This window comes from Opisthocomus hoazin, chromosome Z (genome assembly GCF_030867145.1).
Source record: "Opisthocomus hoazin isolate bOpiHoa1 chromosome Z, bOpiHoa1.hap1, whole genome shotgun sequence".
NCBI classification, from domain to species: domain Eukaryota; kingdom Metazoa; phylum Chordata; class Aves; order Opisthocomiformes; family Opisthocomidae; genus Opisthocomus; species Opisthocomus hoazin.
Genome location: NC_134454.1, coordinates 42,392,106 through 42,464,194, shown reverse-complemented (window position 1 = coordinate 42,464,194; position 72,089 = coordinate 42,392,106). Strand labels below are relative to the sequence as shown.

Sequence of the window (72,089 nt, the reverse complement as noted above, 5' to 3'; positions counted from 1 at the left end):
ATAATTTAGAGAGGGAAAAATAAGGCAGTAATCCTTCTCCATCCTGGAAGCTATTCTGAGAATCAGAGCATTCACCTCTTCTCAAGTCTACATTTATCCACTGCTTAGTGGCCTTAGAAATTCCCTGTTAGCTTACAACACACTCGGAAATTAACATACAGACCCAAGATGGAGAAAGCCTTGACTAAGAAACTTGCCTCAAGAGCAAACATTCTGTCCATCATACTTCTTGATGAGGTGGCATCAGCTACGATATGAACTTCAAGACCTCTGCCAATTAATTCCAATGCTGTTTGCTGGATGCAGACATGAGTCTACAGTGGAGAAATCAAAGGCAAAAAACCCACCAACAAACCATTATTATAAAATATGAGTAGCACAAAGCCAAATTAGAGTACATAATTAATTAGGGTTCATACATGTATTCTTCTACTTCTGACATGACTAGGGAACCCGGTGTCGGTTTTAAATGCCAACCAAGCTTGAGACAAGAGCCTGCCTTATTTCAAATTTTATTATGAGATAACATCAAAGACAAAGAACACAAGAATAAATTAATCTGCAGAATGTATCTGAGCTCTAAGCAACATAAATTGACTTTTTTTTCTTTAATTACAGAAAACAATGCTTAATACTATTGTGGGCCAACAGATATTACCATAAAACAGCACAAGAATGGTACAGTACATACTTCCACTCCAAACAGGACAACGCTGCGGACTCCAGGGATCTCTGCTAGTGCTGCTTCGACTTCTGGCAACACCATCGAAAATTTCGTTTTAGGAAGCACAAGTTTAGCTCCTGTTAAATCAATTTCTTGCACAGTGCTGCCAAGACCTTTGGGATACTGTTCAGTTACAATAACTGGAATTCCTAAGAGCCGTGCACCTTGGAGCTGCAAGGGGGAAGGCAGGAAAGCATACAAGAAAAGCAATTACTAAAGAATGATAATAGCAAAGAAATTGTTATTACCTGAAACTGAATAACCAGTAAACTGGCTGTGTATAAAGTAATAATTTACATGTGTGATGAAAACTCATTACAAGGAAAAAAAAAAAAAATCAAAAACCATACCAGTCGTTGGCCCACACTGATGATATCACCAAAGTACTTAATGGCAGGGCGGAATCGCTCTTGCATATCACAACAGAAAAACACAGTGCTTGAGGGTGTCAGGTTGCCCAAAGTAGTCATCTGAAAAACAAAATAAAGGTTATGTTTCCTGTGGCAGTGAAGACCTTTCAGAAAAGCAGCAGAATGAGAAAGAGTCTGCAATGCCTCTGCCAGGTAACAGATTTATGTTACTTTAAGTCAAAATAGGATAAAGGTTTTTCAAGCCTGATTTTGGTATGTTTCTAAATTCATATGAACGGCTGATACTGAGCACGACAGTAGACACATCAGTAGGTAACCAAGATTTTATCGGGTGGGAGACACAAGTCGATGTAAATGTATATGGAAACTTCTAAATCCTGAAGCAGGGGCAGAGGAGCAGACCATCTAAAGTACTGTAAAAAAAGTACCAACAGCAAAATTACATTCCTCTAATTCATTTTTAAATCCACAACTCAGACATAAACTGACATAAAATCAGGATAAATTAAAGCTAAAAAAAGGCAGACTTCCACTTGCTTTCAATATGGTACATATATACATTTTCAATAGGTTCATTGTGTAGGCAGTTTGTTTTGCCTATGACATCTTTTAGCACAAGTCTGATCAAAGTCCAAAGGCTAGAATGAAAGCAGAGAAGCTTGTCAGTATTATGACCAGAAACTGAACCGAATACATTTTAATGATAAAAATAATCTCCCAGAGCTTCCCTCGTACAGGCTACCGAGTGGGGTGTGGGGGGGACGGGGGTCAGGTCAGAAAAAAGAAATCAAAGATTGCATTTTCTCATGCTTTGAAAGACTGCTTTGTATTTGTATGAAATTACTGCACTACCTGCAGAAGTAAAGGATAAGGCTTCAACTGGAGGCTACAAGAAAAGGAAGCAGCTACATACTATCATTTAATTGTAAGGCAACTCAACAGAAACTACATCCATTCAGGAGCTTTTCAGCAGACTGATAAATCAAATTGAATAAACTGCTTCTGGGAAGTAGCCATTAATTGTATACACTTCGTTTTCAGCAAACTGAGGTGGTGATGTTTTAAACTAAAACAAAATTACAAAATCTGTAAAATAGCATATTTCAGAAGAACAGAGTTTACATGGCAAGGTTTTGGTAGCAGGAGGAGGCTGCAGGGGTGTCTTCTGTTGACAAGATGCCAGAAGATGCCTCATGTTGGATAGAGCCAGTGCCAGCCGGCTCCAAGGTGGATCTGCTGCTGACCAAAACTGAGTCCATCAGCAATTCTGGTGATAACATATTTAAGTGGGGGTAAAAAACCCACTGTGCAACAGCAGCTGGGAGAAAGGAGTGAGGATATGTGAAGCAACTCTGCAGACACCAAGGTCAGTGAAGATGGAGGGCGAGGTCGTGCTCCAGGTGCTAAAGCAGAGGTTCTCCTGCAGCCTGTGGAGAAAACCATGGTGAGGCAGGCTGTCCCCTTGCAGCCCACGGAGGACTCCACACCAGAGCAGGTGGATGCCTGAAGGAGGCTGTGACCACGTGGAGAGCCCGCACTGGAGCAGGCTTCTGGCAGGACCTGTGGCCCCATGCAGAGAGAGGACCCCACACCAGAGCAGGTGGAATGTGCCCAAAGGGGGCTGTGATCGTGTAGAGAGCCCGTGCTGGAGCAGGGTCCTGGCAGGAGCTCTGGCCCCATGCAGAGAGAGGAGCCCACACTGGAGCAGGTTTGCTGGCAGGGCCTGTGACCTCATGGGGGACCCACGCTGGAGCAGTCTGTTTTCTGAAGGACGGCACCCCCTGCAAAGGACCGCACCCCCTGCAAAGGACCCACGCTGTGGCAGTTTGGGAAGAACTGTCTCCTGTGAGAGGGAGCTCGCGCTGGAGCAGGGGAAGAATGTGAGTAGGAAGGAGTGGCAAAAGAGTCTAAGCGTGATGAACTGATTGCAATCCTCATTCCCCATCCACCTGTGCCACTTTGCGGAGAGGAGGTAGTCAGGAGTGAAGCTGAGCCTGGGAAGAAGAGAGAGGTGGGGGGAAAGTGTTTTTACATTTGTCCTTATTTATCATTATTCTACTCTACTATTGATTGGCAATAAATTAAACTAATTTCCCAAGTTGAGTCTGTTTTGCCTGTGACAACTATTGGTGAGTGATCTCCCTGTCCTTATCTTGACACGAGCTTTGTCGTATTTTCTCCCTCTGTCCAGTTGAGTGATGGAGCTGCTTGGTGGGCACCTGGCAGCCAGTCAAGTTGACTCGCCACAAGGTAATCAGGAATCCTTAAATATTAGTCCCAGATCTTTCACTGATTCACCACATGTCTCCTGAGTAAAACACTTTGGATCTCAATTTCAAAGGCTAAAAACTTTCAGTGGTGGCCACGCCTAACCATACAGAATTGCCTGCTCAAACTGTTGTGAGAATTATTTATGTGTTATAATTGTAAATGCCAAATTCCCACACCTCTTGGATTCAGCATACCATTACTGTCAAAACAGTAAACATTCATAACCGTAGTTCTTTAATTCCTCGTGGGTGAAATGGCAATACTATTAATACAAGCAGTTACAAAGGCAAATGCAGTAACGACTATAAAGCGGATGCTCTAACACTGGACCCACTGATGCCACAGGAAGACAGAAGAGCATCATAACTGGCACCAGTGAAATCTCCACTAGCAAGGTACAGCTGCACTGAAGCAGGTTACCACAGTTGATGGGATCTCCATCCTTGGAGGTTTTCAGCATTCAGCAAAGGGAAGATTTGATCAAGAATTGGCTTTGCACAGGAGTTAGGGAAGGCAGCCCCTAGATCTCTTTCCCAAATGACAGTTCTGCAATACTACAACATGTAATAAATGATGCCTGGGACCAGGAATGCTTGAATATAAAATTAAATATTGAATAACATGACTTGTTCTTGAACACCATTCATCTATGTGCTTGTACAATGCAGAAGCCAGTTGGGATGAAGTACTAGCATACAATTCAACACCACGGTGAGCACCTACCGTGACCCATTCTAACTCTAGCACTTACTACCATCCGAGCAGTCAATTGTGACATTCAACTTTCCTACCACTCAGCGGCAAAAATACAGTAATTGGAATAGACAGTCTTCCTAAGTCTGCTTCCTACTTGGAAAACATGTCATTTTGTCTTGGCATTTATACAACAAGCAAAGACCATTATATTCCTCAATAAATCACTCCACCACTTTAATTTTTTAAGATCATTTTGAACTACTTCAAACGACCAGGGACTGTAGATTGATCTACATGGTGTGAGTCTACTGCCTTAGTACCCAGCTTCCTGTGCCAAAGCAGTGGCATCTTTATGCCACTTAGATGCACTACCATCCTTAGGCAGAGGAACAAGTATGAACAGACTAGGAAGGCCTTCAAGATGCTGCACAGCCTGCCTCCATAGAAGCACCAACCACACACAAATATTCTTCACAGACACCCGCCTGGGCCGACCAATCCACAATACACAATTTACAGAGCTCCTATACAATCCATCCCACAGCTCTGTTATCTTTTCTTTGCAGTGTTTTCTCACCCACAACTCCTTTGTTGCCACTTACGAGCATTATTTCCAGTTCTCTCCATGGTGGATTTGAAACATAAGAGCATTACTATCCTTCACGTGCGTAACCATGCACAAACACCTATTACCATACCTCAATACCCAGATCTGGGCTCCCTTTAGTCTTTCACCTCCTCTCCCTTATTCTAAAAGGCAACTAATATTTTCAGTCTTTCCTCCTACAACTCAAATAATTTTCACTGCCCTCCCTGGGGTGCTTTTCAAATTGCAGTCTACAATAAGGCACTCAATACTACTGTAACAGTAGTATTTCTCTGCCCCTAATACTTCTCAGCACTATTAAAGCCTCAGAGAAGATCGGTCAATTCACAGCCCATGCATACCCTTTTCAATTTGTACTTGCCAGTATGCTATCTACTCTTTTCATGATTGATGATATTTAGAATCCTGAGGTGCCTTTTAACCTCAAAATCATCCATTGAACTCTCCCTCATCCTTTATTTGCGTTGCTGGTTATTTTACCTTAGCATACGAATTATTTCTACCTTTGTTGCTTTGTTTCCCCAGCTTGTCATGAAAAGCCTGAATTCTGCTCTCTCAGAGGCTTGCAGCTCCTCCCGCTCCTGCAAAAACAGTCTTTGCCCTAAATTTTAGCAATGACATGAATGTCGTAATATTTACAAAAAATGGATTCGGAACAGATCTTCTAGACCCCATTACAATATTATTCTGATGTGACGCTGAAGCATGGAAATAAATTGACAGCCTTTACAGCCAGGGAGCATCCCTGTTACAGATTTCCACTGAATCCATAATCCCATGTGCTTATGACAAACATCACAGGGAGCTCAGCCTTATATCTGCTCTTCTCTATTGTCAAGTTGGTTTAATATGATTTAATTTATGCCTTCAGTTTAATACCAGCAGCACTCTAAAATAAAGCTGGGTCAACTATGTGTTTGCTAAATACAAGCTTTTACAAAATCTAACATAAATAATTCCTATATTGATTTTCATATTTATTTCTGATTAACTTGCAGTCTGAATCGAAACATGCAACTTGTGGCAGAACAAGAAGAAACCAGAAGAAATAGACAGCAAGATCAAAAAAAATTTAACACTTGCTGGTGTTACTTGTAACAGCACATGTGAGAAGGACAGAGTGCAGCAGAAAGCTGCGTAAAATTAAGTTTCATGAACAGTAGCTAATGCAGTGCATAAATAAGTAGCATCCAAAGTACTGAAGGTACCACAGAAGTATCTGCTACGTATAAAGGAAAGTTTCCATTTACTGGTTCTTCATCGTACCACATAAATCCTAGCACCCGCTCTCAAAGCCATCCTCCCTTTCCACGGCCACATCGCATCAGGGAGATGGAACACCTCCACCTCATGCATTCCCGGCAGTGAAAGCCACAACCACCTGCACCCCAATGACGAGCTGGCGTGGGGGGAAACCCGCACCCAAACACTAGGCCCAGGGATATCATTAAACAGCCTAAATTTAAAAGCAGAAAAACCCAATCCCAAATCACCTGAGGCTCCCCCACATAGTATATAAGCTCTTCCACTTGTTTTGTTTCAGCCCTCTCTGTTAGTCACCAGGACTTTCTTCCCTCTAGCTGGAAGTCCTCCACAGAACAACCAGAACAGGTATGTCAGAGGGACACGTAATCTGATGCAGGTGTTTTACCCAGCTACAGAAGTAATCTCTAGGACCTTGCCCAGACTAGGATTTAAAGGTATGCTGTCACAAGTTACATACAGCTTTAAATCCTACTCTAGAAAAGGCCTAGGTGGGAAAGGACAGGAGCTTTTTCACATCTATTTCAGCTCTGCTGATTATTATTAAGCATACAAAATGTGACTGTGACGAAGAACTGTAACTACGAATCAGCTTTACAAAAATATTCACATATACTGGTCTTTTTAACCGTGCTTTCCCTGTTCAGACTTCAAGGAACCATTACACATACAAAATGCAATTTTCCCCCAATATTTGTAACGAACAAGAAAGTGGCAGCAGGGAAATAATCCCATGTGACATCACTAGTCACCTCCTCAATCTCTTGCCAAGGTAACCCACTAAAAGGGCAGAGCAGACGACCTCAACAGCCTTGGTGTTTCAAAGATGGCATAACAAGAGAACAACAAAAAGAAGCTGACCGTCATATTTTCGTCTCCTTTATTTCTAAACATAAATCTCTTCGCTCCTTATCTTTCAAAGAAAAAAAAAAGGAGGAAGTTCAGTTTAATGTATTTCAAGGGAAAAATAGATTACAAGTGTTTCAACTTCAGAATATAAATATTTATCTTATGCTAAGCCAAAATGCAGCCTTTTATATGCAATTCAGCATGTGAAAAGGACAAATTTAGTCAGATAAGCACATGATGTTCATACACTTAAGACAGTACAAAATTCGCCACCAAAATCTAAAATGAGCAAAATGCTTGCTGTAGAGATACACAAACAAGGAGTCTAGATTTGAAGACACCTCTCTTTCAGTATTTTAAATCCTTTTTTTCCCCTTTGTGAAGGTTCCAAGTGCAGCTTTTTTTAAAAAAAATATTTATTTAGAAACATTGTATTCAATTGTAGCACGAATGTATCAGAATTTATAATTGGATTTGTACGGGGGGGGGGGGGGGGGGGGGCGGGGAGGGAAGCCAACAACTCCACTCACCTGACTCATCTCCTGCAGTTTATGATTTGACTTTTCCTGGTCTTCAGAAAACGGACTTAGGCTCCTAAATTAATGTTACTTCTATTTCCGAAGCATTTGAATGTAGCAATAGCAGATATGTGTAGAAAGAGTGAAAATCTACGTATAAATAGTTCTATTTTATCTACCTTATCTTTCAGCAACAATTCAGTATCACTCCACAAGCAGCTTTCTGCAAGAAAGATACACCTGAGATGTCAACATGTCTCTTTAAAAAACAACCCTGAACTAGAGGTGCTTTATGCAATGATTTCAATCATAATTTTACCGTTTTAGCTGTAGCATCTTAAGGTCACAAGTTGGTAAATGCAGAGCTGCTGAAGAGAAGTCACCTTGGAGTTATGACAGCGGCTGTGAAACAGCCTTTCTCGGGCATATATTCAAATACCGCCTGATCTCCTCTATCATACGGCTGTAATGAGCATAGCTGGCTTGTCTTCTGACATCTCAAAAGTGTTTTTCCTTACTGCTTCTCTGCTCCAAAGGCAGCTACAACAGTTACAGCAAAACACAATAGTTTTAGTAGCACTATTTAACTGCATTTGGAGTCAGAAGAGGTTAAAGTGGTCCTGCATTCCCCTACCTCGACTATAAATATTTTTCTGTTCAAACTTCTAAAACACATAAAATCCACGAAAAGCAGACAGTGCCTTACTGCAAGTACTCAGTCCCTGAGGCTGCAAGCAAATGCCCTCCTCATCAGCCAGGTGAGGCCAAAGGGAAAGTCCCTCCTCACCGCAAGCCAGTGGTTGAGGACTTTCAAGTGCGGCAGCCAGACTGAACACCAGGGTTTGCCGCATCCCACCAGCCTGCCTCACACTCTGTGGTCATTAGAAGTCCAAGCGGCTGTTCTGCGCCAGGACAGCTAAACCAAACAAATGCACATATATGAGCACAGCACAAAAGGCACAAATACAACTGGAGAGCAAACGTCCCCGTACAGACAGAGCCTTGAATTGAGCTGCGTGCAGCGGCTTTCTGAGGGCAGCATATGGTGATTTCTGTGCAAGATTACTGCCCCCCTCAACTGCAGGGACAGGAAATTGAAACAGCCCAGTCAAAACCCATTTGGTGCTGACATTTCTTGAGCTACCGCAACAAATGGCATCCTTCCATGACGGGTCTGCACAGGAATCAAAACGGAAGGATATTGTTCCAGAGCTCACGGGCTCTAACCCCACCCCCTAGGGGTTAAAATGCCATCCCTAACTAAATGCATACATATATTTTATAAAGCATGCACATAAAAACACTGAAATTACTGTCTAGGGATACAGATGCTAGTATCTGTGAATTTCTATTCTAAACCAAATACATCTTTCCAAATATGCAAGTCTAATCACATCAGTGAGCAAAGGTTGCCACTCTTTAAAGACACGTTCAAAATGGTATTTCAACTCACTATGCCACATGCAGAGTTGACAAATCTATGTCACGTAACTGCAGATAAAACATTGAGGGGGGAGGAAAAAGGGCACACAATAGTGGCAGTGCATGAATCAACATACATAAAGTATAATCTTCCCATCAGTAAATTACAAAGGCCTTAAAAAGCACAGCTGTGACTCTATTAGACCAAATGTTCCCCAAACCAGTGATGTCTGAGCTCCTGCCAGTGGCTTAAGGCGAGCTGACTGACATAATTGTGATGTCTCCAGCTCATTCTCAGCTGCTGAAGCACATCAAGAAGGCCACTAAAATAATACACAAGTACCATCCTTTTAATGTCAACAGTTGCTCTTGTCACAGAATTGCAACAGTATCAGTGAAAGACACTGATCACTTAGGCAGTTTAATGCATTAAATACTGGTTCATCCTGAATCCCTGCAGTCACTTCAAGCTGCGTAGTGCATCTGCACCCTTGGAATGACGTATCCTTCCATGTCTCAGTACTGACCTTTTACACTGAGGTGTACGTCCTGCTAGGAATGCTTGGGCTGCATTTCCAGCTTCAGTGCAGAAGCCATCTGCAAGAGAGTCTTTGCAGAGCAGTGATCTGCACACACAGACAAGAAACAGAATTCTGACCTGCACCACTGATACACGCCCAGATTACACAAATTTTCTTTTTAAAAATCCTTGCTTGAATTAACACCCATACCACTTCTTATTGCAAGTCGGAGAGACTGTCCTTTCCAGTTTCTTAGGCTGGGGCCCCATCCATTCTGTTTCCAACACACAAAGGAGAAAGTTTTTAAACTTAATGAGTGATGAATGACAAAACAAATAATAAATGGAAAAATAAGTTATTAAATCAGTTTGGTCTTCTTAACCACTCTTTCCATACACAGGGTTAAGAAAAGGACAAAAGACTCCAAAGGCATCCTTGATGTACAGTGAGAGTTTATGGGTTCAAGACTCTACAATTAAGCAGGGTTTACAAACAGAGTGAATTAGACTGCTTCTATAAACATGAAGAGAAGGCAAGCAATGTTTCAGCTTTTACAATATCACTTTTTCAACTTCTTAGTAATGTTGGCTTGACAAACTAGTAGTTCTTAATGACAAATTAAGAAAAATGTTTTGAATTAAAAGAGGAACTATGTGTTTTGTTTTATTAAAAAAAAAAAAGTTTACTTCTTCGGTGCTGGAGCAAGGAAAAAGCGACTTTGCTTCAAGTGCGACCATTACAGCATGACTGGCACGGATCTCCAGTGTGCATAAAGATATCTTAGTATGAAACACACGTACTGTATCTGTCTGGCAGTCTGGTTTCCTGGTTTATGCCACAAAACCAGTGAGTTACGAACCTGTAAATCGGAAAGAGCTTTTCTGGGGCCAGAAGGTATACAGACATCCCAGCGACCTACGAGCCAGCAGACCGAGCTCCGACAGAGCCCTCTTTAAGGGCACGCTTCGAGTTTCCACCCAGCAGCACAACCTCCGGCTAAGCCCGGGTAGCACCAGCCGCCCGTTTCAAAGGAGAAGCACCGACTACTTCAACCACCAGGCTACCGTCCCGTTCACGGGGGCCGAGCTAAGCTGTCGCCCGCTCCCCACACGCACCTGCCCCGCCGCCCCAGCAGAACAAAAGTTTCCGCGGAGAAGTCACTGGAGGCGGGCTTGCGGGGCTCTGCCCACGGCGGCCCCTCCCCCCCCAGCCCGCCGCCGCTTCCCCCCGTGAGGCTCCGGGCACGGAACACCGGGCGACCGCAGCCGTCGGCGGGACGCGGCCGTCCGCCCAAGCACACACCTGTGGCGGCCGCCGGGCCTCACCTGTATCTGCAGCGGCACCAGGCGCACCTTGCAGCGCTCGCTGACCAGGAAGCCCTTGGGCAGGTCTATGTACTGGCTCCACTCCTCGGCGAAGAGCTGCACCACGAACTTGCGGTGCATGTCTATCTGGTCCCCGTAGAGGCTGAGGAACTTCTGGATCAGCAGCTCGTAGCCGGCCCCGTGGGGCACGCTGGAGGGCCGCGCGAAGACGGAGAAGCAGAAGAGGACGGGCACCGAGCCGCCGCCCGCCGCCGAGCAGCCCCCGCCGCCCGGAGCAGCGGCCGCCTCCGCCGCCGCCATCTTCAGGGGCAACCGCGCCGAGCCCAGGCAGCTCGCTGCGGCCCGCGCCGCCGCCGCTCCTCCTCCCGCCGCCTCCTCCCCCCGGCCGGGCGGGCGGGCGGCGCCGGCGGCCCCCAATCCCGGCTGCGGCTGCTCCCGCTCCTCCTCCTCGCCGTGGGGCCCGGCCCTGCTCCGAGAGCCGTCGGGGGCGGCCGCGCCGCCGGGGCGCGTCCGCCGAGCGGGCACCGGCCGTCGCGCCGCCGCCCCGCCTCCGGGGGGCGCGTGCCTCCCCCTCAGGCGGGCGGCGGGAGGAGCGGCCCCGCACCCGAACGGGCGCCTGTACTCGTCCGTGCCGGCGGGGAAAGCCCGCGGAGAGGGGCAGGCGGCGGGAGGCGAGGGCACCTCCCGTCGTGGCCTCGGCGTCCGGGTCGGCGGCGGGGGCGGGCGCGGCCCGCGGGCGCTGTGGAGGAACCTGTTGGCAGAGCCCGAACGGTGCCAGGTTTCCTTCAGGCGTGATCCAGCCCGAGCTTCGCTCCGGATGGGGAGCGGCTCTTGGCTCTCCCGGTGCGGAAACCGGTTGCTGGGTTTCGCGCGAGGCTCTCCCCAGAAAGGTGAATTTCTGAGCAGCCGGAGGTGCCTGAGGGGCTGCACCCACCGGTGAGGAGAGCTGGGCAGGGTGCAACGCATCGCCACGCTGGGGCCTTCCCAGACTCGTCTTCTCAACAATTTCCAGATTCATTAACCCTCTTCCCCCCCCCCCCCCCCTTTTTTTTTTCACCGGGAGTGAGTGGCAGCTGGAAATGTTGCTCATATTTTTGCTGTGATTACCGGGTTATTTTCTGTTGCACTTCGCTGTGCCTGGGGGAAGGGATCCGAGTGGTGCGTGAACGCTGGCGGAAAGGAAACGCTTTCCGTTAAAACCCAGCGGATGTTTCCGCGCGCTGTCCAGTGCAGTGGCACCACCATCAAGGGTAACGCTCGCCTGCCTGGCTAAATATCAGCCAACTGGAGCTCAAAGTTGTTCTCGTCCTTAGTGATGTTGGAAATCTGGAGCTGTCATGTTAAAAGACGATATTTTCACCGCAGTTGTTCTGTTTGGTTTTTTTTTTTCCAGAACATACCTTGCTTGTGTGAACGGATTTAGAAATTGCAAGCATAAGGAGCCTTTCACAATTATGTTTTTACACACTCATATACTCGCTAGGCACGGAGGCAGCTTGAAGTGAGTATTTTGTACGCTGCCTGAGAAGCAAATGTGCAATGTCTTCTGCACGTTACAGGAAACATGAAAATTTTACTGTGTCTAAGCAGAAATTACACAAAGTAAGATTTTTAAAGGATTCGGTTGCAAGTCTAAAATATACATTGATTCTGCCTGCTTTTACTGCTTGTGAATTCAGTGGCTTCGTACAGAGTTTGCACCTTCTTTCTGAAGGAAGTAGTGTCAATCTAATTGCATTCAGTCTAACTGAACCCATCCCTGTGATTAAAAAATATTTTTTAAAGAGTGAAAACAGAAGATATCCTGTCCGTCTGGGTTCTGTTCAAACATTTCATCCCGTCCCATGTGTTATAATATGTAGCTGGGGAAAAAAAGCAATTTTCACCTTTAGAAATACATGTATAAAAGCGTTCTTTTAAGTATATACAAGTCTTCCACCTGCCAGCTGTAAAAATATCCAGCAACCAGGATTCAGGACTTCTTTTAATTATCCATGCTTACTGTTCTGCTGATTTAATTTATGAATACAGCCAGTCGTTAATGCTGTTACAGTAGAGGCATACGGGGTGAATAATTTTATGGCCCAGTCATTAGCTGACTTGAATCAGTTCCAGTTCTACAAAAGAAAAGGTGACAAATTGAATACTCTCTGAATTCTATTTCTTTTCTGTGACTTTAAATGGTTTCCAGTTCTTAATTTGTACTTTGTTTTAATTAAGTGGAGTTCTAAAATTCAATATATTTTGAAAACATAGCGTGGGTAGTGGTTTTGTTGATTAATGGTGTGTTAAATGGGCTTTCTTTTTCCATTACAGCAAGATAGGGCTATCTGTATTAAGGAAACACACCATAGCAAGTTCTTACTTTTCTGCAATTGCTGTCTATGATGAATACATTTGAATACAAATTACTCAGTTATTATGCAGAGTTCTTAACTGAGATTTTGGTGAGTTGGCCAGATTCAAGCGTATCTGAATAACAGAAGAATTTTTGCTAGCATGGTTAGATTTATGCAATGGCAAGGAGGCCGTGCTTGGACTCATCCAAAAGCCAGAGGAGGAGGGGCTCCTCTACTGCAGCTAGGCGTTGCCCACTCTGTCTTGGGTCAAGGAACAAGCGGGGAGAAGGACCTACAGATGCAGAGCAGGGACCGTTCCTCCCTCCCTCCCTCCCTCTTTCTCTGTCCCAGGTGTCGCAGGCCGAGGATCACAACCGCCAGATGCCCGCACATGTAGGAAGGCAAAGGCTGAAAGCTGCTTTCTTTACCACGCAACCCCTCTATCCTTACCAAATGACACCTAACCTTGGCCTTTGTCCGCACCTTAACTCCACTTGTATCATACTATACCACCTTGGATCTTTTTGCATTTCAAATTCTCTCTCTTCACCCAGCAACTACACAGTCAGTCTTTTTGCATGTGGTTTAATTTTTCTTCTGAAAGCACAAAAATCTTTTTGAGCAGCTGCCTGTTCTTGGGTGGTACTGTCCTGTAGAGGAAGACACGTCTGATGGAAGCAGATCTCACACTATGAGTTTTTCCTCCCCTGACTCTGGTCATCTATAATTTTAAAAGTATTGCCTTTTGACAGAAGCTCAGAGAGGGACACTTTCCAAGCATCACCAGCTGGATGTAAGTTAAATTCACTGACCTTTCATTTTTCTTTTAGTCCTACAGCTCCTGTGGCAGCAGCAGATCAGGCTGCTGTTAATTAAGTTGCAGACGTACGGCACCATCACAAATATGAGGCTCTCATCCACCTGGAGAATCCAGCATAGCTTTTTTTGCTTCACAGAAAGAAGAGAGTATGATGTGCTACACAGGGAAAATGTCCAATGTTCCACAGTACATTTTCCTAAAACAAAAATGTACTTTATACCCAGTTTGAACACAAGCGTGTAAGAGCATTTGTAACACATCTCTTTGGCACTTCACATTGCACGTAATGTGTGATCAGGCCTCGTACACAATAAAGAAAAATATAACTTCTACTATAAAGTCAGTGTTACTGATCTCCAACCACGTTTTTTTAAGATGCTGCCAATCTCACACTTACAAGCTCAGCATATGCTGAAGTCATAAAAAAGGGGATATAATCACAGCAAATAAGTCTTTTGGGTGGTGGATACAACAACACGCTATAAAGAAATTTATTGAAAACTACTGAAGTATCAAAGATTTTAAGTGAAGGATAACTTTCCTTAGCCCAATTCTGAGATATTTCTGTCTATATTGAGTCTTGCTCTAATAAGTCCATTGGCATTGTGCTCAGACAAAAGGCTCTGCCTGCTGCATGGGACCTTCCTTTCCTGCAGGGGAACTGAACAAGCTCATCTGGTCTGTAGACCCTGGAAAGCGATTGATTCTGTGTTTGTTTTCAGCAATTAAGGAGCACTTCCATCAAGACCTAGGATGGATAAGGTGAGAGAGATGGAAGCTCATGCTATATGTCCACTTTAAAAACAGAGGCATGTGTTATGTTTCAGATAGAAGGTCGGAATTCAAGGCATTAAAATGTAAACTTAGCATGTAGAGAGAAAATAATTTACATTTTTGCAAGACAAAACCAGTTCAGTATTCTAGCTTTTGGATGATGGTTTATCAGCTTCTCAATTCAAAGTTTCAGAAGTGCATTTTCTGCCTGATTCATTTTACTACTTTATTTCAGTCAGCCTTAAAGCCTGTTATATGGTCATCTTCTGTAGAGCGAAACACAATGTCAAACCGAATCTACTAAAATTATACACTCCTCAAAGTATTCCACTGAAAATTACAGGAAAATCATGTGTAGCATAAGCCCTAGAGAAAAATCTTTACTGCTCTGATGATTCCCTCTCTATCACTGAGAAAAATGTGCATGGTGAGGCATGTCCTGCAGTTAACAGTTTTGTGCTATGAAAGTCCAAAGTGAGCAGGTAGCTTTAAAATCGGAGAGAGCTAACCGATTTCTTACAGTTCAAAATCCTCTTTGGCATAGCAACTGCCTGAAATTTACACAGCATCTGTAATAGGAAGTAAGTCAGGGAAAAAGGAACAGCTATACTACTGTACTTCATAAACTGGCATGCATAAATGCACTGCCTTTCTGTGCAGTTTCATTGATTTTCTATTATTTCAGTGTTACTCATTTCCCCTGTGAGATTTCAGAATTGTTTTCATCTCACATCCAGATAACTGCTTCTGGTCCTTACGAGGGCATGTCACAGATCACATCGTTCAAGCAAAAGTGTTGCTGCAAAAACCTTTCTTGTATCTCGCATCTTGTCCTGCAAACCTGTGTTATGCTACCTTGTTGTAGCAATGTAACCACGTTGTCACGCAGCTCAGCCCAGACAGCTTGGTTTTGCAGTCCTGGCTTTGCAGTCCCAGCTGAACTCTCTGTTGACTTTAATATATCTGGCTAGATCTGCACCGCATGTTAAAACTACCCTTGACACCGGGCTTACTGCCAGATTTACTTGCTACCTATCTGACGTACCTGAGGTAGCGTCCCTTGCGCTGGCTCTGTAGTAATTCTGCTGATACTGCTGGGGGGACGACTTTGCAGGTGCGTACTTTGCACTTCGGAGTTGTGCCAACTGCAGCGTGGACTTGCCTCAGCACCCTGTACTTGGCACAGCCACTTCCATTTATCTCGTCTGCAGGAACATTGTATTAATGTCGCACAAAATCCGTTTTCAGAGACGTCTGTGTTTCTGCTGCAGTTACCTATAATGGTAATCCGTGTATGGAGCGGAGGAGTCCTTGGGCGCTCTGGATGTCAAGCTGACCCTGAGATCAGACAACACAAGTGTTGCCCCTGTGTGAGCTAATCAGCTTGCCACTGTGTTGATGCTTGTATGTTCGAATGACTGACAGGTTTGTGCAGCACTACGGGCGGAAATGGGTGTGACTGGCAGAGAGCTCCTGGAGTTTCCTGGAAGAATAAAGCACTCATCACCAGGTTGGTTTGGGTTCCTTGCAAGGTTTGGAAATGTCTTAACACTGATAATGTTTTTAGCTTTACTTCTAATGTCATCTGCCGATGTCACCCCTTTCATCAAGAATTATCAGAGCGTTTTATTTCTTTGTTTTTAAGATTGCCCACTACATAATGATACCTCAAAGTACAAAGCGCATTATTGGGACAAATCTCTGTCCACCACCTGATTTTGCAGCTTGACTGGTGTTTTAAAGCTCCACTGTTAATAATCAATACTTAGGCTGTATTTTGATATCCTAAATTCCTTTCATGTATAACAGCAGTCGGAACTGGATAGTAAAATGTGGCAATAGTAATCATATTGATAAAATACATAAATATAAAAGATAAATCATAAAAAAATAAAGAGCTTACCCACTGAATAATCATGTGATGGTTTTCACTGTATTAGGTAAAAATAAAATTACTTAGATCTTTTTTTTTGGATGTGGTAGCCCTCACATTTCTACCTGTAGGAACAATTACATTCTTCTTCATTACTGGCATTATATGTGGTATGGTAATTCTGTTAAAGCACATTCTTAATGATCTGATTATCTTTGACATTTGTCTGAATCACAAAGTACAACAGACAAAGCTGTCAACATTTAGCGATTATTTCTTAAAGATGAAGTATTGCTGTGGTTTCTTTTTCAGGGCACAGAATTACTTGGAATTACACCAGCTTTTTCTCTGGCCCAAAATTTCGGCTGAGTTTCCTTTTATCACCAAATTTTTTTTTAAATGTTAGTGTGAATGTACAAACATATGCTTGGCCAATGAGACAGAATCTCACCAAGTAGGAGAGGGTTTTTTTCATCCCCTGGCTTCAAGCTGGCATGTGACAGTGGTAGAGATGTTCGGTCGTACCTGGTAGAATCCATTTTGGTGACTGACAGTTGGTGAACCTGAAAACTTTCACCATTTCCTGTATGATATAATTGATCTGCATCTCTTGCAGTCACTTTTCCATCATCTTTATACGCATTTGGTTTTGTGGGTTATTTAACATTTCTACTTAATTTTTCCTTTGAATCAATGACATTTGGCCACATGGGACATGAGCTGCCATAGTGAAGATAGTTTTGCGTGTTGTCTGTGCTGTGCCTTTTACTTGACCCACAGTTTATTTTTATGGCTTTGATGACTTGCACATTTTTGGATCAAATAAGCATAGTCTGAAGCTACTCTTGAAAGCATTCTTTGTGCAAGTCCTTCTCTGGATTGTGTAGTTTCTTTCCAGCTCAGCAGAACTCTTCTAGTTCCTGTAATCCTGTCACATATTCTGAAGTAACTTTGTTTGTTTTTTTATTTCAGTTGCAAGGCAGATATGTTTTATGAACTGTTACATTTAGGGGATCTGTAGAGTTTCCACAATTTCAACAAAACTTTTGCACCCATACTTGGAAGAGTCCATACACTACCCAGCAGGCAATAGCTTTTCGTGTAGTCGCATGTCTGAAGCGTCACCTGTTTCTCTTCATTCATGCTGTTAGCTGTTACGGACCTTTCCAGTTTGCCTACTTGGTTGGACAAAGATCTAGGGAGCTATAAGACAAGTCTAGGTTCCCCAGGTAACCATTTTTTTCAAAGTTTGAACATTTTTTTTGTCCTGCAAATGAACTGTTTATTCATGAATGCATGGCTGCCAGTTTAGCTTGCTTCCCAGTTGCGTTGCCATCTCTGCCGTTATGCTCTGCTTCACTGACTTTGTGCTTTGGCATCATGTCTCTATCCCCAGCTGTTTTGGCTTTTGCTTTTTTGCAAAATGCTGTAATAAATGCATATGTGTGTGTTCATATTACTACTATCTAATAGTACACACTTGATGTAATATTAGATATATAGCTGCTGATTGTAGCTGTGGTAGGATGGGTGAAATTTTTCTGAGTGGTTGTTTGAGTGGAGCGTGTGAGCCATGAGCGTGTGGAAGTTCACCTGTGACTTGCAGGGCTGCTGAAACATCGCCTTGGAGGAAGTGCTTCCCGTGGCAGGAGGAAGGATTGCAGAGAGAGCAGGTCATGTTTAGGGGTGGAAGAGAAGAGTTATGGTGATATGCCTCGTTCCTTGCAGAAGGACCGTCCTCTCCCTATCAGTAAGCTATGATAGCCTTTTCCACACTGGAAGATCTATGCTGTGCTCAAGGACTTCTGGTAAGATGTGGCACTTCTTCCACAAATGGGAGTAGTTCCGTTTTGAACACTACTGTCTGGTTTGTTCTTTGTAACTGATGTGCATGGAATCACAAATGCTGTTAATTTTCTCAGACAATCACTATTTGGTTACGTAAAGTCTTGCTTCTGACTGTAAGCTGTATAACCGTTTTGTAATAAGTAAAGCAGTAGTTTACATTTGCTGATAAAAAGGAAAGCATGTGATGCATTTTTATACTCAGGACAATAAGGCACTTCTTCAGCTATCGAAGACGAGTTGAAATCATCGCTGCTTTCACATTCTGAGAATGGAACTGGGCTTGCAAAAGCTGTCCTTTTTCTCTCCGGTTGTACATAGTTCTTCTTAGTCAGCTCCTTGAAGACACTGAATTCAGCCAATGGCAAGATTTAAATTAAAAGAAGCCCCAAGGAATAGTAACTAACATTATTTATCTTAACGTGCCTGTCTTTATGGACGGTAGCACCGTCACAGAATCACAGAATCACAGAATAGTAGGGGTTGGAAGGGACCTCTGTGGGTCATCTAGTCCAACCCTCCTGCCGAAGCAGGGTCACCTACAGCAGGCTGCACAGGACCTTGTCCAGGCAGGTCTTGAATATCTCCAGAGAAGGAGACTCCACAACCTCCCTGGGCAGCCTGTTCCAGTGCTCCGTCACCCTCAGAGGGAAGAAGTTCTTCCTCATGTTCAGACGGAACTTCCTGTGCTTCAGTTTGTGCCCATTGCCCCTTGTCCTGTCACTGGGCAGAGCTGTCTGAGCTATCTGTTTCAGGATCCTAGAAATAACTGGATGCATGTGAATGGTTTTCTCCATACAAGTGGTCTGTTCCGCCAGGGAAATATTGCCCAGCAGCTGCGGGTGTTGGCAAGCCAGCTGGAAGCAACGCTTCCATCATCGAGGATGCAGTCCTGCAGCAGTCAGACCAGAAAAGCAGAGCAGTTCAGGAACAGCCAAGTCTCTAGTCATGAGGCAGACCCAAGGACAAGCCAGGAAAACTGGGACAGCAGGTCAGGGTTAGGACCAGTGAGGCACCTGGCTGTGCCTGGCGATGCCAGTAACACAGCTCGGAGGCCTGCGGCTGGAAGCAGCTCCCTGGCAGAGGTGGGCAGGTCCCTGGTGAGGCACCGGCAGCTTCTTCAGCCTGGTGCTGGCTCCAGGGGCTGTGGCATGCCCGAGCCCTGGGGTGGCTTGCAGAGCCCCTTGGTGCACATAGGGTCTTGATGTGAGGTCTGTCATTGCATAGCATGAAGTAAAAGCATAGCTTTGGCAGATGTGTCATCAGGTGAACAAGTTAGCCTTCAGCCTTTAAAAGCACGAATAGATTATTTAGAGCTAAACTGTAGTGTTAGTTTAGATACAACCGAATTCTTGCCCTCTCTGCTCCTTTCTCCGTGTGAATAGCTACCCACATCAACAAGGTGCTTCTATCACATTTTGCCTTTGCATTTTCTTTTGAGATGTTTTGCTCTTTGCCATGCTTTCTGACCTACGTTGGAAAGTGTAGTTCCACTTGTATGAGGTGTATCAGCAAACTGTAACACAGAGGAAACTATTAGAGATTTTTAAGGAGAGAAGAAGTATCTTCTGTCTGCTCTTTCACTGTCAGCATTCATCTCCATTGTATCTATTTTTAAATCAATCACCCCAGTCTTCAGTTTCCCAGTTCTAAATATTTTATTTTGAGGATGTAATTTGCTAACTCAAGAGCTCTTTCAAAAGCTTGCTAACTTGATTACTGTCATTTGGAACATCTGTCTGACAAACTTCTGCATTAGCAGCTACTGAATGATTTTGGTTTCATTCCTCAGGAGATTCGTAGGTTTAATTCCAGGAACCCTTAATCCATGAGTGATTTTGCATTAACTAAAGAATTAGCCCTTGCCTCCGGTTTCCTTAAAATTAACTTCTTTTTCTTTTATGCAACAGCAGAATACAGGAGAAAGGAGAGGTCCAGAGCACAGATATTTTTAGCTAAAATCTATTGTCAGTGTCTTAGAGAGACCAGAATGAATAGCCTCATTGTCACTCCAGGTCTGGCGACACCTGCACAATTAGTAGATTATGCTCATAACAGCTAAGCTGAGTGGAAATTGACCTGTTCTGCAAACAAATACATAAATATGTCTGAGACATTTAGTAGTTATAAAACTGTTTCTTGAGTTGAGCTTTGGTACTGTAGTATCCAAAGAAAAGCAAAAGCTGAAAAAAAAAGTTGCTTTTTCTTTTCCTTAAAGTTCTTTGGTTTTTTGGGTGTTTCTACTACTAGGAGTAGGGTTTGTGTGACTCCTTATTCAATGGTGGGGTATAAAATGAATCGTTGTTGAAAGCCAGGGCTAAAAAAATCAGTAATTTGAACAGGGCTTTATTAACAAAGAATGAGGCAATGAAATATGCAGGGCCAAAATTACTCCCTGTCTGTTTTCAGTGGGTTCAGCTGAATGGCATTGACAGTGTTACTAAGAGTTTCAATAGCTGAAATCGTTTCCCTTTTTCCTAAAAATCCTTGGGGGTTACTTCAAAGTGGAAGGACCATATGCATTACTTGGGGTTTAGAAAGGGAAAGGGAAAGCAGAACTCCAGTGCCGACCACAGGATTATGGCTTTGAGCTGTCCATGTTTCCAGGTGCGATGCTCTATCCTCTGTAAGAATTTACAGGGAGAGAAGCTCCGCGATGACCAGCAGCTGCCAGATGTGTGAATTAGCAGTTGTTATACAAATTCTAATTGTTCAGAAAAACTTGTATTAAAGTTAAAAAAATCTGCAGTTTTGGAAACTGGACATAAATTTTTCAGATAACTGCTTCTGGGTATCTCCCGTCTTAATGTCACAGCAAATATAGAATTCTCCTGCAGCTCAAGAAACATCTATATAGAACAATTTTTTCAACAGAATGACATCAAAATGAGTCATACATTTGTGTTTTAATATTTTATTAAATGCAGCAGTGTGTATTTCTTTAGTTGATCTGACTGTACAGTTCCAAGGTCCTGCAGGCTCCTGTACTGAGAATATGTAACAGCTTTATTTATTAAAGAGACAGGATGGTGGTGACACAAGGCAAGATACTGTGATTTAAGGGGTGCAGAAAGAATCATTTCCATTTAAATTATGCAGATCTCTGAATATACAGGTTCTGAATATAATTGTGGGAGCTGCCAACAGAACATGTACAGTGCAGCTAACATGAGGGTCATTGTCATCCACTGCCTGGATCCATAAATAAAGACTCACCTGAAAAAGCTCGTAATTCACGGATGGTCCTCATTCATTCCTGGAAACTGTTTTTCTCTAGAAACAGTTTTTAGAAAGTCCTTTCCTGACAGTGGTCTTTGTCTACTACAGTAAGGCAGAGATTATCTTAACTAGGTCATGTGTTGTCTAAGAAGAACAACACTTGTACTGAACATCATATAGAGAGGTTCAAGAAAAATACAGACCATAGAATAAACATTTTAGGGAGGGCTTCTTTTAGTTTAATGTTATGAGCTATCTGAACAAAGTGAGTGATATCAGAAATATTTGACAATATTTTTCTTTCTTGTATACCACATTTCTTTAAAGAAATTTAGTTTTAATGTAGCCCAAGAGGAAGCCAAAAGGTCTTTAAAGATAATCTGTACATCTGGAGAAAACTTACTATCTCAAGCTAGTTCAGAATATACCTGACAAGTGGCATAGGGACTCCTCATTGTAGCACAGATATGCCACTATAAAAACTGACTGAGACAATGGTGAGACATAATTAATGTCATTTTGAACTATGAATTTCCCAACAAAACCAGTTTGTTAAAGGCAGATTACAGATATTTGGATAGATGTAAGCTTCTCTTCATACAAATTGGATTTTTGTGGCCAGCAAAATGGAAATGGAGTCATTTTGCTTATACTCCAAAAGAGGTTTTCCTCATCTTATGACAGAATATGGCTTTGTTACCGCAGTGATATATGACTGATTACAGTGCTTTCACATGCCATCAATAAATAATTTCCTCTCCTATCTTTAATTTATAATTCTAATGAAATGCTTGGATAGAAACTGAGCTGAATGCATATGGCTATATTTCTGATGTCGATCTGTAGAATTACAAGCATTTGCAAAAAAAATTTTTTTGTGTAATTCCAGGAGAGAGCCCTAGTATCTATGTGCTCACAACAAATGAGAATTAGATTCCTACGTGCTGGCAGGAGACAGATTTGAGATGTAATCCTCTTCTCACTGTTCCCCACTAGTCGATTTAGGCAGTTCTTGCTCTTTGAGCTGACTTTTTGTGGATCCTATTCTCAGGCATATAACTCTCCCCTTACATTTTTTAAGGCACTGTCATCCAGCATGATGCCTGTGACTTTCACTTAGCATTTGAGCTCTTCAGCTAGGCACTGAAACCATGCATCCTTCAGCTATTCAGCTTCAAAGATGAGCAATGTTTGCTCCTAAGCATGATGGGTTCAAATGAAGCAGGAATTATATCTCTCTTGTTTATATATATATACATATATATAAAAATATGTGTAAAGATACAGATATGCATAAAACAATAAAAAGATGGCAAAGGTGGAAGGTTATAAGTGGAAGGGCTCCAAGTAGTAGGACTTCAAAATGTGCCACATCCTTGGAATTTAATCCAGACTTCTCCAAAAAGATATTCTCTTAAATCTCTTTGTATCCAAAATTTTGATTTGGATTATTACAGAAATAAGGATCCACTTATAAATCTGTAGTACAGTCCAAATATTCATAGCTAATGTTTTGATTCTTGATTTTTAAAGAATTTTCGCAGGCTAAGGACTTCATCCCACTTTCTTACGAAACCTTACATAGCCAGGGGTAAGTGCTAGTCTCTACCAGAAAATGATAAGGGATTTGAAACCTCTTTCCTCCCTGTATCTCACTCTGATTGGCTAATCAGCTCCAGTTCCCTAAATTGCAATGGCTAATTTGGGATATACCGTGTCTACTGCTAACTGCAGTTTCTTTAACAGCTCTATTTTTAAAAATGTAGGAAAGGTATCAAAAGTTTGCAGCATGAAATGTAGCTAATGGAGATATTTAAGAGGTCTTTTTCAGCCACGGACATGGTGTTCATTTAATTAGAACCACAATAGAACGATACTCTGTCAGTATTGAATTTCATTGTAACATCAGTGAAGTGGAAAGCAATCTACAGTTCCTGCATGCTGTTTTTTAGAAGCTGACAGACATAAATACATTTTAATTTTAAAGCTCTGCTTTGACATTGGAATTAGTGACATCATGAGTTTTTTATGCATCCACTAAAGACGACAGCTGGTAGTTTTCCTTGATAAAAAAGTTAAATGTCAGAAGACAATTTTGATGTCCATGTTAGTTCTGCTGTCTATGAATATTCTTAACTTACTGAGAAGTGTTATCATTCAAATGTAACTGAAATACAGATCTGAGAGAGCTCTTATTTACTAATGCAAATGTGTATGTGTAGCATCCTGTTTCTACATACCTTTAGGACAAGAAGCTGGTAGAAGGAGCTAATGCTCAGGCTTTCCTCTTCAGAGATCTGTTCAAATTCAGCAGTTTCCAATACCAGTAAAAATGAATCCTCATACGTGGAGAGTAGAGTTTGGCACAAATTAATCCTTCTTCACAGCTTGCTCATGAGCTAGGACTGGTATAGCACAGGTTTTTCTGTCTCAGCTGGAAAAGCTGTGTAGAAAAGCACGTCCAGTGCAAAAAAAAAAAAAAAAGGCAGTAGTGTAGATCAAGAGTCTTTTCCTATTAAAATGCACTTCACTCAGTGGAGAAAATTATTAGCATTTAATACAAGACAGATGTGTTAACACACTGTTGGGTAAGTACTGCAAGGTGCCTCGTAGCAAGGACTTCAGGAAAACAAAACAATATTTTGGAAATACCTGGGTAGATGGACAAGTGTTTATTGAACTCATAGCTACCTATATTTTATTTAATTATGTTGGCATTCAGTACTGTTTTTTAAAATCAGCATGATTATGTCCTGTGTTTGGAGAAAAATTTAAGTCATTCACCAGATTTTCAAAGGCAGCTGCCTCGTAAAAGTCTGCGTGATTAATTTCTGTGCTTTCAGTAAGGCCATGAACCTAACTAGTCCAATTTTTTTTAAACTCCCTGAGTACATTTTCATGTATCTAGTATAAAAATGTGTCCAGGTTACTAAAATCAGTACTCATTATTAGGTCCAACAGAATTCCCATGTAACATGACCAGTTTCAGCACTAGTTATGTTCTGTTCCTAACTTACTATTACCAACTTATAAAAAATTAAGAAGGCAGTGTATTTTGTTATTAGCAAGGAGAAAAGAATGAATGAGAAAGGAAGAACAAAAAGAAAATTGATTGGAAATTGTGCTGATCAGTAAAATTTTTTTTTCTTGAATCACAAGTAACGCTATAGTTGGCATTACTCACAAAGGCATCAGTAAGTTTCTCTGCCATCCATCATCATATCATACAGGCACCTTTTGCTCCTTACACCTGTATTTGTTTAGGCTGAGTAACTTTAATTGGAAAATACTGTCATAATGCCCAGGAACATTTTCATTTTTAAAAATGTAAAGATCTGCACCTGTATATAACCATCTGATTAATTATTGTTAACATTAATAGTGTCGATGTCAGGGTTTGCCAATTACAGATACCTTCTATATAAACTACGTTAAACGAGCTTGTTTGATTTGGAAGCCAGTGAGTATATTTTGGCCATGTATAGTTAGCAAAGATGCACAAATATCTGGCAAAACCAGATGAGTAATGAATTTTACCAGACGAGTAACTGTATACCAGAATAAGTTATCTGGTTTTGGATCAAATCTGTTTTTCTAGACAGTATGTTAAAACCAAAGATATGTCCTTCCATCCAGTAAGCACTGGAAGAGACTGACAACTCTGTTTATCTCTACTCAGTGTGTTGCACTGAATGAGCAGGACTCTTTTCATGTCAGAATTCCCATCAAGGTATTCAATCCTTTCTTGCAAAATATGCTTCAAATAATTGAGTAGTCTGTATGCAATTTGTTCTAACCTTCTTTAGTTTTTTTCTTTTAAGTGAACTGAGCCATTTAGTTGAGTTCTAAATCCAAAACCACCACAAAGAGCAGCTTACCAGACTTGGCCAGTCCTGTGCTGGTAACGCTGTCCATACATAGTTGTAAAAATTATTGGTTTTGTCGAAATAGCAGTATCAGTTGCTTGAAGAAAAAGGGACAACAACGACAACAGTGGGGTTTTTTGCCAGTCTAAATGACTTTTTTATAAGTAAGAATTATTCCTGTATGTGTTACTGCTGGCATAACACAAACCCCCCTATTTCTAATTTAGGACTGTGTAGTAATGGGAACTATGCAAACCTCACGGTGGAAGGAACAGCTCTAGATGGAAATATGTCAGTCTATCTCCTACCACAAGGCAGCAATGAAGACTGCTTTGTTATATTGCAAAAGCAATTCCCAACTTTTTGAGTTGAACTGTGTCTGATGCAGTCTTTGGAAAAACTGAATGAAGACTATTTTGGTAAAAGATTCTCAGTCTGTGGAGAACCTGTGGATTTGTTAGTGTTAGATACAGGAATTTTATTTCACTCTGATAACGACCTAGTTTATTTAAAACTACCATTGCCATCTACATCATACAATCTATTTGTCTGATTAAGGGTATAATGTATAAGATATTATGTCCTGAATACCAGGACACAACCTGATGATCTTCTGATGTTACCCTTATGGCAAAATTAATTATCATACTATGCTGTCAGTTATTGACAGTACTGTTAATAAAATACATCAAAGTAAATTTATTCCTAAAATTACTGCCACTCATGTGCAGCTTTCTTTGGCTGTCCGCTGAATATTTGCATCTAATTTTACTGGAAATAGCATTTTTAAAAAGACCAAATTTTAAAAAGGACATTATTTGCTTGAAATTAGTTTTGACTTCATAAGTTTCATAAATGCTGGTATGTGTCATAATTTCTGCTGCGTGTGAGAATGCAGGTCAGATTACTAGTTGCATTGTTAGCTGGGGAGAGGCTACTGAAAATCAATCACAACTTACTTTTTTTTAAGTAGAGGGTCTTTTTGTCATTTCTCCCACAGCCATCCAGTATTTTCTAATTTAAAAAATGCACACAGGACTTCTCCCTTTACATCTTTTTTCCTCCACAAAAAAAAATGCAAAACCAACAGTAGGAGACGTTTTCTGTATATCATCTTCAGGGAATTTGTAGGTCAATTGAAATACATTCTTTACGGTGGCTTTTACAAGTATGGGAATGCTGGTGGGAGTGTGAGGGAGAGTTTAGGTGTTTCATCTCTTGAAAAGCTGTATCTACCTGACTTGGGTGAGGATGATAAAATTCAGGCCATGATCTGCTTAGGAACTTTGTATTTTTTTTCCCTAAATGATAATTCCAATCCCATTTCTTTTATCATTGACCATTCCCAGTTGCAGAGGAAGACTTCAAGATAAAAATCTCAAAAATAATTACCTTTTTATTTTAATCTCTCATTTTTTTTTAATGTGTGAGTTAGCAGTGCAGCTCTCCATCCACACCTCAGCTGCTTTTTTAACCCTACTACATGAAATGAAACTTTCCAGGCAAATACTGGGACATAATTTTATAGTGACACTCAAGCCCTCACCTCTCAGCCATTCCATGTGTTGATGTGCTTATGAGGGTAGGAAACGAACACGTTGGTCCAAGTATTTTCTCCTTCCGAAAGGAAGGCCCTTCCTGGTGTTTAACATGAACATCATTATCATTCAGCCTAACTTCAGTGCCAGTTCAGCAATTCACATATCCATGGGAAATGTGACATTTTGCTGCAACATGCTTCAGTGCATCTGCTGGCACCTAACCTACTGGCTAAAGGAAAGAAAACTACTGGACTGAAAATAATATACTGCTCTCCTTTGCAAAATACAGAGCCTATGGTTCTTTAGATTTTCCCTTTAGTATTTTCTTGATGTCACAAGCATCCTATTTCTTGAGGTAGTGCACATGACGGGACTCTTTTACTAGCCTTTGAAAACAGGCAGATTGCCCAATCTGTCTTGGTTATGCTAAGGAATACAGGGGAGTAGCAGGAATTCTGTATTTCTCCTAGTGGTCACACCTGGCAGAAAAACACCTGTAGCGTGCTCAAGCCAGGCAAGTCAAAAGAGTCCTCCTGCTGTGAAAATATACTGCAGAGCTCAGAAACACCAACTGGCTGGCCTAGTAATGGACAAAGCATGAAAGCTTGCACACATGCATTTTTCTTCCTTCAATGCTCTCTTGCACACATGCATTTTTCTTCCTCCAGTGCTCTCTCTGCCCTAACCGCTCCACACAGAAACAATTTTCTTCATCTTAGATACTTCACAAAATAAGCCACCAAGTGGTGACACTCACAAAGAGGGTTTTTTGTTTCCTTGTTTGTTTTTTTTGTTTTTTTTATGGCAAGTATATACTTGTTTCCTCATCTTTTTTTTCTTATTTTTTTTTCCACTCCTATTTCTGTTCCATCTAAATGGTAGAACCTTTTCACTAGTCATAAATCGTATCAAACATTGTAAGCAAAACAAGTCAAAAAAGTGGTAATTCTGATACCAAAGCTAAGCAATTGATTTCATTATATTATTTTCTATTCTACTACAAGACTACATATGCTACTGTGGATCTCAGAGTACAATATTTTTGAAAATGATTTCTTTAAATGTACTATTTGCCATAGGAACTGCTTAGTTCTTACCATTATAATAAAAGAGAAGGGATCCTGAAGTATAATCAGCACACACTTATGGTAAGATGGGCATAAGAGATAAAATAGTTTTGATTTCAACAACCCATCCTTTGGTCAAAATTATAACCTCCCTTGCAAAGTTGGATTTAATATTATGGTGAATACCTGATTCTTAAATTTGCAGTTCTTGACTAGCGAAGTGCAACTATCTGGAGAACAGAGCAATGGTAATTCCATCTGTCTGAATACGTGGCAAAAAACTCCCTCGCTTTTAGTCGTGGACAACCATTTTGGGAACCTGATAAAGAAACAGATACAGAATGTGGGACTGCTCAGGAAGTGCTAGGCCATAGTGACCCCTTCCATCCTTAGCCAGCAGTCCTCTCCTTTCTGCATTATGTACTTAACAATTACATGAACATCTACTGTAAAGCATGATGTTGGTGTAAGTACTGTTTGGTCTCGCTGCTTTGTAAATTGCAAAATTGCAAACTTGCTTATTTTTACTGTCAGCCCCACAAACAACATGATATTCAGAAATACAAGCAAGCTATGAATCTTCATATATTTTTCACTGGATCCTTGGTTTGGCTTTTTAAGGAAAATCAATGAAAGTAATAATCAGAGAATCAAAAGTTGATACAAGTTCTAATGTCTTGTTAGATGAACAAAGTAGAAAGAAACAAGAAAAGACAGTTAATTTTTTAAGTATATTACATCCTGTTCTTTTATGAGAGCCCAGTTTCATACCACAGTTATGACAGAAGACAGACTTATGAAGCCCAGTGTTGAAGAGTCACCCTTTCAGTATTCTGTGATACGGCTTCCAGCTGATCGAAGCTGGCATCACGATCCGTTAGAGGAGGACACTGTGGAAGCAGTGTATCAAAACAGCCTAGAGAATAGACTTAACACAGTCAGACTTAAATCAAACTAAGACAGTATGGCATTTGGTTTAAATAATCTTATACTTTATTTTAAATCTTTTAAAAATCAATGTATTAGAATATATGATTCAGAATAGTAACATTTCTACTATATTTTATACTTATAAAATAATAATCTCTGGCAGTCATTAATAAGGAAGCTATTTGTTAGTCAATATGCATTAGATAAAGTGCTGTAATAATTCCTTTTATACTATACAAGCGATTTCCCCCATTAAGTGTGCAGGTTTTCTCTGCCTATTGTTGATCTGCTGCTAAACATTTCACATGTTTGGCATGACTTCAGAAGGTGACACTCCAAACAGTTTAACAAATGAAAGAACATGGATTATGACAAAAAAACGTCAGCGGTGATGTTAGTATAAACCTCTTATTTTGGGGTTTGTTTGGAGGGCTTTCTTTTGCTTCACTCTTTCATCTTTTGTTCCATCAGAAAAGTCCTCTGCAGAAGACTTGTTTTTAGTTCCAACCACTGTGAAGTCTTTATATCTTAAAATATATATTCAGAGATATATATGAAATTAAAAAAAATGTTACTGGCATATTTTCTCTCTCTAGAAACAACTTGTGTGACAGTACCTTTATATGTTGAATCTTTTTTTACTCTGTTTCATACCACATATCATTCATTTTCATTTAGTACCAAGAAAAGCTATGAGACTCAGCATTTATATTCCCAAATTAAGATAAAATAGGTTTCAGTCACATGTTATAAGTCATTTACTTAGAAATTGGTCTCAAGAGGTAAAAAATTATTAGTGATCAATAATAATCAAGTGAGGAAAGATACAACACATATCTGAATGTAAATATGAAGTACATAAAATACTATTCCAGATAACTATGTACAAATACTGGTAAATAATTTTACTGTTTTCTCATACAGTAGCTTATATAGACAGTCCCTTAATAGCCTATTATTAGGTTAATTAAAGTTTAATTTTCCTAGATAAGATCATCTCATGTATATCTTTGGTTAACAAGACATATGCTTTCTTAGAATTATCTAAAAAATAAAGAGGATCAGTAATTGTGGATGGATTAAAACCTTCATCCATGAGTCGAAATTTTTGTTGTTTGAATGTTCCAGTCATTTCCATTTTTTCCTATAGAAGAGAGAAAGAATTATTGTTCAGTAGAAGAGCTTCTTTTCTTTTGCTCATATTCACATTTGTTTTTGAAAAGCTTACCTGAAGTAAGGATATACTGTTTATTCTCATTACGTTGGAAAACTACAACTTTTGTGCTGCTATGGACCAACACCCGGAGACGTGGTGGAAAAAAGTTACAGCCCACTGCTTTCTGCATCGCTGAGCAGTGTCTCATCACAGTGTCTCATCTGGTGTAGCCCCAGACTGCCTGAGACAATCTTGCTTCTTCACTTGTGCGCACTATGAAACTACACATCATAAAGAACCTGAGAGTGAAAACTACTATTATCAAGAACTTTTTACTGAAAAAACTTAGGAAATTCTCTGTATCTATGATTGTTCTCACCTAAAATAAAGGGTTGAATGAATCATGTACTATGTCAGCCATACTGATACTCAGCCAGGTCCAAATAAATGCAGATCTTTACTATACATTTTATAAAGTTTTCAAGCTGCTTTTCAGCGTCCCTGTGTCCCTTGCAAAAAGTAGTATGAGGCATCTCTAGTGAACTCTTTTTTCTATCCTCCCTACCTCTTCTCAGCCCCATTTTATGATCTCTCTCCATTATCTTCTCTTCTGTCTTTACATTTCTATATATAGGCAAACAATCTCCACAAATGAAAAATTAAGTATTACCTCCAACAACTCAGAGAGCTATTCCACTTCCAGATTGTAGCTACCTGCTTTGGTTGGTCTAAGGAACATTCTGACATCTTCTAAAGTATGATTACATGTCAGATCAAGCTCAGGCTCAATAGGTTTTTAATTTTTTCCCTTGAAGTTCCAACCACTACCTTCTTTCTTGGTTAACAGCAGCAGTACCAAGAGCAATTCATCTGCAACGTAGGCATTTAAATTCTAATCGAAGTTCCAGATACTTGAAATCCAGGCTACGTCCAAAATTCAGATTCCTTCTGCCCAGAATAAAGGCTTTTTTGTACATCTTTATAGCAATAAATCTAGACTACTTCTCATCATTTTGTAAACTGACTACCTCAACATTCTCAAATGTAATCTTGCTTGGTTGTATCAGAATGCTGCTGCAAAAGGTATCTTCCTGGACTTACGAGATACACATAAATACATACACATATATTTCAACTTCAAGGTCCTTCATCGCCTTTTGCTTTTTACCCCTTTATTCTGAATCAGTATTCAATCTCTGATTGGCCCAGGGAATCAACTACCATAACTTATCTTCTCTTTCCAAACAATGACTATATTTTTCATATTCTCCTCAGACATCTTCAAAAACATTTTTCTGCTTGTCTTCGTGATGATGTTTTCAAAACACCAGAAATGAAGATGCTTATCAGACTGCATTTGTTGTGATGATTAGTACTGTATGCTTTCTACACTCTCCTATTTTTCCCTAGCCATATGTAGTCTAGTGTATCACATTTACATTTTTAACTTTTCAAGAGAGGGGCTATTTTTTTCCCAAATTGGACAGCTACTACCACAAAGTACAAGTATACAAATAGGGATGACTTTGACAATTGAGGTGGTGACAGTAATAATGTACATTTTTAATTCACCTTTTCAGTTTACCTAGTACATTTTCAAATGCTTTAACTTTTGTCATTTTATTACACAGCAAATAATATTTCATTTATTGTGCACAGTCAGTGTCTCCTGCTTTAGCTCTACTTCTCTCTTTCATTTCCACAGAATAAAATGGATTTTAGATTCTCTTCTCCAGATGTAACTGTTCACATTTTAATAATCTGAATCTTTTTGTTTTCCTATGTTCATGCTTCTAATCTCCCTAAATCCTGTTGTGTGATGTCTGTCCTTACTCATTTGTACAATTCCTTCTGTTTTAACATAATCTGAAAATTTTATTGACTTTTTATGTAATTCCTTTCCCAGGACTCCATTAATGAAGACAGCAAATAGGACCAGTTCTAAAACTAGTTGTGATATATGAACAAGCGCTTTCTGTTATTCATTTAGCCATCAATGTGTTCAAATGACGTGGGTGTTTGTATGCACTGTGCAATAATGCAGCTTACCTGGACTCTTAAAAAAAGAGGACGAGCATAACTTGGTAGATGGCTCACTACTTGCTTATGCATTTGCTCCAAATCTAGAGATGTATTCTGCTTTAAAATAAGAGAGGCCATTCCTGCTCTTCCTTCATGATCTGGGTGAAGGGAAGTGAGATGAGAATTTTGAAACATGAATAAAGTTGACATGTTAGTGATGAACTTTACAAAAAAGAAGTGTAGTGCATTAATAAAGTGACAGTCGTCTATCATCTTCTGAGTTTCAGTAAAGCTGGAAGATTACATTCATATTTTATATAGTATTACATATATTTAGAGATCACTCAAGTGATCAGTTAAGTGCTAATGCTGTAAATGCATTTGGCAGGTAGGAGTAAGTGGAGTCCTGTGCTCAATATTTATCAATAAATGTGGATAAGTATCAACACCATTCCTCTCTCAAAAACAAGACTGCTGAGCCTCTTCCCCAGATAAGCCAATTACGTCTTCTCTTCAGTTCTAGCCATTCTCTCTTGCCAGTATCTTCTCTCAAAACTGTGGATCTGAATGTTGCTAACAAAGAGAGATTACAAGAGAGAGATTGCATACACTGTGTAGGAATCTGCAGGTAAATGTTGTATAGGAAATGAGAAGCTCTCATATTTTTGAGTCTGATTTTCAGTCTTCTTTATTCTGATCTTTCTTGTTGTGTGGCTTTAAACTAGAGGTAAGTGACACCTTTTTCACATTTTAAACTCTTTTATCATTTTGTGGTGGGTTCACCCTGGCCAAAAACCAAACATCCAGCCAGCTTCTCACTCACTCCCTTCTTCCATGGGATGGGAAAGGAATAGACGGAAAGCAAGAAGACTCATGTATCAAGGTAATGGCAGTTTAATAGGCAAAGCAAAAGCTGCATGCACAAGCAAAGCAAAACATAACCAGGATGTCGTTCACTATTTTTCATCATCAGGCAGATGTCCAGCTATTTCCTACAGGGAGGGGCTTCACTCAGAACATGCAGTGGTTGCTCTGGAAGACAAGCACCATAACCACAAACATCTCGCCCTATTCCCTTCCCCAGGCTTTTATTACTGAGCATGGCATCACATGATATGGAATATCCCTTTGGTCAGTTTGGGCCCGCTGTCCCATCTATGTCTGCTCACAACTTCTTACCCACCCCCAGCATACTCGCTGCATGGAGAAAGCCTCGATACTGCGCAAGATTTGTTCAGCGATAGCCAAGCATTGGTAAGTTATCAACATTGTTTTAGCCACCAATGCAAAGCACAGCAGCACATGGATTCCTATAAAGAAATTTATCTCTATCCCAGCCAGACCTAGTACACATTTTAAAAAAAGACTTAGCATGAATGGGAATCAAGCCCAGATGATCTCATGAAAATTAACAACAACAACAAAAATTAATGTCTTTTCTTTCTTAATAATTTATTTACTTTTCTCTTGGTTTTCTTTTTCATCTTGTCCTTGGTTTTGTAATATGTCTGTTTACAGATGGTTTACGAGGCTAAGCGAAAAGTGAAAAAGACAGGAGAATGTCTTCATGTACTTTCCTTTAGAGTTACTTTAATTCTTATCTTGTTGGTGTTTTATTTTGACATATGGATATGTGGATTTTCTATGGATGTGAATTTAATAAATTTTCAAAGTTTAATTTAGATTATGTAGCTATCACAAATTCATGAAAAATAACTTTTCAAAAATACATATCACTGCATACACATAAAAATGCATGATTCACTGGCTCATTCATAATCTGGTGGTATTTTCATTATCTACATCTACAACAGATGACTCAGCCAGAAGTGATACACAGTTTTAAAACACAAAATAAAATAGTTATGAGGGTTAACAACTAACCTAGGGGAAGAAAACCATACAGCTAAAGGTCTTTTACCTGGCACAGATACACCATACACGTTTGCTTCTTGTATGAAGTCCAACATTACAATCACATCAGAAACTTCTGTAGTTGCAACATTCTCCCCTTTCCACCTAAAACATGTGAAAAAATAATTTAATCCCATGAAAACATATGGACAACTCTTCTTTAAAAAACATACGCTCTAGCAGGAACTCCACTCACGTCAGACTAACAACACCTCAAATTTGTGCTCACTTGTCATGTTGGGATATTGATCTGATCACCAGAAGACAACACTTGCAATTCAAATGGCACTAGATATTAGCTGTCACTATAAAGCACAATGAAAGTTTATCATAATCTGATATAATGGTTTTCCAAATTTTGACATGTATCTAAAAGTATCAACTGTTACTAGTGTTTACGATCTGATACATTATTCTCTACTTCAGTACCCAAGTTCCTTGCTTGCAGCAAAACCATCACTAGCTACTGTGCTTATTGGCAGGACTGTTCAAAGAGCTGTAATTCCTACAGAACATTCTGGAGCTATCCAGCTCCATGGGAACACTTTTTTACAAAATTAAGCCCCTATCATTCACTTCAAGATCATCATAAACTACATCACAATAGTGATATACTGAACATTTCTGGCTGAAAACAAATAGAACAGTATTCTTCTATTCTGCATGTCCACTTTTTTACATGAAGAAATATGAAAAGAAACAAAGATTATACCTGAAGGTATCTCCAATCCTGTCCCAAAAATAAAGAAAATTCTCATCGTCTTGAACCATTAGATCTCCAGTATTAAAATAAATATCTCCCTTCTTAAATACGTCACAGAGTAATTTTTTTTCTGTGTGTCTCTTATTGCCAGCGTAACCAAAGAAGGGGTTCTTTGCATTGACCTTGGAAATGAGAAGACCAGCCTCACCTATACAGAGAAGTTGAAAGAATGTAAACCTAAGGTATCACTGCACATTTCCTCTACTTTACATTAATATTGATTTGGTACATACCATTTTACAAGACCAGGAACCAAGTCTGGCAGGGTTCAGTACATAAGACCCAATAATAAAAACTTAGCTGTTTCTATGTCTTTACAGTTCCTGTGATCATCTCTACATGCAAAGTGACCATAAAGACACTGGACAATATCACCCACCCAAATTCCCAATCTTCTGTATTTCTTCCTGATAAGTCATCAAACAGTTCTCTCCCGCAACTGTAATCTATCAATTGTGAGTTCACTAGTAGATTTTCTAACCTCTCAAAGTGCACTCTTCAAGTGAATACTATGTCCCACTCCCCACACCTTACTGAATTTCCAGGGAGGAGTCTCAACTTCATCAGCTTCCTACTAAAAAACTAGGGTTAATAAAAAGCAGGTGTTCAACTCAGGCATCAAGTTAAATGAACTCCTAACCTTTTTGGAAGCACATTCTCAACAATAAAGCTTAAGAGTTACATTACTTTGTAGCAGAGACAATAATTATAAATATGAAAATATGTAAAAACAAAAATGTGTCCAAAGGTATGCACAATTTTTAATTTAAGACTGCCTCCTCATAAAACAGCTGTGCCTTTTTTTCCGTAAATTGCTAGTGTTTAAGGTGAAAACATTTAGTTCACTGGTACTATCACTGCAGCCATGATGCTCTGGAGGTATCAGGCATGGGTAAGACAAAGTCTATAGATAGAGATAATACTTGTTATGAGACTGACTGGTATAACTGGAAAAAAACTAGACCAGATGTCTCATTAGAGCATGCTTTCCCTTCACAGGTCAGTCTGACACCACTGTAGATCATTTTCTACAAAATTTCATGTTTTGGGGACTGTATTTTCCTGAAAGTGCCCGTCTTTGATTAAGACCAATTAGAGAATCTCTTAACTCCTTTGAAAAATCTGCTTCAGCTCCCTGTTAAAGCTGTCTGCCTGACCTTTACTATGAGTTTTTCTCACTTCAGCTTCCAGGCATTAATTACAGCTGTTACCTTCCTACAGTACAACAGAGATGCTTCAGTATCTGATAAACACTTGAAAATAGGTATAATAAAGATATATCAGATATTTGATAAGTATTTTGAAGTCAGCTACAATCAAGAAAGTTCTTTTTTTAAAAAAAAAAAAAAGCTTAATCAACTCACTTAGTCAGGGACATTTAATTGCTCACCAAAAAGCATTTGCTCTAATCCACCAGTGTTTCCTGTAGATCTCTTAGGCAACCATCTCACTGTGTTAACTGCCTTTAAAAACCACAGATGTCATTATCTACATATTCAGAGATAACATCACATCATCACTTTTCAAACATTGCTCTTCTGTGAATATATACAAGGACCTCCTAAGCTCTTCAAGTGCCAGCACTAGTATATTTAATACTTTTCTGTCTTAGATCAAAAATCACATTGCTTTTGTCAGAGCTAAAAGTAATAGTTGATGTTGGCATAGTACAGTAACACAACAGCAAGGCTCCTTAAAAAAATTCTATGGAGTATTTGTATTACAATCAAAAGGCTGTTATATCCTATTAAAATACATACTTACCTTTCTTAACTTTTTCACACCAACCATGCTTATTTCTAATTGGTTCATCTTTTCGGAAATTGTACTTGATTAAATCAAATGGGAAAAAAAGCTACAAAACGGAAAAAGGGTGATCAGTTATGCATCTACACAGTGACATCTGGTGGCAGCAAATATAAACAAGGAAACCTATATTGCAGTCTTGCTCGTCTAAAAGTAGTATGTAGTTTCCTTTAGAACTGAAAATACTCTGTATGTAAACTTACACCACTTCCTGGAGGTAAGCAACAACAAAACATTTCAAAAATAGCTGGTGAAGACATAGAACTGTAATTTTGTTAATTTGCTCACAAATAAGTTACAGGAATTACACATCAGTGGAAAAGCCTACATGAGTCAGGATAATAGAAGCGTATCCGGAATTTAACTGACATTTAATGGTGGTGGCTGATATGAAAAGTGTTCTTGGGGTCTTCTGGCACCTAAAACAACTGGCAAAGCAGAGGCCTATATCTCCTTACAAAGGGAAACTTGCTTCCTGTTGGGCTTTGCTCTTGCTTAACTGGCCTCATTTCTTCTGTCAAGCTTTCTCAGGGTGGTATATGGTGGAAAGTCTTAGCACAAGCACCCACAGAAGGACACATACTCCCATGTCATTTGACATGGCTATGTAGATGTGTGCATGTTCCACAGTTATGTCAGGGCTAGTTTTGCATTTTTCTGAAGTACTGTGAACCCTTGAGTCTGACACTGCTGACCTAACTGACCTCCTAGTTATATTTTACAACTAACCTTCCTCTTCTACAAGCATCACAGAGAATGAGGCTGTGAGTAACATGAAGGAGATGGCAAGATGCTCTTATCAACACTAGAAATTGCAGTACTTTTTTTTGCCAATATACAGGGTCTGATTCTTATTTCACTTAATTTTTCAGCTGTGATATAAATCCAGATCAGACCTTTGAGAGACATTGACAGATATCATTGTCCTGATACTATATGGACCACTGTTTGTAATTATTATCCTAAGGCTTCAGTTTTCCCAGCTTGGGATTCTGATCTCCCTTTTCATAAAAGTATATCAGCAATCTATTTAACAACTAGTCAAACCAAGGATATACAATTATCTTCTCCTGGAGAAATCCTGGAAAGCAGAGAAAACAATTTTAAAAACCTATGAGTATACACCTGCACTCTTCACAATAAAGAAATACCATTTAAGGATGGTATTATGAAAGTGACTGGAAGTAAAGAGCAGGATGCTAAAACATGAACCCACTTGCTTTTCTTCAACTAATTTGGATGAAGAGTTGGATAATTATTTTATCCTAATCTGAAATGTTGCTGTAGCTATATCACATCATTTTGTTTTCAAGGAAGTTTAAATAAATAGCAACTTATATCAAACAGGAAGCACAAAATTTCAGCCTCATATGGACAAACTTGTTTCAATGTTCAGCATTGTGTTTTCCTTCTATCCTAACTCTGAAACAAAAAGATATATTTAATAGTTGATTAAAGGAAGAAGGTCATAGCGTGCAAGATCAAGTCATGATCCAAGAATTGGACACTTCTTGAATAAAGTGAAGGGTAATTTTTTTAATAACTACAGACTATAGCATTTACAGAAGTCAAGAATATGAGAGCCAAAAAATTCACCTGAATTAGAAAATAATTCTACTATTCTTGGTGAACAGAATGGGAGGTATTAATAACAAACACAAGTAATTTTTTCTTAGAGTCTTTTCTTTTGGCTGTCTAAATTTAATTGCTGTTCTTTTTCACTTTCTTTTTCATGTTGATATTTACTACTTTAATAGGTTTCATATGACAGACCAAATGCAATGACTAATATAAATAATAAGAATGAAATGGCATAAAATGAAATATTATTCTGGGTTTTTTTGTGTTTTGATTAGAACAGCAATGTGCCCTGTTCAGTTCCACTTTTATCTCTTCATTCCTTCAGAGCTCAATAGCTGTATCTTGTCAACATTTTAGTCTGTACGATGCATTATTTTAAGTTATTATAAATACTGAGAAACCTCAACTCGTTATCTGAGATAATCTAAAAACTGCTGAGACTTGTATTATATACATTGCTGCATAGACCTTTTAGTGCCTGCAACTTAATGAACTAACTATGCCTATTCCAGTTAGCTTTTTGAAATAATAGCCATGTAAATATATCATTAAAAGGAGAAAACACCACATATTGCATTAGACATGCATAATGAAACTATTCCAATATACATTCTGTGCAAACAGCTGTCTGTGCAAACTTTCTTTTTTTATTAAATATTAGAAAATGAAAGCTCCAGAGCAAAGTATTTAGTCTTGTACAGGGCTATGTTTGTTTTATCTTATTATTTAAAATTTGTTGGAAAAGAGGACCTGAGCTGTTGAAGCATTACCATATTCTTTTCACAGAGTACTGCATGCAGCATTCATCATTTTAATCTACATTTTACTCCCTAAAGCACCACTTAAATGTACCAAACGAAAAGCATCATTTATCTAGCTGAAACTTAAAATGAGTTAAACTGCAACATTACTGTCTGTTACTATGCTGCCTGGATGTTACCTAATAACAACATCCCCCTTCCCCTCCCCACCACGCTTTTTTTTTTAATTGACTGGAAACATGTGAGTTTTAATATTGTTTTGAAAATAGTGTTGAAATTCCAAAAGTTTCAACTTACAGAAAATGCTTACAGAACTTTCATCAGAGAACAAAGATCACAAGCTATTGCTTTTATTCAGTTATTTGTTTTAGCGGTGAGATACCATTGAATTCTCTAGGAGCATATATATTTATAAAACAAAGCATTACATTTACTAGATTTAGTTCCAAGCATCTTAAAAAAGTGAAATGCAAGAAAAAAAAAATTGTGGAGCATAGTATCAGAATATCTTTTAAATGTTTTAAAAATATACTTGTAATACCTTATTTATGCTGTAAAGAGTAGATGTATAGGTCATCTGCATAGTTGTGTTGGCCAAAGTAAATGAAAGCAAGAAAACAACCTTTTAAAGCTATGCTTGATACTATCTGAATCACCACACATCATAATCAAATACCTTGGTATACACTTGAAGGAGCTTAGATTATTTTAGCTCAAAACTAGTCAAAAGAGCAGAAACAACATTCATTTTAATTGGCAAATGAACTTACCAGCTTCCATTGCTTGGATTAACACATGCCAATGTTCTTCATGTGAATGCATTTTTCCAGGGTCTTAAGACTTTCTTAAATGTAACTTTGTTTACTTTTAAACTAAAAAGTATCTTTTCTGCCACTTAAGTTCTATGACTGTACGAAAAAAGTGCGTAATACTAATTCTGTGTTGTTGTGGGTAATATGTTTTATATGTTGAAATGATTTATGATTTGTTACGAGATTTAAATGTTGATTTTGATTCATACACTTTTGAGTAGGAGAGATGTAGGTTCCTGTAATAGTTGGAATATTTACATTTAAAAGAATGAAAAAATACATTTGTAAAAAAAATTTGGAATTATTTTTTTTTACAATGTCTTTTTTTTTTCGGGTGTACTTGCCGTGAGTTATTTTTAGCCCTTCTTACAAGCTTCCTTGGGTCTCATTAGTCCCACTCTCCCATTGCACGTTCACTCAGAATTTATTTCCGTGTAAGAAACAGATTTATATATAACATAGAATCATAGAATGGTTTAGTTGGAAGGGACCTTAAAGATCATCTAGTTCCAAGCCCCCTGCCATGGGCAGAGACACCTTCCACTAGACCAGGTTGCTCAAAGCCTCATCCAGCCTGGCCTTGAACACAGCCAGGGAGGGGCATCCACAGCTTCTCTGTGTTTGATAGACATGACTGAGAGTCTTACCAATTTTTCCTGTATGACATATTTATAAATATACACATAAAGTATTTCATATATAATAAAGTTAGTCATTAACTACATACATACGTATGCCAGATGTAAATACTAAACAGTAATTTAGTATATTACTATGTTAATCTATACACTATCTTCTTTGTAAAATGTTTTAAGTTTTACCAGTCAAAAAGCTGTTCAGAGCCTTCTACTTTTCTGTTCTTTGACTCAGTATGAACGTCTTTATTGCAGGACTTATTCATATGCCACAGTGATGCTTCCAAGCACAAGAACCAATCCCTCTTATATAAAGAGTATAGTGTGAAAACAAACAAGTGCAAACAAGAGCACTGCTTCTTCACACACAGGGGCTTCTTGGATGTCTGGCAACTGCTATAACATCCATCTGTTTCTTCCTATTAACTTGTGTCTTCCAAATTATTTATGAAAATAAATGGGTTATGCAGAACCTTAATATTTATCACATGTATTTGTCCCTAACCCTTGGCAGTTACTGACAGAAAAGTTACTTTGCTCAATCTGAAAGCTCAATTCGTCTTTTAAAGCTGTAACTTTGCATCAAGAAGAGTGTGGCCAGCAGGACGAGGGAGGTTCTCCTTCCCCTCTACACTACCCTGGTGAGGCCTCATCTGGAGTACTGTGTCCAGTTCTGGGCTCCCCAGTTCAAGAAGGATGAAGAGCTACTGGAGAGAGTCCAGCGGAGGGCTACAAGGATGGTGAGGGGACTGGAGCATCTCCACTACGAGGAGAGGTTGAGGGAACTGGGCTTGTTCAGCCTGAAGAAGAGAAGGCTGCGAGGGGACCTTATAAATGCCTACAAATATCTGAAGGGTGGGTGTCAGGAGGATGGGGCCAAGCTCTTTTCAGTGGTGCCCAGTGACAGGACAAGGGGTAATGGGCACAAACTGAGGCACAGGAAGTTCCGTCTGAACATGAGGAGGAACTTCTTCTCTCTGAGGGTGACGGAGCACTGGAACAGGCTGCCCAGGGAGGTTGTGGAGTCTCCTTCTCTGGAGATATTCAAGACCCGCCTGGACAAGGTCCTGTGCAGCCTGCTGTAGGTGACCCTGCTTCGGCGGGGGGGTTGGACTAGATGACCCACAGAGGTCCCTTCCAACCCCTACTATTCTGTGATTCTGTGATTCTGTGATTCTGTAACTTCTCTTTGCATTTCACCTTTATAAACTATGTCATTGCCATTACCTACAACAGAAATGCCTTCCTCTTTCTTTTAATTTTCCATGCTAAAAATACTATACTTTGAACCTACCTGCTATTATTCTGACTATACTCTCATTATCTTATGTATGGGTTTTTTACTACATTTACTTCATTCCAACTGTGCAATTATGCCAGCAGAAATAGAGTAGGTTTCTTCCTTCTCCCTTACTGTATCCCATGTGAACACACAAGCCTCTTTTCCCCTTTACTGTATCACACATATGAACACACAAGCCTTTTTTCCCCTTTCTCAGCTCTTTTTCTTTCCTTTCCTGGTTTAAGAAATAGGTGTTTAGGATATCCCTAGTGAGTATTTCTAAGAGTATCTCCTTAATGTGTGAAGAGAATAATGTTTCAGAAGCTGTTGTAGCATTTCTTTGAAGAAACAAAAAAGATTAGGAATTGCATAGCTGGGCCTTGTCTGTGCCATTCTCTGCTTTCCAGCAGGAGACAGTCTCCCTTTCCAACCTCAGATCATTCATGGGTCAGCAAATCAGAACTAAAGCTGCTCTCTTCTACATACTGCTAGATGTCCAGCAGATGTCATTCAGACTGAAGTAAACCAAACACAACAGCTACACTTCAGAATGCATTGTTTAATAATCTGTAACCTGTAAAATGTATTTAAAAAACCTCACAACAAATGCCTGAAATAAGTAAAATATGAACTTGTCTATGGCATTAAAACACATAGGTAGTTTGTGTTACAATACTCACAGATTGCAGAGGAACCAAAAACATATATAAAAGGTCCCCAAACTTCATATTTGTTTAGATATGTACTTTTAAAAAAAAATCACTAAAAAGTATGTCTCTATTTTGAACATTCCTTCTCTCTCTCAACCTCTTCTAGACTTTTCTGAAGCTGCACTACATATATGCCCTTGTTCTTGTCAACATGACTCTGCTTCAGCATATTAGCGAGGTAGTTGCTCCTGCAAAAAAGTTTCATGAAACAGACTGAAGGAACTGTCATCCAGAGGAACTGCACTGATGACAGAAGCAGAGCCCCAGTAGGTAACAGACTGCAGAGCTGTTAATCTGACACTTGTAGCTATCATAATATTGTTAATATGCCATGTTGTTCCACTGACACAAATTCTTTCAGAGAGAGAGACCCTGTATGTTGCACAATCATAAATGCTCTGGATCAAATCATACTACTTACAAAAAAGCTCCTGATGGAGCTTTGGAGCAGTCTCTGAAATTTCCTTGATTTTGAACATATTTGGGGCGGTTTTATTTCCACTTAAAATGGGTCATATAATTCACCCATTGACCTGGTTGAACACTCCATGCCCATGTAACCAAGGCGAGGTAGTTTGTCTCTGCACTGAATCTCATTTTCAGTGGCAACCTTCATTCTTCCCTCAAACTCTAGAGTCATAGAATGCCACATGTATACACATCGGGGGAAGGCTTGGGAGCCAACACACCTCAGGCCCCGTGGAGAATGGTAGTAGGTAAATATTGAGCCTGCTCACAAATAATGTGCCTTAACTACTTTCCTTATGACAGAAACTATGGAAATAACTGAGGACTTACTGTAGCTTTATTTCTAGGGAAAAGAGAGTATTGAAAAAGACAGAATAAAACTGATTTCAAGCCAAGGCAAATGGAATGAATGGCTTTTTCCGATTCATTAAAGACCTTATAATCTTTCCATATTCATACGGAATAAGCAAGAGGACAATCCATAATTATCTTAGCAGACTATACTGATGCTTCCATAGACTGTAACAGTTCCAACTTGGAACAGATTATAAATTCTAGAAAAGATGTCTAGTGAGATGAAGTATTCAGTTACAACTGCATTTAATTTTTAATTGCCAATTGCATGAGCTATTTTTTCTCCTAATCTGCAGTGACTAACTCAAATCATAAGTCAAATCATTAAAGAGGAAAAAGTAGCATGTTTCATGTGCAAAAAACCCACAAAATACTAATTTGCCTTTTGGAAACACAAACAGTATGTTATTAACATATGAAGTGCCACTATTAACACAGGCAACCCCCCACACTACTTCATTAAAAATACAGATAATTAAGTCAATAAATTGGTAATTTCAAGTCTAATACTTTATCTGCTGTAACCTTTACATGCTATTTCCAAAAGGCTAATGACTTACGACAAAACTGTGCCCAAAATTCTGAAATACTGAAAACAAGTTTATTCAGGTTTGGAACAAATGTAAAATTTCGTAAGATTAAAGAAAAAAAAGGTTTAAAATAATTAAAAATAGAAAAGTCTGAATCAAAAATTAGCACCAGCTCTAAGGTTCTCAGTTCACCTACTACTCCCTGAATTCCAGATTCCTGATTTGTGGTAGTGGAACTGTACCCTTCTAGAGACATCCATCAGCACCAGATGTCCACCATGCATGCTAGAGAGCATCAGTCATGTAGAACAGAGAATCAGAAGAGTCTGTCTGCTTAAATTACTGAGCTCTCAAAAGTTTCTGAAAAACACACAAGCTCTTATGGTGTTTTTGTGAGTGTTTCCAGGTTCCTTCCTTCAGTCTGGGTTCCTACTCCAGAAGTGAATAATTCCTCTGGTCCCGAGTTGTAAAGTAGTCTGCAGTGATTGTTATGTGGTGATGCTGTATTGAATTTGTGGACCCTGGAACATATGCTGCCTAGAAACTTTTTTGCATGTCATCAGAAGATACCTCTGATGTATTTCCAAACAACATTTTTACATCATTCTCCGAAAAAAAGTTTTGCCAGGACATTTACTATCAGTTCTCCTCAGATGCATAAATGCCACTTTGGTCAGCAGGATTTGTCTACATGGCTAGCTATCTCAGCATAGATAGGTATCTCAGTTAATTTACAAATTCTAGGCAATGCATGTAGTCCTATTTATATCAAGAAGACTAAAAAATGGCATAAATAACAGCATGATGTTACATACCTAGTCCCCTTGCTAGAAAGCCTTGGTAAATAATATTTCATATTATTAGCTAAAGCTTGGGACACATGTTGCTACTGAATTCTCAAATTATTTAAGAGATGGTATTAACAGGACCCAAAGAGAAAAATCTAACTCTGCGTTTCAAGCCAAAATAAATTCTTCTTCATTTACACGGAAAGATGAAGGAAAAGCCACCATGTGTGATATAAATCATACATATTCCTCTTCCCCAAGACATACCAAACATCCATTGTCAAAGCTGATGAAATACAAGCGGTGAAAAAAATGTATGTTTTCTTCTACTTTTAGTAACTTAGAACAAACCAAATAAATGCAGCAGACCTAGTAGGTAAACGGGCATAGAATTTTTAAATTCATATCCTTGGCAAGTACTCTCTGTTGCTATTACTCAACAGTGATTACATATGTATTTCATTATCTTTGAAATTTCTGAATAATTACACAGACTAGATGTAGAGTAGTTCAAATGAGTTACTTATATTTAATTGCACCTAGGTATAAAATATTTCTTAAAGTTGTATCTGCCTATAGGTTACTTTATTTTAATTACCATTTATTCGTATCTATGCCAAATACTTACATAGTAATATGCAATACAAATATACTCTTTGAAAACAGCCCTAAATATAATCTGTAGAACACTAAGAACAGGACACTTCTATGTTCATTTCACAGACGATGAGTTCTTAGGCATTAAAATAAATTCAGCTTCCTCTTTTGTCCTTTAATACAGTAGAGATTTGAAATGATATTCTGAACCTACTTGAAACTGTCAGAAGAGAGGCAAGGCCTTTTTGACTTTTGTGAACTTCAAGAAAAATCTAAGTACTACGGCTGAAAGTATACCTGGGTTGGGTCCTAAGCAGTGTCTGCCATATTTTGGCACTAAAGATTCTACAGAGAGTCAATTAAACTTGCAATAACAAAGTTAGAAAATTTACCTTGGACTTATGACTGCAGCCCCATGTCGTGTGGTCAAACTGAGAAACACATTTACCTTCAGCACTCCCTTTTACAAAGTACAGTGTAAATAAATAGTCACCTTATAAAAGAAATTGGTGCGTCCAACAGATCCAATTTTTCCTGTGTGGTTCATGAAACAAATGTTTGCTTCAGTAGCTCCATAAAACTCACAGATCTTAACAGCACCAAATCTGTCTAAAAATTCTCTCCATACATCATTTCTTAATCCATTTCCAACTGCTAGTCGGACTTTGTGATTTTTTTCTCCTTCCTTCTGTTAAAAAAAAGAAAAAATTTAAAATGTAATATACTGATAACTGCATTTGATTGTTGCATATATTGCACAGAAAATGTACCTTCTTGCAACACATCAAGTATAAACAACACAGAAAAACAACAATTAAGAAGTTAAAGAAAGTTGGTATAGCTCGCCTACAGGTACAATGTAGCAAACTGCAATGCCAAACCTATTATCTTGTTGAAATATTTCCTGAATAATGGCTACATTAATTTACATAAATGCTTCCATATTTTAAAAGGTGTATCATCTCAGTCTGTTTGCACTCAAAGAAATTAGAAATCTGGGATGAACAGAGAAACACAGGAATTATTTCTGTCAAGGCATTAAAGTCAACAGAGATGAACAGTTACTTTCCTGTGCCTTCAGAACCATTATAAGAAACAATCAGATTTCACACACTTCTGATATCTGTTCCTTCCCACACGTTATGTATGAGTCATTTTCTGTATTTCTTTCAATATTAAGACTTGCCATGTTTTGTTCAATGTTACTTGGAACACACTATTTCTTGGTGATCTTGAGTCTTTACTGTCGTCAACTCTCACATTTTATTACAAGAAATACAATAGTATGTGTTCATCCAGTTCAGTGAGACTCTTTAATTTTATGAATACATTCTTCCCAAACCTTGTGATTGCATGAAGCACCTTTAGAATACATTCAGATTTAAGTCAAAGTATCAGAAGCCAAAAGATATAAAGTGTTGTTTTAATTTTTTTTAATTTCATCTATTTTAAAATCAGACTCCCTTTTTAATCATTGCAAGTGGCAATACAGAACAGCCTGGAAGTGAGACAGCACAAAATAAATATCGGTACTGTTTGTTACCAGATACCTTTAGAACTGTATAGCACTCTGGAACCACAACACTGTCTGTGTATACCTCTACATATGCACTTATACAAATGTATACAAACACCTCTCTATATACATATGCACATATACACACATATTCACACTCTTTATAGACATGTGTGGATACACACATACACAGCCACATACATATATGAAAGAAAGCAGATAGTCCCTATCTTCTCTTCTTCTATCCTAGTTTTCTTTTCCCCTCCCAACCCTAATCCAGTATGAATTAGGTATGTCTTTATAGTGAAAATCCATTTTAGCACCTTTAACCTGGCATAAAAGCACAGCAAATTCTTTCTGCGAAGAGATCTGGTCAGCAGACAGAAACAGGAATCTTTAAATATTTTGGATGTTAGAAAGGGTGAAGCTTCTACTAAGTACATAGACAGAAGTGTTCCTCAGAGGCTTATAACTTGGCCAAATTCAATTTTTCATGAGGATCCTGAATTCTCACTTCTGTAATGAAAACTGCAAGCACAGTGAAATTTTACGTTCCTCCTCTAAATCACAAAGGCCAACCAAGTTTTTTGTTCCTTCTTCAAAACCAGTAACTCATAGAAAGATAAAAAAATCCTTTATTGGGCTTCAGAGTCCTTCTTCTGGAAATTAAGTCCTCTTGCTGGAATAATTCAGCAAGGAAACACTAGATGCAGATAATTCTTGGCAGATTACAGTCTTGAGGCAGTATCCTGCTATTTTACCTCAAAACTACGTCACTCACCAGCCTCCCTTGGTCACTAACTGTTCTGTTTTTACAACAAGCCAACTCATCCCTTTTCCCTTCTCCTCTCCTGCCTCACTTTAGATGCAAGTGTCATTTCTAAACACACAAGCACATACTTCACTGACTTCACACTAAATCATTATTACCAAGTGCTGCATTCCTTAGTACAATGAAACTGACCACGGACATAACCTGGAACAAAGTGCCTACAAATTGCCCGTAGATGTAACTTTTGGAGTGGTTTGTTTTCTCATCTTCAGATGCAATATTACAAAGCAACAGTGTAGATGTTCATATATCTGAAATAATAAGGTCTGTTAGGTTACACATTCAAAATCATTATACCGTCAACAAACAACCAAAGTATTCCTTTTTTTAAGAGAAAGTGTTTCAGTGCTACTTTGAACTTTGTCAGGAAAGCTTTTAACTCTTTTTTTTTTTTTTTCCCAGAAAATTGTCCACCATCTTTAGAATATTCCATTCAGCTCAACTTAAAACTTTCCCAAGTGGGTTATTTTCCTTACAGCTTCATTGCTAAACTAATGTGCCAGTAGCTGAGCTGCAGTTACCCCTTGCTGACACCACTGAATTCTTAAAATCTACTGCCTCTACTAAGATACGAAAATTAGCTCGAGAGATTCTTTCACAGAAATCCTTTGTTCCACAATGAACACAAGAGACAAATATGTGCGTATATACACACACAAACATTAAATGGGTCATTAATCAGGCTAGGAACATTCAAAATCTCTAGAGACCAAGTTAATAAGGAGGTGAGTTTGCTTTTATTATCTATACTCTAAGAAAAATAAAAGCATTGATGGCTGTTTGCTGAAAAGACACAAACTAGCATGAACTAGAAAACAATGGCCTACATGGATTATGATTTTTTTCCACAAGGGAAAATACTACAGCATTTATAAGTGCAGTTACGTCACTACCTTCAATTCCTCATGTTATTTTGGCTGCTTTATATAACTACAGCACAAAGTTGTTTCTGTAGTGGAAAAGACACAGAGTAAACCTGACAGGTCAGCATTCTACTGTGCTTGCAATGTTAACACCTGTCAACAATACAATGAATAACTATCTCACTTTAGGAAGTATTTTTTTAAGACATTCAGCCCTTTTGCAAAAATACAAAGAAGGTATACGATGTCATCAAGAAATGATTGCAGAAAGCAAATTTTCTTAAAAGAAAGGGCAATAATTCACTTCTTCACAACTAAGGGAAATTTTCTGTTAGACAGCATTGCCACAACTGCCATATTTGTGATTTAGTCAGTTCCATCACAGTTGTTCCTATCTGTTGATACAAGACTCCCTGAAGAGTACTGCAGGACTTTCTGGGGAAAAGGCATGAAAGCTGTCATGTATTTAGCAGTCTTTCAGCAGTAAGAATGGAAACTATATATAACTTAATCCCCCAGCAGGTTTAGTAAGTATGAAGAGAATTATGAGGGAAACTTTAAACAGTAATAATTCACATTAGTTTTACATATGAGTAAAATCATGTAGCTTTTTTTACATATTTTTACCTAAATTTTGTATAACTAATATATGACATTAATTCATGTAAATCTTTACACATAATTAACTTTCAGTGGAAAGTGAACCACAGTAAGTAATATGGAGTTAGCCATTTTAACATCTTTTTCATGACCTGATCTATATATTCATCATCTTTATTATTATCCAGATCACTGCCAGAGTCCAACTCTCAGGCAGGCATGTCGGTATCCATGGGCACTGTGGCCAAAAACTTCTTCAGTAGATAAAATGCAATACATATGAGGAGGGAAGGAAAAGAGATGATAATTCCAACAAATCCTAGAAACATGGCTGAGTGATGCACACTTAGGGTGTCCTAATGTACGAAAATCAAAATAAATTAAATATGCACCAACTTCGGCTTTAAAAAGACCATGGCATCAAATAGTCATGCTTGGAATTTCTGCCATATTGAGACAGCATTTCATCAACTAGCTTCCCTTTGGTACAGTAGTTAGAATTATAGTAGTAGGAGGAATTCCAGGGAGTCACCTAGTACACATCTATTCTGGGAGATCAGCTCTGCTATCCTTGCACCATTCTTGATACCTGAACAAGCTATGTCATGTCCGCCAGTTACCGCGCAACAGTTGGTATGTAGCAATGGTCTGCATGTCTATTCTTAGGCTGCTGCAACAGCATAGTGTCTACTGCATAGTGAACTTCCTTCACTAAAAGCTATATTTCCTCACAATATCTCTTACGAAGGACTTTGTGCCTTGCCCTGGTCAACTATCACAAGTTCAAATAATGTGTGCCCTGTGATAATTTGCTCATGCTTTGTGTTTCTGAATGTGATTAACAGTTCTCTACAGATAATTAGGAAGACAGATTTTAGAATAACACAATGTTAGAACATCTCTCCAAGGTTTTTAAAAATGTGCATTTATTTATTTTTCTGCACTGTGATTTTTTTTCTTGCCGAGTGATTCTGAAATCAAATGGAAATTCAGTGTTCATCCACTTATTTCTAACGGCAAACGTGAAGCATTTTTTCCATGCCTTTTTGAAGCACTAATAAGCAAGAAGCATTCTTACCTGTCATCTGGACTTGTCTTTAGTTCATTCTGCTAAGATCTTTGAACCGTATACCAAATATCTGCGTACATCATAAATCAGTTTCTGACACACTATTGCTCCATTTTGAGTGCTTGTTTTATTTGTATAGTAATTAATTGACAAGTCAAGATCTGCCTTATTACATTAAATACCACATACCTGGGATTTTTCATCTGCCAGCCTTTCCTCCGTAAGTGTTCTTTGTAAACTATGTGGACTATCTACGTGACTAAGTTGTTGATAAAAGAAGCCTTTTAAAGTGTAATCAACAATATATTAATTGGTGCAGTAAGGCTTCATAACTGCAGCTGTGTAAAATTGTACTTAGTGGTTGCTTTAAAAAATACAAAACAAATTCATTGTCCTACTTCTACAACTTCTGCAGCAGTAAAAGCCAAACAGAGAGAAGCAAGGGCAACTTCAAGGAAATGAGGCACGAACCGTTTCCTGTATTACAGCCTTGATGAACCCAAAGGCAATCTCAGAGCCTGAGAAATGCAAACATCTGTTAAATATAAAATACGCTGGACAGACCACACAGGACTTGCATTCATGTATTTACAAGGCATGCGTGTAACAACACATTCACCAGTTCTCGGTTGACACATTATCTCTGAAAAAAGGGACATCAGCTAGTTAGTAGAGAGGCAATAAGATATCCTGCTTCCATTATGACAACAGATGCAATAAATTCTTCAAGATGCGTGTTTACATTCACTTGTTGGTAATGTCTAATTATAAATTGCATCTAGATTTTTTGAGCAAAATACATGCCCAAATTTAAAAACACAGGTAAAATAAAACAGGAAGGGTACTGAAGAGATGCACCGTAAGAAAGGAACAGGAATTCCAGGACCAAGACGCATCCTTCCAGTTCAGGAACTGTTTATCTGCTATTTAGTATAGCTCACTCTCACCGTGCTTTCATTAATCAATCTTCTGATAATCCACTAGGATTAGATTCTAACAGAAGTCTTCTTCCTTTAGTTCTTCTAATAGGAAATGTTTTCTTTAGCTGGACTATGTCCTCAGAAAATGTCTAACAACAAAAGGAAGTCACTTTTGTCTGTGTTGCACTCAGTATTAGGAAGTAGAGCATTGTATTTTTGGTGCTTGCCCCAGGAGCCCACAAGTCAAAACAAATTACACGAATCTTTCCAAAGGTCAGTTCAGAGAATTAAAGCACACACAGATTATTTCTTGGGCTCCATATTGCACACAGTATTCTGCGAAAAATATGAAGCTTCTGTTTGTAAAAGTATGATTGTGGTTTCTAGCCTTCGCTGTCAGGACTTTTTCTGCATGACTCCATTAGCTTAACCCAAAAGATAAGTATCTAGGAAAAGAACTGGAAGGAAGGATATTGGTCAAGTTACATGACCTCTTAAAGACTCAGAAAAGTCTTGATTCACCATGACAGAACCAGTACCTGACATAGCAACTAGCCTTCAGTGCTGTTTTGGGTATGGAAAACCAGTGCTTCCTAAGGCCAAAGGAACCCTGCAAACATTATAGAAGACTTTTTCAGGAAGAAAACCTGAAAATCTTTACCATTATTCATGGGAAGAATGAGAAAACAGACAGACAATCATTGTGCAGATGAAGCCCAAGAGAGGTATGCCAGAATTTAGAATTCAGAAGGCAGCTGCCAAAATGAAGAGGATTATAATCTGCTTTTAAACCCACTTTTTAAAAATAATACTGTTGTTGTAGTCGTGCCAGTTTAAAGCATAGAAAAGTTAATTGTGATATACAGTACATTCTTTATTAGATCAACTGATACAGCCTGGAGTGAAAAAATACAAGCTTCCAAATCCCAGGTCCATTTCTAAGCTTCATTTCAGATGTAGTGAATATGTTCTTAGTTTAAAAGCTCTGTTTTCTCTAACTGCGTGTATAAACAGCACTCATTTCTTCTTTTAGACACTGTTAATACTGTAATAAATCAGCTACTACTTGGATTAAGAATGATGTCTGCTTATGACATATACAAGTGGTCGCAAATTTCTAAAAAACCCCACAGGTTACTAGAAGCATAAACAAATGGCAAAATTCCCCCAGTAAATAAAATTGTAATGACATATAGAGATCATTCAGAGGTTTCAAATGGAAGGTACAGATGTGGTTGTCTGTAACAGTGACACATTACTTGTTTGGGGTATTTAATAAAATGTTTATGCAAAAAACCTGCAAGGGTCTTGACAAATTTTCATTCCACATTTTAATGATGAGAAAAAGAACAATTTCCAGTACTGAACATAAATCAGCTAAACTTTAATGGGGAATAACATGTGATGTGATGTAAAACCTGCATGGTAGAGAAGTACCTCCTGACTCATTTTTCCTTCCTTACTTGACTATCAAATTCCCTTCCTTCAAAGAAACCTGCTTCTAAGTGGCAGACAGTGCTATCCAGCATATATAAACCCCATTCTTACACCCTTTCCCACAACAATTGAGTTAACAGCAGAGAAATAAGTGTTCATTCTGTTTTCTTACCACACAGCATTGACTTCCTTATTTTCTCCTTCTTAATTACTATTGTCCTAACACAGAAGAGTTTTAACAACATAAATCCTTAAGCATCTTTTCTAAAGTCAATTCAGGGAGCTTCATCCCATCCAGAGAAATCTTGGCCAAACTGGATCTAGTAGAGACATTGGCTTTCTTCAGCTTAACAAAATAAAGTCTGAAAGATGATATACATGGTCTTATACACTTGAGGTAACCCCAGGGAAATAGGAAATGTTACTGATGCCGAAGGATAACTAGGCTCCATACTTAATGGATATAAAACAGGACAGATATTGAAAAAAAATAGCTCAAAAACGATACAATTGATTGTGAGACATACTTTGAATATAAGTAGAAGTGAACTCTGATTTTAACAGAGAGCTTACCAAGTTCATGCAAGGTTACATAAATCATACAATCAATGTAATAATGTATAACAGCTTATGAGACTAAAAGACAGGACATAATGATCAAGAAAACTAATTTCTAGCCTCTGTTTGTAAACCACTTCAGGATTCAGGTCTCCTTTACAGAAAAGCAGAAAATATGTGCTGTATTGCCATTCATATCTTTCCAAAAGCTTCAGGATGCAGTGTGTTATTTAAATAGTTCATTACTTCAAATTTGAAATAAATCTGCAGTGAATTAGGAAGATTTTGTATACACATTAAGTGCTAAATTTTAAATGTGCTGCAACTCTGTAAGGAAAACATATCCACAGATTACTACAAAAGTATTTCCAAGGCCTTTTCTTAGAGAGAAATAAGGAGCTCTGCTATGCCAAATTTCAAAATTTTAAGGATCACTGTTAAGAAACTTTGAGAAATGTCAGCTAGCAAGACTAAGTTATTAGTTAGCCAAGCCATTCATGTCTTTCACTGGAGTAGTCATGGTAATATCTTATAGTAGGTTCCATTATTTAGGCACTGATGGCTACTAGCTATCAATGCTGGCTCCTCTACTTTCATTATGGCCAAAAGACTGCAGAAAAGGAGCTTGGAAGAGGGCAGGTATGAGGATTACTCACTTATTTAGGAGCCCAGCAAAATCTGTGAATGTCATATAATGCAAGGTCTTTGTACTTGTACTTGAGGAAAAAAGACATCTTCCTTTTCTAACAAATGTTCTTTCCAGTCAACAGGTTACTAAACCAAACTGGGTGCAGAACAGGTTTCAGAAAAATTATACTACAAAAGAGTCTTGAAGAGCTGTTGCAGATTTGAGTGGGAGGCAGAAAGATCAAAAAAGACAAACAAGTAAGGAAAGCTAAGCCAAAAGTCCGTATGCTACCACAAAGATGTGCCAAAAGTTCTGTTTAAAATCTGTGAAATAAGAGGCCACACTGTGCCTCCAACTATTAGAAATATACCATTTATTTCAAGTTTAGTGTTAAATAAACAAATGAAGAACTTACGATAATTGCTATGGTTTTAATCTGTCATCATTAGAAGGGCTTTATAGTACTCTAACCTTCAGAACACTGCCCACATAAAATCTTCACAGAGCTTTAAAACTTGTATTAGCCATATCTTTCTCATGTTGCCAGCATAAATAGTACTTCTAAGTTAATGAAGCTTAAAGAGAGATAACAACTTGCCAAAATATTTCACCTACTTGGAAAATAATAATAGATTGCATAATATATTTTAAATCCTTCCAGTTATTTGTGTGAACATGTTTCTCTTCCAGTTTTAACAAGACAAATACTTACTATTTTTCTTCAGGTACCTAGCTGTCAAACAGATTTATTTTATAATTTTAAGTTTTCTTGATAAAGTACATGAAGTTTCTCTTTAGCCAGCTAGCAAAAAAAACCCAAAACCAAAAAAAATCCCATAGCCTCACAAAGCAAAGAGTTTAGACATGCCAGTTGCTAGAAAGTATGCACCTAAATTAATAAATATAACAGTCATACAGTTAATCAATAGTTAATGATGGTATAAATATAGTAAATATAAATAGTGAATGACAGTAAAAATAACTTTATTTGCAAAATTTAAAACTCCTTTAACTTTACATTGGCTTGGTAAGGATCTAAAAATGAAGTTTATTTCAGAAAATGAAGTATATTAATCTATCATCCTTGCTTTAAGATACAGAACAGGATAAAATGGTTAAAACAAAATGCCATGCTCTAACTGTACAGTTAAAAGACGTAAAAGCAGAACAATTAATATCTGATGCTGTAAATACAGCAAAAGTTAGGAAGCGCTGGAGAGAAGAGAGATGACTTTGGGGAAATCATGTTAGCCTATAATGAAGAAAAACCACTATTTATAAAAACTAGGCCATTCTATGTTTTGATTTTCCTTATGGTTTTTAACTTGATTTTTTGTTATCCTGTAACTTTTTGTTTATTTTATTATAAGGTTAAACCAAAACAAATAAAAATTTAAAAAACACCAAAAAACAAAGAAACAGAGAGAGAAAGGTATCCTTATCCTGGTTTCACATCACAGCCAGTGTTGGTGACTGGGACATGAGCCATCCCCTCTTTAATTCAAGAACATTCTCTTTGTTAAGGCATGCATAGATAGTGCTGTAGGATCTACGACCTATCACTACATTACTTAAACATGCTTCTGAAAATTTTCAGGGGAAAAAAAATTCCAATATCTTATGAACACTGACCTTTTCCATTCTTTGGTCAACAACTTGAGATATTAATGCAAATTGTTATTCTGCTGGAAAACAAGACTGATTTGCATTCTCTTCAAATTACTAGAACACTGCTTAAGGAGGAGGTTGTTCTGGAAAATCATAAAATGTGGACTTGGATTAGAAAAGAATTTTCAGATTAATTAATTTGAAATATTGGCACCATTTCCTAAGAAATGAGTCATTTCAATAAAATTTACTGAAAAGGAAATAAACCATTGATTATTTTTTTGAAGTCACAAAATGCAATTATGATGGAAGCAAAGGCAGAATGTTCAAGAGATAACAGCTGCACTGCATCCAACTTCTGTACTTTTTCACAAATCTCTGTGTGTTCTAAATATTTTGTTAAATTAAAAGAGAATACAGTATTTTTTGCTTGATGCTATACAGGTACTTGGAAGCTGTCATTTATTTTTATTTAGTATTCAAATAAAAGCTGTTCATTATCATAAGTAACTCTGTAATTTATTAAAATGCTTAACCAGGTAAGATAATGTATGATGTAATATTTAGGATTTATTACTGAAACACAATAGGACAATCTGCAGCTCATAAACGGATGGAAGTTGCCAGCATTAGCAAGCTGAATTTTAGTTTATACTGGACTATTAATGTTATTTTGACATATTTAGCACAGGCATTTGAGGACAGAAAGTCAGTTGAGTTTGCTATGCAATAGGTTATATCCATTCCATCTATATTATTCTATACATCTTGAATTAATTCCATGAACTTTTGGCATTTAGCTTAGCCTAAACATCTTGGTCTCTCTCTGTTGCCAGTGGGTAGATACAGAAACATACCAGAAAACAGCCAGATCAAGAGTTAATTCAATTAACCCGAGTCAGCTATACTTGGCAATTACAACAGGTTCAGCATGCTTTGTACTTGAGACCATGTAGATAGACCATCACAACACTGACTGCCAAGGCAAAAGAAGTATTTTCAAATTAGGGCTAACAGTTTCAGACAGGAATGTCACTTTAGCAAAACTAGCTCTGTGGTATGGAATAGCTTTCTAACTGGAGCAAAAGCCATTACTCCTTTGAGCTGCTAACCTAGACCAAATTCCTTCTAAATTTAAAAATACGATTTAGATGGTCTCAAAACAAGCACGTTCCACAAGTAAAACAGTGCTAAAACATGACCTACAAAACCTGATATACTTATGTGCCAAGAAACAAAGTTCTGAAAAATCTGAAAAGACACTGAACATTAATCCTGGTTTTCTGAACTTACATTGTGAAACTCTGTGAAATAATATATTTTCACCAAATGATACTGAATCAGTTTTTAGTCTCAAAATCATTTAATACTTTAACATCTTTCTGATTTCAGCCATTTGGGTGTTTTTACAGTCTAGAGATCACCAAATATTGGAAAAAAACCTCAGAGGGACAGGTTCAGTACAGTTTTACTTCCCTTTTTAACATAACCACATTAAGTACAATAAATGTATGTATCACTTACAGACAAATAGCTATCATTTTGGTTCCACTTACCACTGGCTGGCTGCAAAGGTAACGGCAAAGTTCTCCTATGTACTGGATGACAGTCACATTGTACTTTTTGCAGTCACTCCAAAACTGACTAGCTGAGAACTTCTTTTTTAACACACATGTTGCACCTTTATGGAAACAGTAGAAAGAGAAACGAAGCATTTTCTCTCTATGGCAACTTAGCTAGCTATGTTCACTGTTTCTACAAAATAGAACCTAAGAGGAACAATGGGCAGCCTCATTCAGAGAACTATATGGTACTTCAGCTGTTTTATTAGAAGACATATTCAAACCTGGTAGACAAAGAAGGGAGATCAACCCAGCCTGCTCCTTGGTGAGACGGTAAATTGATAGGTAAGCAGTTAAAAGCAAGAAGACAGCTTCGCTTTGTTAGTGTTATAACATTATTCAAAAGACTTTAACTGAAAATATCCAGAAAAGTCAGCCTGAATTAGCAAATCATTTGAGTATCACTGAAACCTCATTTTTCAATGATGAAAGTATTCATTGATGCAGATTCAGACAGAATGAATCCATAATCCAGTGATTTTTCCCTTGCTCTGACTTGTTCTTGGTGCTTCAGGAAACAGGAAATGTTTGCCATCCAGTTCCAAATAAATCTTTTATAACAGAGTCATTGAGGACACCTACATTGTCTCAGTAAAACACATATTTTATCATCTGTGCCAAAACAGTACACAAATTAAATGGGAAAAAGATATATATATCTATTGCTATATGACAAAGGTGAATGTTTGCTGTAAATGTATTTATCAGCCTTTTTAAGCCTACCAAAATACATTTTAGTTCTATCCCACAGTAGAATGCTTACTCTGTACATATACTACTGTGCTATATACACCGTCAAAATATTGTGTATGTCCTTAAATTCCTTTTTACCTAAAGTAAAAACATGTGTGACACAAATGACTGTAGCCAATTCTTCTCCAGTACCACAAAGATAGCCTGTAAGAGACAACATCTCTCCATCGCCAAAAACCCCAGAATATAAAGCCATTCTGAAAATACTATTTATCTGATTTCAGCAAAGCATGTTTCCCTAATGACAGTGAACCCAAGCGTGTTTGATACATTTTTACAATAATTAATTCTTTATTAACAATACAATTAAGTGAAACAAGACCTACCCAATTCAATGCATCCACCGATGCCAAGAAGAGATGCTGCACTGTGATAAAGTGGCAGAGTAATATAAATTATGTCTTCTGCAGTAGCACCAAAAGCCCACAGTCCAGAAGCTCCTTTAAGAACCTGCATGTGACTGATGACCGCAGCCTTTGGAAGACCTGTAATGAAAACATAAAACCATGCATAAAGCTTCTCTTAAAAAGAACTCAATTTTTTTTTCCTTTGTAAGGTCTCTAAAACCTTAAAAGAATGAATTCTTTCTTCCGTAACTAAATTTTCAGCCGTTTAGACGGCCATTAATAGAAAACTGGCTGCTTAATACAGTACTGCATGTTTGTTCTGTACACATACAGATACATAAGCCATTTTGTAACTTTGTTAGTTATTTAATCTGATGTCAAGTCAGTTCAAATAGGTGGAAATACGAAGAAACTCCATGGTTCGCACATTATCAAATTATATAGAGCCAACAAAGTGCCAAAAGCATTTACTGTACATATGGATTTCCTTTAACATAAAGAGGCACCGCACCAGATCTCTTTCAGGCAAGAGTCATACTGACTGCAACACAATTAAGAAAGGTATGGGAGCTACACAACACACATCATGTAGTGGGTGCTTATCTAAGATGCGTACATCAAAGTCTACCTATTTTTTAAGAATGCTATGAAGACTACGTAGAATTTAAAAAAAAAATCCATTAAAAAGTCCACTCCATGTAGGCTCTTCTTAATGAGTTTCTTCAGGTTCAGCACAGAATTTCTCTTCAGCAACATGCACTCATATGCAAGAGCTTCTTGGGCTACTACTCTGGGACCCATTATTTTGAGTAGGGGATATGTTCTTGCTTCATGTATGTTCTCACATACACACACAAATTTCAGGCTGAGTCCCGATGATGAACAGTGAGAACTGTTAAACAATTTAAAAAATGTAATTGGTTAGAAAGTTTTCTTACCTATTCTAGCAAAGATACCGTTCATTTGAAGACTGAACTAGAGCTGTTATACTGGAAGTGGAATCTATGGAGATTCTAGCTACACTTCAAAGCTATTCCAAAACCAATCACACTAAAGAGAAAAGGCAATAAGCCTATGTTGCCAGTGAACCACTAATAGCAAGAAGTGCTCTACAGTCTTGAGTTTTCTCCTTCTGCCTTTGCAGACAGTCGACTACAGACCATGAAAGATACTTCTTTCTTTTAATTAAGTTTACCAGTCATTGATGTTAGGAGCAACACTATGCTCTGGCTTTATCAAAAAGTGTGAAAATGCTCAGTTACTTTAGATTAGAATTAGTTATTCAATACTCTTCAGACTAAACAAACCTTATTCTTTTAGTTACATGGTACACAAAAGAAATCCAATATAAATTAATGTAATACACACAAGCATTTGAAAATATTTCAAATTCTACATAACTAAAATTTGAGACTTCACACAGATTTTCTGAATACAGTTATAAGAACAAAATCTTCCCATCTAGAGAACTCGATAATATTTTTTAGCTAAAACTCCTTACTTTTAACCACCAAGCTCAACCATATTTACATTGGTAGTACTACAAACTTACCTGACCTCTTGACAATATTTATACATTCCTAACTTTTTTATTCTAGAGTGATATTTTTATTTCCTAATTTCTCCCCAGAACCCAAAGCAAATAAATTAAATTATTATTTGTAAGAGGGAACAAAGCCAGAAAACACATCTTCATTTTAAATCTTCTTGTGACTAAAACTTTTCTGTTCAGCTAAATGGGAATGCCAGCATGCTTATCTTAACAACATCATGCTGCTTTTCATGTCAGTGATCAGTTTTTTTAAAGTCTTAGCTTCTTAGCTGCTGGAGCACTGGTAATAAATTCAGCCATCTGTTGCTAAACTAAAAGGCTAGTAACTTAATCCTATTTTCTGTCTCTACAGTGACCTGCACAGAACATGACTTAATGCAGAAAAACCAAATGACTACTTGCTTGTTTTAATATTGCTTTTTAAAGTTCCAGATACAATGTTAGCTATATTAATTAGGCAGTGGTATGTGATCACAAAATAAAACTTCTTACCATTGTAAATCCACCGAGAAAGCAAAACATTTTATAAATACCTTAGCTGTGAAGTAATAAAAGGCAAACGTTATCACAGTATTTGCACAGTGTGGCAGGAAAAAAAGAAGAGAAGCCCATAAACCACTGAATATAAACAGTCACGGACAAGTAATGTGCTTATTTGCTACCATAACGCTTCTAGATAAGAAATATGATATTCTGCTATGAAAAGATGAACCAAAAGATTTGGAAAATCAAGTTTCTACATGAAAGCTGAAGGAAAATACAGACTCTTTAGCAGATCTGTACCTGTTGTTCCTGAAGTAAATATATATAAAACAGATGACTTGAGGTTGTTGGTAGAGCATCGATTAACTGGAACCGGGTCTTCAGATGCAGCCTCTATTTTGTCTAAAAGGGTACGCACACTTGGAAAAGTGGAGACTTTGGTCATTATCCAAACACTAATGTCTTTTTGGAGGTTAGGAAGAATTTCTTCCAGTGTTCCAAGCAAATCTTAAAAAATAACATAAAATCATGTTACTTATATTATGTCATCACAAAACCAGCAAATAAAGTATTTTTCCTCTGAAAGTTTTACATTTTATAGTAGGAATAGGAATGCAAGTCACCTTCATGAACATAAATAAATTCAATTAAATACTGATGAACTGGAATGAAAATTCACTGAAAACAGGATATAACATGGTAAAAATACTGCTGACCCCACAAGGTCTAATTGTCAGCTAGCCCTCAAGGCAAAATGGTGAGCCTTGATTACTAGCTCCTGCTTCCCACCTCATTTTGGATAACCCTTGGCCATTGCTAAGACCAGAATGAAGTGCAGTTAAGCTTCAACTTCAAATGAACCATGAAGAAGTCTGCTGAAGATGCAAGGCATAAATATAGCTGGTAATTACAGTACAGGTTTCCCTGGATGCCCTTAACAGCAATCTCTCATCGAGCATTATTTTTTTCAAAAGTACAGAAGTGACTAATTTAAATGCAAACACACAAACAAAAAACTATATCATGTATGTAGGTACCTGAATTTCACAGAAGAGAAATATGATACAGGCCTGTTGCTTATTCAGACACTGCCAAAGAACCATGTGGCTATTTATGTAGTCCTTTGATTGTTTTAGATACCTTAATGAATCTGATTTTAGGTACATCACACAATTTTATTTTCTTATAATCACATGTTCATTCACCCAAAGCCATTCCTTCCATTGGCTTTTACCCAAATATAAATACAATATCACTTTTCTAAAATAAAAACAGCAGCATAACTAAGATAATTCTGTTGGCTTTTCAGGAAAGAAACCATGAAAGAGAGTCCCAGATTAACCAAAAGAAAAAATATAAATAGAGGCCAATCCTTAAGTAATACGTTTGGCATATTTCTAAGCATTTCTACAATCTGTCACTTTCTCAGAACACTGCACAGGCATTAAAGTACTAATCCAGGAAAATTCTCAAGAACAGGAATAATATTGCTTTCAATAGAACTTTTCATATATTTATAGATTCATTTACACTTAAGTGCTTTGCTGGATCTCAGCCTATGTAATTAATCTTGTAAATATCCCTGTGGGTATAAATTTATGTTATTATCTCAGTTTTTATAGATAAATAAACAAAGAAAGTTGACATGACTCACCCAGAACCTCATAACAAGGCACTGCCAGAGCCAGCATTTGATGTCAACTCATGCCAACTCCAAGCCCATTTCACAAATAATAAATATGGATGCCATTAATAGAACCCTCTTGCACAAATTTTACACCAAAATAACTGAAGATTTTTAATCTTTCAGAAACCTACTTTCTTAATTACACTGCTGTATATATTTTAATGAATGATGTAATAATTTCTGTAACAGCTATTGCCTACTGTCATCAACTAAACGTATGTCTTACAAACCTAAAGCCTACCGAGTACAAGTTCTATAGGTTTTATGGGTGTTTAGCAAATAGATCTAACTTCCTTGCACTGCAGAAAGATTTCAGGAAGCAATCACCCAAATAATTATAAAAAATTGAAAGATAGCTACCATCCTGTTTGAATTATTTGACTACAGAATGAAAAAATGTGAGTAAAAAATAATGTTAAGGACAATAGTGTTAACTGCAGGAAACTCAATGCACTGAAAGTCAAGGTTCATTGGCGTATTGATTCTGTTTTGCTGTCATACTATAAAATTAGGTTATATTTTTCAAGTAATAAATACTCAGTGAGTATCACCCTTTTTAAGTGCTGCAGACACCAAAGGGATCATTGTGGCATTTCCTTGTTTTCCATATATAAATTCATTCCCTCTTGCACTTCCTTACATTGTTTTGATTTTTACATTTTTGAAAGTGATGAAGATGAAGCTTTATTACTTACTCTTAACTTCTCTACAGAAGACATTTTTGTTTACAACTGCACGACGTGAAGAAATTCACAAATATTTCTAATTTTTTAGTATTCAGAAGGTCTAGATAAGATGTGCACCAGTTCTCTGTGTATTTGAGTAACACGAAGTGCAAGTCTGTCAAAAAGAAGAGGACTTACCTCTTCTTTTCCTTTTCTCTGTTTTCTCTCCTTCTTTCAAAGGACAAAAGATGACAACTATTAATTTCAACTCTACAGACACAATCATTTAAGATTAAAGAATGACAAGAGGGCATAGCTCCCTTTTAGTAGACTGAAACATACTTACTCTAAATAATATCAACACACAGTTTATTGTTTTTCTAAACATTCACTCATAAAACCTATGTTTTTTATTGGTGCACAGAGTCTTATTTCATTTTTTAACTCCTACTGATCTATGAATTGATTATACAATGGAGTTTTTCTTCTGTGCTTCTTCAGGAATCTAGTACTTGGAACAGTATATGAACAGCTTGTAATTATACGTTATCGTGAAAGAAATTTCTAGTTAGATAGCAGAGAACAGCAGAAATAATAAGTGATTTCCTGAATAAGAAAGTGTAATTTAAAACAGCTGTCTTCAATGTGCCAGAAACTGAAAACTGCTTCTGGAACACACAGGAGCATGAGATCTTTGAAGATAACTCCCAGTTGTACTAACATATTTCCAAAGAAGAATTCTGATGATAGTAAACTAATGTTTCATTCTGTGAAGAAAGAACTTCTGTACCAGTCACTGTGTAGGGTTCTTGGGTCTTCACATACCGTCTTGTTGCTCTCTTAGAGGAACTACAGTTTGATTATTTCTAGAGGTACCTGATAAGTGTACTTTACTATACAGGAAAGCAATTATGGTAAAGTAATTCAGGTATTTAAGCTTGTGGTTTCTTGTTTGCTTTTTACATGATGAAAGTATCTTCAGGTTTTGGTTTATTTGTTTTGGAAGAAATGGCTGCTTATCTGAAGTTTGGCAATGTAAACAGCAGTTCTGTGCACGTTGTTTACATAGTTTGGATATGAATATTCACCATTTGCTAACTATTTGGCTTCTGCTGTGAAAAAAAATAGCTGTACTTGGTCAAGATGAATATGCTTCTCCTTTTTTTTGCTTTTTTGCTTTTTTTATTTCCTTCTTGCTTTTAAAGCATTTCATTATTCAACAAAAAGTTTGTGAAACTGTTACATTAAATACACACAAAAACATAACACAGTTATATCTTTTGAGAAAGCAAGCAAAATATGTTTTTGTTTTTAACTACTGTTCTAGGCTTCAAGTTGCACAAAAGGTTTTTTTATGTTATTTTCCAGCAAAGAAACAATGCAGCTTGTTGGCAAGGACACAGTCCTATACTGATGAAAGGAATACATCAGATTACGAGATCAACTTGTACTGAACAGAAAGTTGCTCGGAAGGAGAACTGCATGAAATGGTTCTTACATAACTTTGATATTTACCCTGGTTGAATATGTTCAGTAAGCTATGGCAAGTCCAAACTCTCCCCTGCACTGTCTGACCTCAGAAAATAATTGTTACTTGTACTTGTTTCCCCAAGTGACTCCTTCACATTCAGCACTTCTTCTTACTAAGTAATAATACCAGAAATTGCAAGTCAGTTGTGGCTCAGGATCAGTGTTGGTATCTTGAAACGTCACTGAAGACAGCAAAGGTAGTAAAATAGAAACCAGCTTGGGAATCACAGTTGGCACTGTTTTCCACTCAAAGCCCATCTGGGACAGACACACAAACTGAGTAAAAGCAAGTGATCAAAGAGATACAGTGTCTAACAGAGCAGATAAGAGTGTCTTCTGCAGGTCTTCCATGGTTTCTTTGTCCTAAATGTTTACATCTAAATAGGTTTTTATTCCAAACAGTTAAGAAAAGATGGTTTTGATAAAATCCATTATTTTTTCATGCAGTGACTAACATATGAGAGATGACACTGCTACTCATATCTAATACCAGATGATCCTAATTCACGATAACTAAAAAGACTTCATTTACTCTCTTTCTCCAGGATGTAGACACACTCCTGTCTGAATTTTACTCCTGCCAGCAGAAACCCTGGTTCTGAGCTCAAATGGTGAGAAGTTCAGAATACACTCAGCAGCAGCAAAAAGCACTGCTGATGCCTCTAGAGTAAAGAATCCTGGCCAGGAAAATGCTATACTTGCACAGCTGGGAGAGGTAATTCTGCACAGAATGGCAGAATCACAGAGTGGCTGTAGTTGGAAGGGACCTCTGGAGGTCATCTTGGCTCAATACCCCTGCTCATGCGGGCCCACGTACAGCAGGCTGCCCACACATGTCCATACGGCATGTACACTCCTTCAATAGCCTTTGCTATCAGTACTGATGTAAAACCAATCTCATGGAGTTTACTAATGCAATCTTTCACAGTTCAATCCTTTCATCAGAAGTCATGATGGCAATCTGGGATGTCCGACTAAAAATTGAACTCTTTCAAGTAGCAACATACTATAAATGCAGTGGCAAATCTCTGGTGGGTCACTAGATTATTAGTGTTGCTTAACAGCATTGCTGCTACACAGGTACTGCCCAAAAGATAAAATGTAATCCCTTGTTCAAGCAAGACTCAAAAAAACAGGAACACTCCCTAGAAAGTACACAGTGCCTTAAAAGGTGCCTTCACTTTAACCAGTACCTTACTCCTTTGTTTAAGCAGCAGTTTTTAAACAAATAAGGGTGGCATAGTCTGGTAACAAATGTAGTAAGGACGAATACCTTTTAAACAGGTCAGATTGCTGTTAAGAGTATGCTAATGCTGGCAGTCTGATAGAGAGAAGAAGAGCATGCAGCTTCTTTTTTTCTCCAAATTCCTCATTTACTTACATGTTAGTTCACTGCTATTTTATTAAAAATGCAGTTTTAAACTCCAACTTTTGAATCTCTTTCAACAAACATTCCCCAGAATGGGAGTGGTGGTAGGCAGTATTTCTGGGAACGAAAGTGTGAGAATGTTACATAACAAATTAAAGCAAGAGATAAATGCTCTGGGAACACAGCAGACAAATGAAAGTAGCTAAAGCAAAAACCTTCCCTGTGCCACAAAGGCAACTGGAAATACTAGAAAGGAACATAACATCTAAATACTGGCAAATCAGAGAATCTGTATTTGCCTTACAGCCTGTGGTTGGATGAGAAGGAAAAACCCAAGTTCCTAGATTGTGATAAATAAATTAAAATACCAGAAAAAAGTCAACTTTTTAGAGATACCATTTCATGTAAGAAACTGACAAGAGGGAGAAATTTTGAAGTTTTTATAGCATATCTGAGGCTTAAGAATAAAACATGCAGAGAGTTCGTAGAATACGGAAGTCAAAAGCAAACGCCCCAAACCTAAGTACTCTTGGAAGACTCCCACCTAAAGTCAGAAAAAGCAAACAAAATATCAGAGAAGTGTCAGACCAGAAAAAAGTCTTACTGCAAGTGCTGAGGGAAAGACAAGATGATACTGATTGGGCCAGGTTACAACACCACAACCTCTGAAAAACAGGCAAGCACAAAACAAATCTGAAGAGTACAAACTCCACAAACGAGAGTCATCTTGCAAGAGGCAGCATGAAAGACTGAACAAGGCGTGGAAGAAAATGCAACCATAAATAGAACCCAGCCTATTTGGATAGAGGTATCACATTTGTAAAAATAAAAGCATTTTTGCAAAATGACAAGATGTATCAAAAGAACCTGCAAGATGCAGTCATCTCATGCAGAAGAAGGCTACACCACCATTCTGAGCAGGAAAGGTTAAACAACAAAGAATTATCTGTGGGAACCGTTCCAGACACCAGCAGAAGATAGAAGGATTTCAGCACAAATGAAACCTGAATATTAAATGGATTTGAATACAGGTTCCTGATTTAATGTGCCATTACAGACAAGAATTTCAAAAGCAAATTTGATCTTACTGAGCATAGAAAATTAATGGTCAAATTGTTAAGGGGATGATTTCTTCTGTGCTGCAGTGTATGAACAAGATTGAAGGTCATCCAAAATATTGAAAAGATAGTTTTGTAACTGTTACAAGAAACAGAATTGCTAAGTCAAGCCTGGTTTTGTTCATGGAGGGTGAAAAATCTATATATTTTTGAAAATTAGAACTTTCACTATCCAGAAAGAATACTATTACATACTAATCTCTGATTAAAAAAAACAGTCCTAGCTGCCAAATGATGCCTAACTATGACAGTGATAGATACTGGACCATAGGTTGATTGTTTTTAGTAGAAACATTTTGAAAAAAATATACCATGTTCAAGGTATGCACAATGCTGTGGAAAATGGTGCAACAAAGGCAAAACACACAAGAAAGTTCAAGTCATGCCTACTGACGAGGAAGAATCCCTTAAAACACAAACTAACACTGGATGAAAAGATGTTTAACAGACCTCTGAGAATTATCTAACTGACTGTGTAACCGCAGCGTTAAATACTGCCCTGCAATTTTTATAAACATTATGGGGAAATTATTATGTACAATAATTATGTATAATATGTTTTTGTTTCTGTTGCGGCGGGATCTAGAACTCGACCAATATGATCCATAACAGTCAACTTTATTAGTAAAGAATCTGGATTATATAGACAGAACTTAATTGTGATTAGTCACTATACATAAACACTCGGTGCAACACTCAGCTATGATTGGTTACTATACATAAAAACATCTATCAACAAAACACCCCGGTTACATAGTCAATACTCAAAGTATGATTGGTTAGTATTCATAGAACGACTGTTTACCTGCAGCTGGCCTGAGAACGATTGTCTTTCCCACAGCCAGCCTGAGAAAGGTCTGTTTTCCCGCAAGCGGCCTGAGAAAGGTTTGTTTTCCCACAACCGGCCTGTGCTGCTTGAAGCCTGTACTACTACAAACCGATCGAGTCCATATTCAGAGTGTCTGGGTTGCTCACAATATGCCTCTGTTTTTCCAGAAACCCTACATGTTTCAAGAGTGGTATGAGTTAGACCCCACAATCACTGAATGGTACATGAACCTTCAGTTGTGAAACTTGGACTCCTTTGGAGAGCTCCTTTTCCTTATGATGTGGCCAATAAACAAGGACATAACAGAACTTCAACTTTTTTCACAGATATATATTTTAAAAAGCCTCTAAGTCCCAAAGAATGCTGCGAAGTCTTGCAGGCTCAAGGGACTAAGAAACTTAATGCAGAGACTGAAATCCATGAATAAAGTAGGAAGACCAACACACAAAAGACCAGCTCAGAGACTAATTTATTGGTTACTCTGTTGTTATTATCCATCTGCACAAAGCTCTTTTGTGAGCAGAGGCAGAGTCCCAGAACAAGCTAGTTCAACCCAGTTGCTCTTACTATCAGCTGCTGGTAACAAATTAAGAGTGGAGAAACACAGGCTCTGTTCCTGCTTTGCAAATATTATTTTCATTCATTAGTTCACTTCTCATTTTAATAAAGACTACTCTTAGATACAAGTTTTGATCCAAAGTTCTCCTTCACCACAGTCAATGAACAAGAATTTCCTGAACATTAATCCCATTCCTCAATACATACACTAAAAAGCACATATTCATGAGAGGGTTTTAAATTAGATTTTTTTTTTGTTAAGTAAGAAGGCAAAACTAAAAACTGAGAGTTCAGAAGCATCGTTATCATGTGTTTTGGGATTTAAATTGGCTTTCGTTTCATTAGCTTGTTTTAATTACCAAGCATTCTTAAACCAGCATACCAGATAGAATCAGAATGAGAAAATTTATAATTAAAAAATATGCAAGGCAAAAATCTTCAATATGCTTTTTTGAAAGCACAAATTTGCAGCCGCAGAGAACTCATGGAAGAAAACTCCGCCATTTAGGTGCCACAGATGCAAAACCCCACAACCTGTGTGACAGGAACAAGGCAAGAATTTGTGAAATAGAAATAAGGCAGAGTAGACTAGAAATAATAGTTTTAGAGAGGCAGGACAGCATTAATATTTAATATTTAGAAATATCCTCCTCCAACCAAATGTCAAGATTCTGTGTGATCTTTTAGCATTGTAGGTTCACTTCCACTTGATCATAAATGCTGAGGCAAGCTTCGGTTTTGGATCTGTCTTCAGTTTATACATCTCTATAACTGAAGGAAAATTTGAATATACAATGCACACTATGCCTACATCAATATTTTAAATTCTTTTGAAGCACTTAATAAAAATGTAATACTGTGGAAGCTTACACAACACAGTTATCTCCTATTCAAACACACCAATTTCTTCTACAATCCAACACCAAGTTGGTTATTACAAATCAACCTCCTATGTGCTACACCTGTAAAAAAGCCTCTCAGTTTTAGTCCCTGAAAGACTATCGCACCTCTGTGAATAGTTTTACAGCAGAGGTTGTACAGTCTCAGCTTACACATTCTAGTTTGCAGTGGTTTTGATCACTAGAAAGATGGGTAGATAGTGTAAGAGAAGAAAGTGCATGACTTAAGTAAGATTGACTGTTTAAAAAGGAATGGGAAATTACTCTTAATATATCATTTTAATGTTTTCTGAGACACACTGAAAAACCACTGAAGCAATTAAACCCTTGGAACAGGTTGTACTTAGATATCACAAACATTCCTGCAATGATATATTTTAAGAAGAGGTTAAATGGATGTCCCCAAAGCATGGATATAGTTGATTCTGCCTGAAAGGGTTGAGCTTTATGATCTCTTGAAGTCTCTTCTAGCCCTAGGTTTCTTTAGATCTGTGAACATCTGAAAATCAGGTTTTCAGTAAAGGAGCTGGAGAGACATACACCAGGGAGACATGACATCGAAAGCTTTGGAGGTATGAACCAGATGTATACTCTACCTGCTCCCACAACCAGTATCTTGGGCTGACAGCTACTGACACAGTGCAGGAGGGATCTGGAGCGGACGTTGAAGTTGAGGAAAGCCACCACGCAGCCCAGCTTGGCCAGCCCGAACCACACATGGATGAAGTCCGGCTCGTTGCCCATCAGCAAGGCCACCGTGTCGCCCTTCTTCAGAGCCCTGTGGTGTAGGAAGACCTGCGCCACCCTGTTGCTCCTTCTGTCCACGTCTCGGTAGGTATGCACCTTCCCATCGTAGATGAGGAATGGCTTGTGGGGCTGCTTCTCAGCCAGCTTCACAAACTTGTCCAGGACGGTGACAATCCTCCCTTGCAGCCTGTACATCTCCACTCGCAGCCCGTACAGCAATACTTTCAGTAGGTACCTCAGGTCAGCCCAGAAGTAGGGGAAGAGGAGTTTCTGGATGAGGTGCAAGGAGACCATCCCGGCAGCAGCACCCGTTGCCCAGGACGGCAGCATCGGGAGCGGATAAAGCTCGTCCCAGCCGCCCATTTCCCCACAGCCAGGCGGCTTGCCGCACGGAGTCGGGATGCCGGCAGCAGCCAGGCAGCCTGCGGAGTCTGAGGAGAAAGCCGGCGAGGGCTGAACCTTTTCCCGCCCTCGCCTCCTCCGCCCTGGGAATCCCGCGCCCAGCCCCCGGCCAGGCAGCAGAGGGGCAGCGGGAGCCGCGCACCTCGGCCCCGCCGCCAGCCTCAGCCGCCGCACGGCCGCCGCCCGGAGCCGCCTCGGCGGTCCCCGCACCTGCGGGACGGCACGCCCCGGCGGGAGCGGCGAGGGCCGGCAGGGCGGGAGCTCCCGCCCTCGCCCCGCACGGCTGAGAGAGCCCCCCGCCCCCGGGACTCACGGACGGCACCCCGCTGCTGGCGGGGCGGCGCGGCGGCTCCCTGAGCCGGTTGCGTAAGGCGCGATCTGCTGCCTCCACCCCGCCCCCGGCGGCGGGAGCCCGGGGGTTGGGTCCAGGGTAAGGCGGCGGCCGAGCGCAGCAGGCCTCGCCGGGGGGTGGCCCTCGCAGCGGCGGGCGGCGGCAGAGCGAGGGCCGGGCCGTGGGTCGCGCCGGGCCGGGCCAGTCCCCCCCGCCAGGCTGCTCCCTCGTTCCTCGTAGCAGTTCGGCCGCGGGAACGCAGTTACACCGCTGGTCCCTGGGGCTCGGCTCCGCGCTGAGGCGTCGAGCAGGGCTCGGCGTCCAGGCGCTGTCACCGCCGGGGCCCAGGCGAGCCCGCTGCCCGCGCTCACGCACCGCCTGGGTCTCGGGAGCAGATTCAGACCGAGGAGACCGGCACTGCGACCGGCCCGGGGCCGGGAAATTCCTTCAGGAGCCGTTCGGTATGCCTGGAAGCTGGCGGCTGGGCCAAGGCTGCGGGCCAGCGTCCTGTGCGAATGTCCTCTCCGTGCAGGAGGAGTGCCCCTGGCAAGAAGCGGTCACACCGGGGCATGGGGCTGATGCTGCTGAGGTCCGTCAGCCCAAGCCCTTCCACACACCGGTGGCTCTCTGCCACCCGAAGGCATCCGCTGCCGTTGCCCTTGGTGAGAGGTGTAACATGATGTTCGTGTGTTTTAGCGCAGCTGAGTCTGGAGTTGCGTGGAGAAGCTGAGGTCATTTTGTGGATGAAGTGTTTTCTGCCCTCGTGTTGGCCACAAGCAATTTGAATTCATGACTCCATTGCATCATGACAAAAAATGAGAAGGTACTTATTTTAAAACTGTAGGCTATAGTAAAAGCATTTTTTCACAGGATATGAATGTGCTTTTGAACAATTAGGAATTTTCTAAAGTCATAAGACCATACATACTGGTGGTTTATAGTGTGAACTCCTCTGTCTGCCTGTTGCCAATATCACACCAGAATAATCTAGCCTCCTACCGTGTTCCACACCCCATCCCATTGTTTGCCTCATGTAGTGGGCAGTTGCTCCAGAATATTATCTTGACTAGTGCTCCAGAGTGTTACTGCAGTGTCTGCAAGAATGTACTTCTCATCCATCCAGTTGGCACTTCATATTAAAATCTTTTTCTTCCCCAGAATGGTACACCTTAATTGCAAGATCTGAAAGCTGACAGTGTAGCCCTTGTTTCCATTGTCTTCTTCAGGTACCAAGCCTGCCTGTTGTTTCATTCATGTACTTCGGAGTCACCAAGGGATGTTTTTCTTTTCTGGACAAACAAGACATTTATATACTGAAGGATACTTCTTCCAGACTCAACTTGAATTTTATGAATAGTGTGGAGGGAATCCCATATCTGAAAGGATATCCTAACCACGTTCTTGAGACTGTCTAGCACAAATGTTAGTAGAAATCCTGAACTGAGTAGTAAGCCTGAACAATAAAAGCATCTCGCCACTCAGTTCTTCCTAGACTCCTCCGTTACAGCATGCAGACAACATCTCACATTTTTCTGCTCTGCCAGTCTTCCGGCTACTGCTAATGCTTCCACGCTTAGAGTGTAACAGCCCTAACAGACCTTTGCTTCTCTAAAACACTTACCTGATATCCCATTCATCCAGCCTGCGTATAGCTCATTGGCCCTGTCTCCTGTTCTGCTAAACCCCCTGACATTTTCCTTTGCTGCCAGTCTACAGCTGCTTCTCTTTTTTTTTTTTCCCCCCTTTTTTTTCCCTCTTTTCTCTTCTCTCCAGCTCTGAATATCAGTCACTCTTTCAGCCTGTAAACCGTGCTATACTACACTGCTTTTCTTTCTAGGGCAGAAGCAGTTTGCATATGGCAATATAAAATGGTTAAATAACGGAAATACATATGACAGTTACGGTTTAAACATTTCATGCTTTAATCAAATGGCTTAGATTTGTCCAGAGTCCTCCTTACAAAATTTATAACTTATTTTGAACCATGGCATTTTTCCTGCAAAACTTGCTTTTTGTAACTTTGGTGGGATTTTTAGCTAACCCAGGTCACCTCAGTAAGAAACTCCTGTCAGCTTCTTCCCCTCTTCTGCCTGAGTCTTCCTCTTTATGTCTAAGGTTCTCCTTAGCCTCTTTTAGAGCCTTGTGA

General features: G+C 38.9%; 2 protein-coding genes across 2 annotated transcripts in view; both read right to left on the bottom strand.

The window, feature by feature from the left end:
- The window catches only part of ISOC1 (isochorismatase domain containing 1), a 15,375-nt gene extending 4,455 nt beyond the window's left edge, over positions 1–10,920 (bottom strand). The window contains exons 1-4 of the mRNA XM_075411264.1: positions 10,568–10,920; positions 1,075–1,194; positions 692–895; positions 198–314 (exon numbers count right to left, since the gene is read on the bottom strand). Of these exons, the coding sequence (XP_075267379.1) occupies positions 198–314; positions 692–895; positions 1,075–1,194; positions 10,568–10,867 (741 nt within the window). The 5' untranslated portion in view covers positions 10,868–10,920. The remainder of the gene's footprint in view (positions 1–197; positions 315–691; positions 896–1,074; positions 1,195–10,567) is intronic.
- Positions 10,921–29,001: 18,081 nt separating this feature from the next.
- Positions 29,002–69,772, bottom strand: LOC104339356 (long-chain fatty acid transport protein 6). The gene is made up of 10 exons (XM_075410562.1): positions 69,060–69,772; positions 60,109–60,315; positions 57,753–57,911; positions 56,608–56,732; positions 45,514–45,708; positions 36,461–36,551; positions 34,646–34,844; positions 33,941–34,038; positions 32,047–32,177; positions 29,002–29,985 (listed from the first exon to the last, which is right to left on the bottom strand). The coding sequence occupies exons 1-10, from the start codon at positions 69,571–69,573 to the stop codon at positions 29,809–29,811; spliced, it is 1,896 nt and encodes a 631-aa protein (XP_075266677.1). The 5' UTR covers positions 69,574–69,772; the 3' UTR covers positions 29,002–29,808.
- Between the last annotated feature and the right edge of the window lie 2,317 nt (positions 69,773–72,089).

Excerpts from the sequence above, each read along its gene's own strand:
- LOC104339356 (XM_075410562.1), bottom strand. The coding sequence starts at position 69,573 with ATGGGCGGCTGGGACGAGCTTTATCCGCTCCCGATGCTGCCGTCCTGG. Across the intron at positions 45,709-56,607 it reads ACCTTTGCAGCCAGCCAGTG|AAGGAAGGAGAAAAAAATCA; the intron begins GTAAGTGGAACC and ends TTTTTTTAACAG. Across the intron at positions 36,552-45,513 it reads GCACCAATTTCTTTTATAAG|CTTTTTTTCCCATTTGATTT; the intron begins GTGACTATTTAT and ends TCCGTTTTGTAG.